Source organism: Salmo salar, chromosome ssa24 (assembly GCF_905237065.1).
Source record: "Salmo salar chromosome ssa24, Ssal_v3.1, whole genome shotgun sequence".
In the NCBI taxonomy this organism is placed as follows: domain Eukaryota; kingdom Metazoa; phylum Chordata; class Actinopteri; order Salmoniformes; family Salmonidae; genus Salmo; species Salmo salar.
In genome coordinates this window covers 33,594,467-33,656,075 of record NC_059465.1, presented here as the reverse complement: position 1 = coordinate 33,656,075, position 61,609 = coordinate 33,594,467, and the positions used below count along the sequence as shown (strand labels likewise).

General features: G+C 40.5%; 3 protein-coding genes across 5 annotated transcripts; all 3 read left to right on the top strand.

Annotated features, from left to right (window-relative positions):
- Nucleotides 1-1,877: 1,877 nt before the first annotated feature.
- Nucleotides 1,878-15,912, top strand: LOC106585757 (arrestin domain-containing protein 3). Of its 2 annotated transcripts, none has more exons than XM_014172337.2 (6): nt 1,878-1,899; nt 9,323-9,383; nt 12,220-12,370; nt 12,546-12,642; nt 14,191-14,447; nt 15,138-15,912. In XM_014172337.2, the coding sequence occupies exons 1-6, from the start codon at nt 1,893-1,895 to the stop codon at nt 15,525-15,527; spliced, it is 963 nt and encodes a 320-aa protein (XP_014027812.1). In that variant the 5' UTR covers nt 1,878-1,892; the 3' UTR covers nt 15,528-15,912. The 2 variants fall into 2 exon arrangements, with proteins under 2 accessions (XP_014027812.1, XP_014027811.1); XM_014172336.2 differs by lacking the exon at nt 1,878-1,899 and adding an exon at nt 2,460-2,803.
- Nucleotides 15,913-21,016: 5,104 nt separating this feature from the next.
- Nucleotides 21,017-25,920, top strand: LOC123730365 (arrestin domain-containing protein 3-like). Its single transcript, XM_045706635.1, has 3 exons — nt 21,017-22,379; nt 23,932-24,188; nt 24,866-25,920. The coding sequence occupies exons 1-3, from the start codon at nt 22,364-22,366 to the stop codon at nt 25,205-25,207; spliced, it is 615 nt and encodes a 204-aa protein (XP_045562591.1). The 5' UTR covers nt 21,017-22,363; the 3' UTR covers nt 25,208-25,920.
- A 73-nt stretch (nt 25,921-25,993) lies between these two features.
- Nucleotides 25,994-36,040, top strand: LOC106585759 (arrestin domain-containing protein 3). 2 transcript variants are annotated; one of them, XM_014172339.2, is made up of 5 exons: nt 25,994-26,225; nt 32,029-32,089; nt 34,744-34,840; nt 35,067-35,323; nt 35,456-36,034. In XM_014172339.2, the coding sequence occupies exons 3-5, from the start codon at nt 34,777-34,779 to the stop codon at nt 35,651-35,653; spliced, it is 519 nt and encodes a 172-aa protein (XP_014027814.1). In that variant the 5' UTR covers nt 25,994-26,225; nt 32,029-32,089; nt 34,744-34,776; the 3' UTR covers nt 35,654-36,034. The 2 variants fall into 2 exon arrangements, with proteins under 2 accessions (XP_014027814.1, XP_014027815.1); XM_014172340.2 differs by lacking the exon at nt 34,744-34,840 and having other exon boundaries at nt 26,018-26,225; nt 35,456-36,040.
- The last annotated feature ends 25,569 nt before the right edge of the window (nt 36,041-61,609 follow it).

Genomic DNA, 61,609 nt, shown 5'->3' with positions numbered 1-61,609 from the left:
GGTTTTACATAATGGGTGCAGGGTTTGTTGGTCTGGCAATTTTTCACAAAGTGTAATGAATTCATACAATAGTAGGCTGATACACAGCCAATACAGTAGCCTGGTGGTGTTAGGATATAGAATTTATCCTGTACGAGCTTTTGTGCCAAATACATTAAGATGTTACAGGTGTCAAGCTTATGGGCATGTGGCAGCAGTGTGTAGGGGGTGGTTCCTGTGTATGAGAAGTGTGCAGAAGGGCACGAGACAAAGGAACGTGTATAATTGGGGAAAGTAGTGGTATGTGTTAAATGGAGGGGTGCCCATGGGGCTGGGGATCAGAAATGTCTCGTGCGAGAGAGGTTTGAGGTTTCCAGGGTTAGAGTAGTGCAGACGTTGTCATATGCTGAGGCAGTGAAGAAAGTAGAGGAAGATGGGTCAAGGGGGAGGGATCCTGAGAGGAGTGGTGTGAGTAGTAGATCTGTACCAGTACAGAGGGATAGGCCAACAAGTGATATATATTTCAGTAAGATTGGATTTTTAGCATTTATAGCAATGGTTATCAACTGTACTGCAAGGATGGAACATAAATCGCAGAAAATTGAGGTTGTGGTGGCAGATGCAGAGAAGTATTTGGGTGTGTGAGACTTGACATCAGAAGAGTTACAGGGTGTGTTAAGTGGTGATGTCCTATCCTTTCAGGTTGTTGGCATGAGGTAGGCCTAAATAGGTTTAAATAGTGGAGTAGGGTGGTGTTTTTGTATGTGTGTGTGTAATGTATGTATGTATGTATGTATGTACAGTGCCTTGCGAAAGTATTCGGCCCCTTGAACTTTTCGACCTTTTGCCACATTTCAGGCGACTTACAGCTGTAATCGCAGCAAAAGTTGGCGCTACAAAGTATTAACTTAAGGGGGCTGAATAATTTTGCACGGCCAATTTTTCAGTTTTTTATTTGTTAAAAAAGTTTGAAATATCCAATAAATTTCGTTCCACTTCATGATTGTGTCCCACTTGTTGTTGATTCTTCACAAAAAATTACAGTTTTATATCTTTATGTTTGAAGCCTGAAATGTGGCAAAAGGTCGAAAAGTTCAAGGGGGGCGAATACTTTCGCAAGGCACTGTATGTATGTATGTATGTATGTATGTATGTGGGTGTAGTGTTAGACGATAGGGTATTGTTTTATTAACAACAAATCAATAAAGAAAGTACATGGGGGAACACGTGTGTGTATATCTATATCTATATATGAACAACTGGGCTAGGGGGTACAATATCACATTACACAAGGACCTTAAGGGGCATACATAGAATTATAACAGCTTTTTTTTTTTGAGTATTTAATTGTCTAAAAAATATAGTTCAATTTATTTTTGAATCGTAAGAAAATGTGGTGTTTTGTAAATTTACATTTGGGAATATGAAATTTGGCCAAAAGAATAATGAAATGAATGACATAAAATAGTTTAAACTTATTTTTATTGTAGGTAAAGAATCCAATCAGTATGTCTCTCCACAATAGTGTAAGATCTTCATAAATGTATTAAATTATAAATCTACTGATGTCTTGCCACAGTTTCCTTACATTAATACAATGCCAAAAAAGATGCAACACCGTTTCTGGGTGGTCATTACAAAAGGTAAAAACATTTAAACTTCATATAGTGGTTGGCAGGATAATATTTATGAATAATTTTAAAAGGAAACTTCCTTAATTTTCTTAACAAATAGGTATGTGTGTGGCAACATCCAAACATTTTTCCAACAGGTATTATCAATAAAACCGTTCCAATAAGGCAATGACATAAGGAATAGATACAACATCCTGCTGAAACAAGGTTCGTATCGCTTTGTTGTTGAATGGACCGAAAGAGAAACAAATCTTTCCTACTGATGAGTCAACGGGGTTAATGGAAGGTAGGTTCTGAGGGTCAGGTCTTGACACGTTCCTGAATAATAAAGAAATACCTGAGGGAATGGCATCTAAAACAATTGCAACATCTTTAGGTGTTACAGGGATCTTGTAAAGTGATACGAATTCCTTATAACAAAGTAAAAAACCCTCTGCATTTACAAGTTGGCTCACCAATAGGATATTATTTCGGAACCAATATTCTAAAAACAAAGAAGTATTTGTATACAATATATCCCGATTATTCCATATATATGTGTTGAAAAATTATGCTTATAAATGAAGGTCCATGACAAGAAAACCTGCCGATGAAAAGCAGAATTTCACTGGAATTTTGTCAATATTATAATTTCAAACCAACATGAAGTTAAGGCCACCCAAACTAGAGAAGACATGAGGCTTTTTGGAAGTACATACTGACCGTAACGGTAGTAATGACGATAGTTGATCAGCGTAACTCCAGTATTATGCTTGAAAAGCTGGTGAATGGCTTCTTCCCTGTTTTAAAGAGAATCGCCATATTCAACATCTCACTGTAATATTCTGGTTCATACCACGCCCATCGTTTAGACTACATGGTGAAAGAGACTCGCTCACTTCCTTCATAACTGTTGAACATTTTAGATTCTTTACTATCTCTCGCTCTCCTTGAGATGTTGGCTACCATAAAGAACATTTCCGTAACCTACGACGGTGTAGGCAAAACCTTTAGCAGCGGCGACTTCATTTCGGGGCGAATAACGTTGGAATTAGGAAAAGATTGCAAAATAGATTGTCTTTCCATAAAAGCGAAGGGAAAGTCAGAGGTCCGTTGGACAGAACATCATAATCAGACAACTGTAACTTACCATTCCAAGGACAAGATGTTCAGCATTGAACAATTTATCATTCGAGAACAAAAAGGCCAAGGTAAGGCATCAAGCACAGCTTCTAGAGTTTTATATGGGACATTTGTTTACGAAGTAACGTTTTGCCTACTGTAGTGCAGTGGTAGCGTCGTTAGATCATTAGATAGATAGATAGATAATGGTCGAAGGACGCTACTACTGCACTACAAGGGGCATAACGTTGCTTCGTGAGTGTATATATTGACTGGTACTTATATATATTGTCAGTATATACATATATATATATACTGCTCAAAAAATAAAGGGAACACTTAAACAACACAATGTAACTCCAAGTCAATCACACTTCTGTGAAATCAAACTGTCCACTGCCTATAATTTCCACCTGTTGTCTATTCCATTTGCACAACAGCATGTGACATTTATTGTCAATCAGTGTTGTTTCCTAAGTGGACAGTTTGATTTCACAGAAGTGTGATTGACTTGGAGTTACATTGTGTTGTTTAAGTGTTCCCTTTATTTTTTTGAGCAGTATATATATATATTAGTACCAGTCAAGTTTGGACACATTCATTCCAGGGTTTTTCTTTATTTTTTACTACTTTCTACATTGTAGAATAATAGTGAAGACATCAAAACTATGAAATAACACATGGAATCATGTAGTAACCAAAAAAGTGTTAAACAATTTATTTTATATTCTTTAAAATAGCCACCTTTTGTCTTGATGACAGATTTGCACACTCTTGGCATTCGCTCAACCAGCTTCATGAGGTAGTGTTTTTTTTTTTTTACATTTGATTTATTTAACCTTTATTTAACTAGGCAAGTAAGTTAAGAACAAATTCCTATTTACAATGACAGCCTACCAAAAGGCAAAATGACTTAGGGGTGGGGCCCTAAAAAAATATTACAACATTAGGTAAATATTTTTCAATATTACAGTTTTTCTCAATCGCTTTGTCTCATTTTTTGAAAGACTTAACATTCTCTAAAATGTAAGTTACATTTTCACAACTGTTTTATGGGACATCACAAATCTATTGCATGTCTGCAAAATGTAGTAACTCACCCAAAACATTTAATTCATGCTTCTAAACCTAGTTAATGTCATCGTGTGAGCCGTACTGGTCAAAATGTTTAGATGTTTTTTCACCATGGCAGTCAACCCTGGAAATGTTTTTTTTATACAAATTTCAGTTTGTTCTACTTTTTTGTTGACACTGACTGCTTACTGTACTATACAAGAATGTCAGTTTTGTCTAGCTGAATGCTATTGTGTATCACACTGAGCTTTTTAGATACCGATTTCCACAGTAGATAAAAGTTTACTGGGAAAAGTCAATACTGTAGTACACAGAAAAAGGATATGCACATTTGTATGTATACATATATATATATTTTTTAGCAATATGTTATATGTAAACAGAAAATTCACATTTGCATGTCCATTTTTACATATTTCTTACATGTAAAGTCATATGTAGTGAACAGAGAATTTGCCACAAAATGACATCCATGCAACAAAAAAAACTGCAGCAATGAAAAAAAAACTGTGGTAGTTCTGTAAAAAACGAATTGTTCTTCCTCACAGTACGTACTGTAAGTTCCCATTTTCTTGGTGGACATCCTGTCGCTCTTTTTGGTCTGGCCAGAGATTTTCGTCAACATCACATCTGATGTTTTCCCTTGCGATACACCGGGGGGGAAATCTCCTTGCGTGGTGCAACCATCCCCTGTAATGATCGCCTGTGACGTCCTCACAAGCTGCATTCATGGCATCTAACAGAGACATCTGATCTTGTGCCTGATAGTCATATACTTTCCACCTCAATGCTGAACAAATCCTCTTCTATCGGATTCAGGAATGGGGAGGATGGTGGAAGGAACTCCATTCTTATCCTTTCATGCCCAGCAAACCATTCCCTGACAATGTTGGTTTGGTGGAAGCTGACATTATCCCACACAATTACATAATTTGGCAAATCTGGTCTAACTAAACTTCTTTGGTGTTCTGGTATTAGGTCTCTGTAAAGTGTATTTAGGAATGCCAGGAGAAGTTGCGTGTTATAGGGCCCAATGTGTAGAATATGTGTGCTCACACAATTCTCAGAAATGGCATCATACATTGTAATATTGCCCCCACATTGGCCTAGGGTACCAATTGTGGCTCTGTGTCCAATGAGATTGCGGCCACGTCTCCTGCCTTTGGCCAGATTGAGCCCAGCCTCGTCCACAAAAACAAGAATGTGGGTAATTTCATGTCCTTCCAGCTCCATTATTCTCTATATAGTAACACAGAAACAAAATATAAAGTTAGTTTTACATAGCCTATTCTACAATCAGACAGTTTAGTAAAGTAGAAATGTTTTCTGTTCTTATGGGCATCTACAACTTCAATAAGTATATACAGGCATCATTGAAGTACAGAAACTCCCTGTACAATATAACATGTGCACACCAATGGTTTACCTGGATATACTGGTACCGCAGCTCCTTCACTCTGTCACTATTCCTCTCAAATGGCACCTTGTAGAGTTGTTTCATAGTCATTAGATTTTTTTTTCAAAACTCTGTCTATAGTGGAAATGCTGAGTGAATTGATATTTGTGATGATATTGTTGTCATTTATGATTGCACTTTGGATCTCTCTTAGCCTGATGGAATTGTTGGCTTTGACCATGTTGCAAATTTCTTGTTCTTGCTAATGGCTGATACTGCTGCTCTGCCACCAGCATGAGGTTGTTGTGCAGTCCTATATATGACATGTAGAATTCACAAATAGATCATGTTACAGATAGTATATTGTATTCAAATTGTGCTGTATTACTTTATATTCCTCATACATATCTTACGGTACATTGTGATTTTCAGACTTGCATTTACCTTTACAATAGTTGCTATATTGTTGTGAATGAAATGCTGTAACAAAAGTAAAGAACGAGTACATATTTACCTGTTTTAACTACGGAATGTTTGCACAATTGATGACACTGTGGTCCTGTTTACAATAGGCTGTACTCTCCAGCCAGCCTCTTCCATTGTAAGACCATGGTTTATGACATGGTCCACAATTGTGGCTCTGATTTCATCGGGGACTCTTATTCTTTGCCTTCTTCCTCTATTATGTCTTCCCCTAACACCACCACCACCACCACGCATTCTTACACATCTTCTTATTTCTCTTCCACAAGCATTTTGTTGCTGTTGAGGGTATCAGTCTTGCATCAAATAGTGAATTCCACTGTATGCAGAATGTTGCATGCATGTCTGCACAGTGTTATGTTTTCAAAGCTTACTGTCAGTAAATATAGTACAGTAAATATTGGACTACAAGAGTTGCAAGCCTGCAGAGGTAGAGTTATTTGATTGTGGACTACAGGAAAAGGAGGACCGAGCACGCCCCATTCTCATCGACGGGGCTGTAGTGGAGCAGGTTGAGAGCTTCAAGTTCCTTGGTGTCCACATCTCCAACAAACTAGAATGGTCCAAACACACCAAGACAATCGTGAAGAGGGCACGACAAAGCCTATTCCTCAGGAAACTAAAAAGATTTGGCATGGGTCCTCAGATCCTCAAAAGGTTCTACAGCTGCAACATCGAGAGCATCCTGACTGGTTGCATCACTGCCTGGTACGGCAACTGCTCAGCCTTCGACCACAAGGCCAGAGGGTAGTGCGTACAGCCCAGTATACTCCAGCCACCCCAGTGGCAAGCGGTACCGGAGCACCAAGTCTAGGACCAAAAGTCTTCTCAACAACCTTTACCCCCAACCTATAAGATTCCTGAACAGCTAATCAAATGCCTACCCGGACTATGCATTGTGTGTCCCCCCCCCCCTCCCTCCCCCACCTGTACATAGACTCGCTACTGTTATTTTAAACTTTTTTTTATTTGAATTCTTTACTTATCTATTGTTTACCTAATACCTTTTTTTTTTTTTACTTAACTGCACTGTTGGTTAAGGGCTTGTAAGTAATTATCTCACTGTAAGGTCTACACCTGTTTTCCGTGCACATGACAAATAAACTTTGATTTGATTCAGAACAAGGTTAATGGCAGAGAGCATGTTGGACACGAAGAAAGCTTTGTTGTAGAGCGTTTAACACACAATCCAGGAAGGGACCAGCTGAGTGTAAGACTATCATCTGCATATAAACTCAGGAAAAAAAAGAAACGTCATCTCTCTGTCAACTGCGTTTATTTTCAGCAAACTTAACATGTGTAAATATTTGTATGAACATAACAAGATTCAACAACAGACATAAACTGAACAAGTTCCACAGACATGTGACTAACAGAAATGGAATAATGTGTCCCTGAACAAAGGGGGGTCAAAATCAAAAGTAACAGTCAGTATCTGGTGTGGCCACCAGCTGCATTAACCTCTCTGGGCTAGGGGGGACGAATTCGTCCCACCTACGCAACAGCCAGTCTAATCCAGTGGCGCGATTTTCAAATACCTTAGAAATGCTATTACTTCAATTTCTCAAACATATGACTATTTTACAGCTATTTAAAGACAAGACTCGCGTTAACCTGTTAGGGCTAGGGGGCAGTATTGACACGGCTGGATAAAAAACGTACCCGATTTAATCTGGTTACTACTCCTGCCCAGTAACTAGAATATGCATATCATTATTGGCTTTGGATAGAAAACACCCTAAAGTTTCTAAAACTGTTTGAATGGTGTCTGTGAGTATAACAGAACTCCTATGGCAGGCCAAAACCTGAGAAGATTTCAAGCAGGAAGTGGCCTGTCTGAGAAGTAGTGTTTCATCTTGGCTCTTTTTATTGAAGACTCAGGATCTGTGCAATAACGTGACACTTCCTACATCTTCCATAGGGTCTCAGAGCCCGGGAAAAAGTTGAATGAAATCGAGGCAGGCTCTGGCTGAAACACTTTATCGCTTTTGGCAAGTGGCCACTCAGAGTACTATGGGCTTAGGCGCGTGCCCACTTCGACCGAATGCTTTCTTTTCCTTTGTGTGTTTATCTAAACGCAGATTCCCGGTCGGAATATTATCGCTTTTTTATGAGGAAAATGGCATAAAAATTGATTTTAAACAGCGGTTGACATGCTTCGAAGTACGGTAATGGAATATTTAGAATTTTTTTGTCACGAATTGCGCCATGCTCGTCACCCTTATTTAGCCTTTAGGATAGTGTCTAGAACGCACAAACAAAACGCCGCTGTTTGGATATAACGATGGATTATTTTGGACCAAACCAACATTTGTTATTGAAGTAGAAGTCCTGGGAGTGCATTCTGACGAAGACAACAAAGGTAATAACATTTTTCTTATAGTAAATCTGACTTTGATGAGTGCTAAACCTGCTGGGTGTCTAAATAGCTAGCCCTGTGATGCCGGGCTATCTACTGAGAATATTGCAAAATGTGCTTTCACCGAAAAGCTATTTTAAAATCGGACATATCGAGTGCATAGAGGAGTTCTGTATCTATAATTCTTAAAATAATTGTTATGCTTTTTGTGAACGTTTATCGTGAGTAATTTAGTAAATTCACCGGCAGTGTTCGGTGGGAATGCTAGTCACATGCTAGTCACATGCTAATGTAAAAGCTGGTTTTTGATATAAATATGAACTTGATTGAACAAAACATGCATGTATTGTATAACATAATGTCCTAGGGTTGTCATCTGATGAAGATCATCAAAGGTTAGTGCTACATTTAGCTGTGGTTTGGGTTTATGTGACATTATATGCTAGCTTGAAAAATGGGTGTCTGATTATTTCTGGCTGGGTATTGCTGACATAATCTAATGTTTTGCTTTCATTGTAAAGCCTTTTTGAAATCGGATGTGGTAGAGCTGGGCGGTGGTAGGGAGTTTATGATCAATTTGTTGTTCTTAATGGTTAATATGGTTCTAAATTATATTTTTTGCTCTTAGTAATGTGCCGTTTGCTCATTTATTTGTTCATTAAGGCAATGTGGTCTCGTCTACTGTTACATGGATCTCATTACCGAAATGCATCTTGATAAAATATTCCTAGAATAATATTACAGAATTCAAAATATCTACTCTTTATATTTGTGTTCTTTTAAAATAATAATTTAAAACATAAATAATAACTAAAAAAAACATCCCGGTTTTGAACATGCCACCCGTTACGGTAATTAGATAACTGATTAAAATTGAAATATACTTAATCATATTCTCATTTTTTATATGAAATATTGTAATAATTCTCCTTTATCGAAGGTATTTGTAGATTTTTTTTGTACATTTTCACCTTTCTATGTTTTTTTTCTAACTTTACAAGTGTTACGGTAATGAGATTTCTTTGTCCATGGTCTTGAAAAATGTGTTAAAAGTCATTGAATCTTAACAATTTAAGATGATTAATTTAACACAGACAATAATTTGAGATGGTATCTTATTCATTACAAAATAAAATGTTTGTCTTTTCAAAAATGTACCAAGAGTAATTCCAAGTTCCTGAGAATCACCCATACACACTCACTGTGGCAACTTTATCAAATACCTAGAAAAAGGTCCATATTTTAGGACAGATTTTCTTTACTCTTGTAACATAAACGTGACTTGTTCTTTTTCAGATTGTAATGTCGTAGCTCCTGGAACTCACGTTTACCCATTCACAATTCAGATCCCTCAGCAGTAAGTGCCCTGCAAACACACCTGGTGGGCTAATATTTACATCGCTTAGACACTCGATCATGAAGCACGATCAAATAATTAGAGTAGTTAGCTATCCTGTTAACATCAGCAAGGTAATCCTGAGTTGTTTTCAGAATGTTTACAATGGTTAAATTTCTAAGTACTTGTGCTTTGTGATTGATTGTGTCTTACATGCTGACCACACCACTCGCATCGCGTGCGATTCAATCATTGCACCCACACTGCTCGTGCGCATCAGCGAGCGTCTGCGGCGCCAGGCGCTAAAATCGAAATGAGTTCTGTTTGTAACACTCAACATGCTGCAAGTCTGGCCTCTCCCATCTCCTCATTGTTTTTTAGGAGCATATACCCATTAGAATATGTGGACAACTACAAATAGATTGGTTAGACTGTAAACTCTCCTTCCAGACTCACATCAAACATCTCCAATCCAAAGTTAAATCTAGAATTGGCTTCCTATTTCGCAACAAAGCATCTTTCACTCATGCTGCCAAACATACCCTCGTAAAACTGACCATCCTACCAATCCTTGACTTGGGCGATGTCATTTACAAAATAGCCACAAATACCCTACTCAATAAATTGGATGCAGTCTATCACAGTGCCATCTGTTTTGTCACCAAAGCCCCATATACTACCCACCACTGCGACCTATACACTCTCGTTGGCTGGCCCTCGCTTCATACTCGTCGCCAATCCCACTGGCTTCAGGTCATCTATAAGACCCTGCTAGGTAAAGTTCCCCTTATCTCAGCTCGCTGGTCACCATAGCAGCACCCACCTGTAGCACGCACTCCAGCAGGTATATCTTTCTGGTCACCCCCAAAGCCAATTCCTCCTTCAGCCGCCTCTCCTTCCAGTTCTCTGCTGCCAATGACTGGAACGAACTACAAAACTCTCTAAAACTGGAAACACTTATCTCCCTCAGTAGCTTTAAGCACCAGCTATCAGAGCAGCTCACAGATTACTGCACATGTACATAGCCCATCTCTTCCCCTACTATATTTATTTATTTATTTATTTATTTATTTTGCTCCTTTGCACCCCATTATTTCTATTTCTACTTTGCACTTTCTTCCACTGCAAATCTACCATTCCAGTGTTTTACTTGCTATATTGTATTTACTTCGCCACCATGGCCTTTTTTTGCCTTTACCTCCCATATCTCACCTCATTTGCTCACTTTGTATATAGACTTATTTTTCTACTATATTATTGACTGTATGTTTGTTATACTCCATGTGTAACTCTGTGTTGTTGTATGTGTCGAACTGCTTGCTTTATCTTGGCCAGGTCGCAATTGTAAATGAGAACTTGTTCTCAACTTGCCTACCTGGTTAAATAAAGGTGTAATACATAAATAAATACCCACGTGGGTGATTGAAAGATGATCCGTTGGTTGTAGTATTGCACCGTAAAGTTGGTTGCCAACCGTCACATTAAGTTCAAAGAAGAAAAAGAAGCGTGAAGGAAGGAGGAGAGATGAGAAACAAATTTGTTTCACCGTTTTATCTGTGGATTGTCAGAGTAGTAGACTTTGCATTTCAGGTAAAATAACAACCCAATGTTTATTTCCCAGGACAAATTAGCTAGCAACAGCAAGCTAGCTAGCTAGCTATATTGCCATAAATGTTTAATAGTTTTTGACCTGTCCCCAAATTAATATAATTGGTTCCGAGTTTGTTTTGATATTTCAACCTGCGTGTCCTCATCGCTTCTGGTCTGGGTGAACAAAATCAACGTGCGCGTCCGGTTTGGTCAGCATGTTAGCATACTTCTATGATACACTGAATGAGAAGAAATGAATGATTTAGTCTACGTTTACACAGGCAGCCCAATTAGGATCTTTTGCCCAATTTATTGGCAAAATATATGATCTGATTGGTTAAAAGACCAATTAGTGAAAAAAGATCAGAAATGAGCTGCCTGTGTAAACACAGCCATATGAAGTCAATAATATAATCAATAGATTGCAGATAGTACATGCATAAAGGAAATGCCAACGTGTCTTAATGAAGTTGGGTCACCATGAGCCGCCAGAACAGTTTCAATGCGCCATTGGCATAGATTATGTTTCTGTAACTGTGATGTGGAACCATTCTTCCACGAGAAATTCCATAACTTGGTGCTTTGTTAATGGTGGTGGAAAACACTGTCTCAGGCGCCGCTCCAGAATCTCTCATAAGAGTTCAATTGGGTTGAGATCTGGTGACTGACACATACTTTAAACCCCCTATGCTCCTTTGAGACCCCTCTTTTAAAGTTACTGAGACCAAAATAATGGGCAACTGGGCATTTTTATGCATGACCCTAAGCATGATGGGATGTTAATTGCTTAATTAACTTAGGCACCGCATTCAGGAACCACATTCAATATTTTTTGTATCCCTCATTTACACGTGTGTTTCCTTTTATTTTGGCAGTTACCTGTAAATAGCCTAATTACATATAGTGTAATCCTAGTCTAGGGCTGAAATGAACGCTCAATGGAGATTCTCCAATTAATAAGCTTATTTTGTGTCCTGGAAACTGGCCCATAATGTCTTTGTCTTGATGTATATGTAACTAAAGAGCTAATGTAGCCTAGTTACAGGTCTAGCACCATATACCAATCGGAGACATTAGTTGCCATTTTCCAATTATGACAGTTCACTTGTTTATTTATGGCCCTAATCTGTAGTTACCAAATGGCTTCTAGATACTACACCATAAAATATCAACTTTATGTAGAATGTTGACTATGATCTCTCACCATTCTTAGTCTCTGTTTTGTAATTTATAAAAATAAAATAATACTGATATTCCTTGTTCATAGAGCAATGCCGTCATCCTTCAAAGGCGCCTGGGGGAAAATCCTGTATACGTTAGAGGCCAAGTTGAGCAGATCAATGAGGATATCCAGCAAAGCCAGGGCTGAGTTCCCCTTTGTCTCCAAGGCAGACCTGGGCAGCATCCCTGAGCTGATGGTATGGAAACAAACACACACACACGCTCCCTGTTGACACAATGAGGACTACTGTGTGAGCCTATCCCGATACTAATGTAGAACTGCCAATGCTGTTCTTAAATGTTTTATCCTCCTGATTGTGGTTGTATAGTGATAGTGTTGTTTGTAGCACAAGTGTCTTTGTTCCTTTTCAGATACCTCAGCATGGAACCAAGGATAAAAAGATGAAGTTATTCACCTCAGGAAAAGTGGGAATGGACATTCACATAGAGAGAATGGGCTACTACTTAGGTAAGAAAACCAACAGGACTAATGAGAGCTAGGGACATAGTAATGCACCTCTGGTATATAGCCTTTCATACCATACCAATGCAGTTCAATGCATGATTAATATGGGGGTAGTCTCTATGGGGGTACCACAGGGTTCAATTCTCGGGCCGATTCTTTTCTCTGTATATATCAATGATGTCGCTCTTGCTGCGGGAGCTTCTCTGATCCACCGCTACGCAGACGATACCATTCTGTATACATCTGGCCCTTCTTTGGACACTGTGTTAACTAACCTCCAAACGAAATGCATGCCTTTCAACCGTTCGCTGCCCGCACCCGCCCACCCGACTAGCATCACTACTCTGGACGGCTCTGACTTAGAATATGTGGACAACTACAAATACCTAGGTGTCTGGCTAGACTGTAAACTCTCCTTCCAGACTCATATTAAACATCTCCAATCCAAAATTAAATCTAGAATCGGCTTTCTATTTCGCAACAAAGCCTCCTTCACTCACGCCGCCAAACATACCCTCGTAAAACTGACTATCCTACCAATCCTCGACTTCGGCGATGTCATTTTCAAAATAGCTTCCAATACTCTACTCAGCAAACTGGATGCAGTCTATCACAGTGCCATCCGTTTTGTCACCAAAGCCCCTTATACGACCCACCACTGCGACCTGTATGCTCGAGTCGGCTGGCCCTCGCTACATATTTGTCGTCAGACCCACTGGCTCCAGGTCTGGGAAGTCTATGCTAGGTAAAGCTCCACCTTATCTCAGCTCACTGGTCAACGGTAACAACACCCAACCGTAGCACGCGCTCGCACAGATATATCTCACTGGTCATCCCCAAAGCCTTTAGCCGCCTTTCCTTCCAGTTCTCTGCTGCCAATGACTGGAACGAATTGCAAAAATCGCTGAAGCTGGGGACTTATTTCCCTCACTAACTATACAACATCAGCTATCTGAGCAGCCAACCGAACGCTGCAGCTGTACATATTCCATCTGTAAATAGCCCACCCAATCTACCTACCTCATGCCCATACTGTTTTAATTTACTTTTCTGCTCTTTTGCACACAAGTATTTCTACTTGCACATCATCATCATCTGCTCATCTATCACTCCAGTGTTAATTTGCTAAATTGTAATTACTTCGCTACTACGGCCTATTTATTGCCTTACCTCCTCACGCCATTTGCACACACTGTATATAGACTTTTTTCTATTGTGTTATTGACTGTACGCTTGTTTATTCCATGTGTAACACTGTGTTGTTGTTTGTAAAATAAGAATTTGTTCTTAACTGACTTGCCTAGTTACATTTTTTTTAAACGCTGTCAGTTCCACTCTGAGTAATTAATAAATACAAGTTTTATTCATACATGTCGGAATGAGAAAAAAGCACAAGTTGAGGTTTCATGCAAATCATGCACAGACATGGTAGATTTGCTCAAGTGTTTGAATTCTGATCATTTATCTCATATTAGGGTTTGACCTTAGCACTGAGTATCATGAATCCAGAACAACATTGCTACCATAAATATACCCCCCCTCCCTTTGCAGGTGAAGACCTAAAGGTTGTGGCGTCCATTGAGAATAGCTCCTCTCGTGAGATCAAGCCCAAGTATACCCTGTACCAGAAGGACAGCTTCTTTGCGAGGGGAAAGAGGAGGGTGTCCACTAAAGACATCCTGAAAGAGCTGGGAGAGCCCATCCCACCATCTGGGAAACTGAAAGTCACTAAAGTCCTTAAAATCCCACAGCACATTGTTCCATCCATCTTCACCTGCAGTAATATTAAATGCGAGTACAGGCTGAAGGTGTGTGTCTCTGTGTCTCTCTCTCTCTGTCTATCCGAAGCCACTACTACAATGTGCTTTGACCGTTTATTTACTAAGATACAGAAAAAGACACAGGGCACATGTTCTGGGCTTACAACATGTTGTAGTGGGTTTCGTTGCTGCAACAGGAATGCTCTGGTGAAACACCTCCCTTTTATTTTGTCATTGTTTACCAAGGGAGTCATCAGACTTTTGAAATGATTAGAGACCCAGTTTTACAACTTCTGAAGTCATGTGGGTTGTTATCATTGATAATAATGTAGAGCAAAGACTAGAGGCTGGTTACTTTTTAACCACAAATGTTCTCTAAAAATAACTTCCAGTTGGGCAAACCATTTTCTTATTGAGTCCACGTTATACAATTGGTAAATCGTTATACTGTTTGACAAAGTGTCACTGATCAATTTATACAATTCATTTTTTCTAACTGAAATGTAAAAGGGTTTTTTTAAAAACAGTTTGCACTTGAAATATGAGTTTGAATATACGTTAAATCCAATAATCAAGGGTAGCAGGTAGCCTACTGGTTAAGAGCGTTGGGCGTAAATGACTAAAATGTAAATGTAATCATTTACCTTTTAATTCTAGCTTGCATACTGTGCTTTGTCGTAGGCCTATAGCCTAACTATTGCATTTCCTTTGATTCCAATATCCTTGTTTACGTCATAGATCGTCCTGGATGTTCCCTACGCCAGAGACCCAGAAATCAAATTGCCACTGGTCATCCTCCCTGCAACTCAAATGCCTGGACTGCAGCCGCCACCTTACTCTGACCTTGGTTTTGACTCATTTGGGAACGCAAACCAACCCGGGTGGAACAGCACACCACAATTTCCGACAGCCCCGGGAGCCTATCCACCAACGGCCCCAGGAGCCTATCCACCAACGGCCCCAGGAGCCTATCCACCAACGGCCCCAGGAGCCTATCCCCCAACGGCCCCAGGAGTTTATCCACCAACGGCCCCAGGAGCCTATCCACCAATTGCCCCAGGAGCTTTTGCGCCTCCTCCAGCCTACGGAATGTACCCATCCCAGTCTGATTTTGGTGGTAAATCCTAGTGGGAGAAAAGATAAGAGGGTAAAATATAACAAATGTATGCATTGTATATGATAATGTGCAGTTTTCTATCTCTTTAGACGTCCATTTATACTTCCATACTTCTCTGTTGTTGATGTTTCTTGTCATTGACATGACAACGTGTGTAACTTCAATATCTTTGTGGAAATGCCTACTATGAATAATGAAATGGAACAAAGCTCTGCTTAAGTGTGCCTTGTATAAGTTGTCTAAATATGAATATTGCTGTTAAGAATGTAACAATGAATATTCTAATTTCATGGTGGTGCTGATAATCTAATATATATATATATAATAATAATAGTAAAAATGGCCATTTCCAAATAAGTACAGGGAAATAAAAAGCAGGGACGTCCACGACGATAATAGGCCTCTGGTCCATTTTTTTTTACGATGAGATGCATAAAACCAGGAACACCTTATCAACTAAATACCAAACCATATGCATACACTTAGGTTGAAGTCATTAAAACTAGTTTTTCAAACACTCCAGAAATTTCGAATTAAAACCTCTTGAGGATACCGTAGGATAGGGGGCGCCACAGCGCATTTTGAAAAAAAATCGTTCCCATTTTCAACGGCCTACTAATCAAACTCAGAAGCTAGGGCATGCATATACTTATTATATATGGATAGAAAACACTCTAAAGTTTCTAAAACTGTTTGAATGGTGTCTGTGAGTATAACAGAACTCAAATGGCAGTCAAAACCCCGAGACCGATTGAAACAGGAAGTGGAATTCTGAATTGTGGACTCGACTTCTCATCTTTCCCTATAAATAACACCGTTAACCATGGTTCAGTGAGCACTTCCTATTGCTTCCACTAGATGTCGCCAGTCTTTTCACAGTGGTTTGAGCCTTATAGAGTCAAAACTCAGTGAATGAGACGAGTTGGAAATTGGTCACAGGGGATGGGCCATCACCATTATGACGCCGGCGGCCATGTCTGCCCCCACCTTTGGAAACGGTTTTAAAGCCAATGAAATCATCCCCCTCGAATCTTATTGGCTCTCTTGGTGTTACAGGCCCTGAAGATTAATGTTTTACAACGTTTGACATGTTTGAACGAACCTACATGCGGGAGAATCGCATTTTATCCGGAACTTCAGCCCTGCGCTTGGAGAGAGCCATAGGACGCGCTACCAACATCAGGCTAATGGAACGTGAAGTATGGACTTTTTGACCGAAAATACATCTGTTGTGGACCTGGGATGCTTTCTGATGAAGACAACTAAAGGTAGGCGATTATTGACAATATTATACAAGATGAGATGTGACATGCGATTGTTTCCAAGATGGCGCCGAGCTCTGTATATTAGCTCATTTTCTGAGTATCGCATCTCCTTTTATCGCAAAGTGTGATTACCCAGTAAAGTTAATTTAAAATCTGGTATGACAGGTGTTCTCAAGAGATATTCATCTATAAATGTTAGATTGACAATATAAATTTAAAAAATCGTTATAGGATAGTAATTTAGGGAAATGTAGCATTGTTTACCGGGACGCTTTTGAGGGGAAATTATTTAGTCAACCTCAGACAGAGATGTAAAATGCTGTTTTTATATATAAATATGACCTTTATTGAACAAAAGAATGCATGCATTGTATAACATGATGTCCTAGGGGTGCCATCTGATGAAGTTTGTAAAAGGTTAGTGCTGCATTTAGCTGTTTTTTGATTATATGTGATGCAAGTGGTTGGTCGGAAAATGGCTATGAAGCTGCTTTTTACGATGGACTCATCTAACATAATCTAATGATTTGCATTTTCTGTAAAACCTTTTTGAAATCGGACGACGTGGGTCGATTCAGGAGAGGTGTATCTATAAAAAAATATATATATATATTATTATTTTTTTTTTTTAATTATGATTTTTTTTTAATGCTAATTGGCGATATGATTTTTCGCTGGATTTTGATCCCGGTGACGGGATCAAACTATAGTTTTGGCAAGTCGGTTAGCACATCTACTTTGTACAAGTCATTTTTCCAACAATTGTTTACAGACATATTCTTTCAATTATAATTCACTGTATCACAAAACCAGTGGGTCAGAAGTTTACATACACTAAGTTGACTGTGCCTTTAAACAGCTTGGAAAATTCCAGAAAATGATGTCATGGCTTTAGAAGCTTCTGATAGGCTAATTGACATCATTTGAGTCAATTGGAGGTGTACCTGTGGATGTATTTCAAGACCTACCTTCAAACTCAGTGGCTCTTTGCTTGACATCATGGGAAATCAAAAGAAATCAGCCAAGACCTCAGAAAATTAACTGTAGACCTCCACAAGTCTGGTTCATCCTTGGGAGCAAATTCCAAACACCTGAAGGTACCACGTTCATCTGTACAAACAAATATTCAAAATATCTACTCTATATTTGTGTTCTTTTAAAATAATAATAATAATTTAAAACATTAATAATAATAAAAAAACATCCAGGTTATGAACATGTCACACGTTACGGTAATTAGATAACTGATTAAAATTGAAATATACTTAATCATATTCTCATCTTTTAATGAAATATTGTAATAATTCTCCTTTATCGAATGTATTTATTTATTTTTGTACATTTTCACCTTTCTATGTTTATTTTCTAACTTTACAAATGTTATGGTAATGAGATTTATTTGTGCATGGTGTGGCAGATTAATCAGAATTAGTTGGGTAACATAGATAATTAAGATGTTTTATTTGCATAATATGCTTATGTGAGATACTTGTCATATGTGAATGTATTGTTAAACCATGTGAAGGGATGGCGTGATTAATGGGGAACCAATTATTTGTCTCCACAATGTCTGTGCGCAAGTCACTCCCCTCAGTGAGCTTGTCCAGGAGTGGAGTCAAGAGGGGGTTTACTTGAGATTGGAGTATCTAGAGTTGTCAATTGATTTATGCCATTGGATGAGCTAATGGTTCTGTTCTATACCGTACCAGGGAGAGACGGTTCCAGTTTGGGGTAGGAGGACCAGATACTGGTCTATACAATGAACACTGTTGATACAGCAGTTGCTGTCTGCTATGTTTTATAGATATCTTTCATACAAAACTTAACCTTTGTGAACTGTTCCTAAGATCTGTTGTTCGTCATGTACGTTGAGAGGGGTGGATCTTGGGTATAAAAGATCTTTGTACTTTTGTGTAATCACTTTTCAATGGTTCACTAGAGATAGCGCATCATTGAAGGTCAAGTGCTTTTGCAAAAGCATCTTAATTATTAAATATGTAGTTTTAAGTATAACTGACTGGTGTGTGAAGTTTAACTCTCCTCATTTGGTAATGCAGAAATTAGCCACCACAATGGTCTTGGAAAATGTGTAAAAAGTAATTGAATCTTAACAATTTGAGATTATTAATTTAACACAGACAATAATTTGAGATGGTATCTTATCCATTACAAAATTAAATGTTTGTCTTTTCAAAAATGTACCAAGAGTAATTCCAAGTTCCTGAGAATCACCCATACACACACACACACACACTCACTGTGGCAACTTTATCAAATACCTAGAAAAAGGTCCATATTTTAGGACAGATTTTTTTCTCTTGTAAAATAAACATGACTTGTTGATTTTCAGATTGTAATGTCGTAGCTCCTGGAACTCATGTTACCCATTCACAATTCAGATCCCTCAGCAGTAAGTGCCCTGCAAACACACCTGGTGGGCTAATATTTACATCGCTTAGACACTTCGCTTAGTTCCGTCCTACTATCCAGGTCTGTACCCAAACAATTTGAACTTCTACTTTTAAAAATCCACCTCTCTAAAAACAAGTCTCTTACCGTTGCCGCCTGCTATAGACCACCCTCTGCCCCCAGCTGTGCACTGGACACCATATGTGAACTGATTGCCCCCCATCTATCTTCAGAGCGCGTGCTGCTAGGTGACCTAAACTGGGACATGCTTAACACCCCAGCCATCCTACATTCTAAGCTTGATGCCCTCAATCTCACACAAATGATCAATGAACCTACCAGGTACCACCCCAAAGCCGTAAACACGGGCACCCTCATAGATATCATCCTAACCAACTTGCCCTCTAAATACACCTCTGCTGTTTTCAACCAAGATCTCAGCGATCACTGCCTCATAGCCTGCATCCGTAATGGGTCAGCGGTCAAACGACCTCCACTCATCACTGTCAAACGCTCCCTGAAACACTTCAGGCAGGCCTTTCTAATCGACCTGGCCCGGGTATCCTGGAAGGATATTGACATCATCCCTTCAGTAGAGGATGCCTGGTTATTTTTTTTAAATGCCTTCCTCACCATCTTAAATAAGCATGCCCCATTCAAGAAATTTAGAACCAGGAACAGATATAGCCCTTGGTTCTCTCCAGACCTAACTGCCCTTAACCAACACAAAAACATCCTGTGGCGTTCTGCATTAGCATCGATCAGCCCCCGTGATAAGCAACTTTCAGGGAAGTTAGAAACCAATATACACAGGCAGTTAGAAAAGCCAAGGCTAGCTTTTTCAAGCAGAAATTTACTTCCTGCAACACAAACTCAAAAAAGTTCTGTGACACTGTAAAGTCCTTCGAGAATAAGAGTACCTCCTCCCAGCTGCCCACTGCACTGAGGATAGGAAACTCTGTCACCACCGACAAATCCACTATAATTGAACATTTCAATAAGCATTTTTCTACGGCTGGCCATGCTTTTCACTTGGTTATCCCTACCCCGGTCAACAGCACTGCACTCCCCACAGCAACTCGCCCAAGCCTTCCCCATTTCTCCTTCTCCCAAATCCAGTCAGCTGATGTTCTGAAAGAGCTGCAAAATCTGGACCCCTACAAATCAGCCGGGCTAGACAATCTGGACCCTTTCTTTCTAAAATTATCTGCAGAAATGGTTGCAACCCCTATTACTAGCCTGTTCAACCTCTCTTTTGTATCGTTTGAGATTCCCAAAGATTGGAAAGCAGCTGCGGTCAAAGGGGGGGACACTCTTGACCCAAACTGCTACAGAACTATATCTATCCTACCCTGCCTTTCTAAAGTCTTCGAAAGCCAAGTCAACAAACAGATTACCGACCATTTCGAATCCCACCGCACCTTCTCCGCTATGCAATCTGGTTTCAGAGCTGGTCATGGGTGCACCTCAGCCACGCTCAAGGTCCTAAACGATATCTTAACCGCCATCGATAAGAAACGATACTCTGCAGCCGTATTCATTGGCCTGGCCAAGGCTTTCGACACATGTCAATCACCACATCCTCATCGGCAGACTCAATAGCCTTGGTTTCTCAAATGATTGCCTCGCCTGGTTCACCAACTACTTCTCTGATAGAGTTCAGTGTGTCAAATCGGAGGGCCTGTTGTCCAGGCCTCTGGCAGTCTCTATGGGGGTGACACAGGGTTCAATTCTTGGGCCGACTCTTTTCTCTGTATACATCAAGGATGTTGATCTTGCTGCTGGTGAGTCGCTGATCCACCTCTACGCAGACGACACCATTCTGTAAACTTCTGGCCTTTCTTTGGACACCCAGGACAAATTGCCATAAATGTTTAATAGTTTTTGACCTGTCCCCAAATTAATATAATTGGTTCCGAGTTTGTTTTGATATTTCAACCTGCGTGTCCTCATCGTTTCTGGTGTGGGTCAACAAAATCAACGTGCGCTTCCGGTTTGGTCAGCATGTTAGCATACTAATATGATACACTGAATGAGAAGAAATGAATGATTTAGTCTACGTTTACACAGGTAGCCCAATTAGGATCTTTTGCCCAATTATTGGCAAAATATCTGATCTGATTGGTTAAAAGACCAATTATTGAAGAAAGATCAGAAATGAGCTGCCTGTGTAAACACAGCCATATGAAGTCAATAATATATAATCAATAGATTGCAGATAGTACATGCATAAAGGAAATGCCAACGTAACATGTCTTAATGAAGTTGGGTCACCATGAGCCACCAGAACAGCTTCAATGTGCCATTGGCATAGATTATGTTTCTGGAACTGGGATGTGGGATGTGGAACCATTCTTCCACGAGAAATTCCATAATTTGGTGCTTTGTTAATGATGGTGGAAAACACTGTCTCAGGCGCCGCTCCAGAATCTCTCATAAGAGTTCAATTGGGTTGAGATCTTGTGACTGACACATACTTTAAACCCCTTATGCTCCTTTGAGACCCCTCTTTCAAAGTTACTGAGACCAAAATAATGGGCAACTGGGCATTTTTATGCATGACCCTAAGCATGATGGGATGTTAATTGCTTAATTAACTTAGGCACCGCATTCAGGAACCACATTCAATATTTTTTGTATCCCTCATTTACACGTGTGTTTCCTTTTATTTTGGAAGTTACCTGTAAATAGCCTAATTACATATAGGGTAATCCTAGTCTAGGGCTGAAATGAACGCTCAATGGAGATTCTCCAATTAATAAGCTTATTTTGTGTCCTGGAAACTGGCCCATAATGTCTTTGTCTTGATGTATATGTAACTAAAGAGCTAATGTAGCCTAGTTACAGGTCTAGCACCATATACCAATCGGAGACATTAGTTGCCATTTTCCAATTATGACAGTTCACTTGTTTATTTATGGCCATAATCTGTAGTTACCAAATGGCTTCTAGATACTACACCATAAAATATCAACTTTATGTAGAATGTTGACTATGATCTCTCACCATTCTTAGTCTCTGTTTTGTAATTTAAAAAAAAATTATAATACTGATATTCCTTGTTCATAGAGCAATGCCATCATCCTTCAAAGGCGCCTGGGGGAAAATCCTGTATACGTTAGAGGCCAAGTTGAGCAGATCAATGAGGATATCCAGCAAAGCACATAGAGAGAATGGGCTACTACTTAGGTAAGAAAACCAACAGGACTAATGAAAGCTAGGAACATAGTAATGAACCTCTGGTATATAGCCTTTCATACCATACCAATGCAGTTCAATGCATGATTAATATGGGGGTAGTCTCTATGGGGGTACCACAGGGTTCAATTCTCGGGCCGATTCTTTTCTCTGTATATATCAACGATGTCGCTCTTGCTGCGGGTGATTCTCTGATCCACCTCTACGCAGACGACACCATTCTGTGTACATCTGGCCCTTCTTTGGACACTATGTTAACTAACCTCCAAACGAAATGCATGCTTTTCAACCGTTCGCTGCCCGCACCCGCCCACCCGACTAGCATCACTACTCTGGTCGGCTCTGACTTAGAATATGTGGACAAATACAAATACCTAGGTGTCTGGCTAGACTGTAAACTCTCCTTCCAGACTCATATTAAACATCTCCAATCCAAAATTAAATCTAGAATCGGCTTCCTATTTTGCAACAAAGCCTCCTTCACTCACCCCGCCAAACATACCCTCGTAAAACTGACTATCCTACCGATCCAAGACTTCGGCGATGTCATTTACAAAATAGCTTCCAATACTCTACTCAGCAAACTGGATGCAGTCTATCACAGTGCCATCCATTTTGTCACCAAAGCCCCTTATACCACCCACCACTGCGACCTTTATGCTCTAGTCGGCTGGCCCTCGCTACATATTCGTCGCCAGACCCACTGGCTCCAGGTCATCTATAAGTCGATGCTAGGTAACGCTCCACCTTATCTCAGCTCAATGGTCACGATAACAACACCCACCCGTAGCACACACTCCAGCAGATATATCTCACTGGTCTTCCCCAAAGCCTTTAGCCACCTTTCCTTCCAGTTCTCTGCTGCCAATGACTGGAACGAATTGCAAAAATCGCTGAAGCTGAGGACTTATATTTCCCTCACTAACTATACAACATCAGCTATCTGAGCAGCCAACCAACCACTGCAGCTGTATATAGCCCATCTGTAAATAGCTCACCAAATCTACCTACCTCATCCCCATACTGTTTTTATTTACTTTTCTGCTATTTTGCACACCAGTATTTGTACTTGCACACCACCATCTGCTCATCTATCACTCCAGTGTTAATTTGCTAAATTGTAATTACTTCGCTACTACGGCCTATTTATTGCCTTACCTCCTCACGCCATTTGCACACACTGTATATTTACTTTTTTTCCTATTGTGTTATTGACTGTACGCTTGTTTATTCCATGTGTAACTCTGTGTTGTTGTTTGTAAAATAAGAATTTGTTCTTAACTGACATTTCTAGTTAAATAAAATAAAAAAACGCTGTCTGTTCCACTCTGAGTAATTAATAAATACAAGTTTTATTCATACATGTCGGAATGAGAAAAAAGCACAAGTTGAGGTTTCATGCAAATCATGCACAGACATGGTAGATTTGCTCAAGTGTTTGAATTCTGATCATTTATCTCATATTAGGGTTTGACCTTAGCACTGAGTATCATGAATCCAGAACAACATTGCTACCATAAATATACCCCCCCTCCCTTTGCAGGTGAAGACCTAAAGGTTGTGGCGTCCATTGAGAATAGCTCCTCTCGTGAGATCAAGCCCAAGTATACCCTGTACCAGAAGGTCAGCTTCTTTGCGAGGGGAAAGAGGAGGGTGTCCACTAAAGACATCCTGAAAGAGCTGGGAGAGCCCATCCCACCATCTGGGAAACTGAAAGTCACTAAAGTCCTTAAAATCCCACAGCACATTGTTCCATCCATCTTCACCTGCAGTAATATTAAATGCGAGTACAGGCTGAAGGTGTGTGTCTCTGTGTCTCTCTCTCTCTGTCTATCCGAAGCCACTACTACAATGTGCTTTGACCGTTTATTTACTAAGATACAGAAAAAAGACACAGGGCACATGTTCTGGGCTTACAACATGTTGTAGTGGGTTTCGTTGCTGCAACAGGAATGCTCTGGTGAAACACCTCCCTTTTATTTTGTCATTGTTTACCAAGGGAGTCATCAGACTTTTGAAATGATTAGAGACCCAGTTTTACAACTTCTGAAGTCATGTGGGTTGTTATCATTGATAATAATGTAGAGCAAAGACTAGAGGCTGGTTACTTTTTAACCACAAATGTTCTCTAAAAATAACTTCCAGTTGGGCAAACCATTTTCTTATTGAGTCCACGTTATACAATTGGTAAATCGTTATACTGTTTGACAAAGTGTCACTGATCAATTTATACAAGTCATTTTTTCTAACTGAAATGTAAAAACAGTTTGCACTTGAAATATGAGTTTGAATATACGTTAAATCCAATAATCAAGGGTAGCAGGTAGCCTACTGGTTAAGAGCGTTGGGCGTAAATGACTAAAATGTAAATGTAATCATTTACCTTTTAATTCTAGCTTGCATACTGTGCTTTGTCGTAGGCCTATAGCCTAACTATTGCATTTCCTTTGATTCCAATATCCTTGTTTACGTCATAGATCGTCCTGGATGTTCCCTACGCCAGAGACCCAGAAATCAAATTGCCACTGGTCATCCTCCCTGCAACTCAAATGCCTGGACTGCAGCCGCCACCTTACTCTGACTTTGGTTTTGACTCGTTTCGGAACGCAAACCAACCTGGGTGGAACAGCACACCACAATTTCCGACAGCTCCGGGAGCCTATCCACCAACGGCCCCAGGAGTTTATCCACCAACGGCCCCAGGAGTTTATCCACCAACGGCCCCAGGAGCCTATCCACCAATGGCCCCAGGAGCTTTTGCGCCTACTCCAGCCTACGGAATGTACCCATCCCTGTCTGATTTTGGTGGTAAATCCTAGTGGAAGAAAAGATAAGAGGGTAAAATATAACAAATGTATGCATTGTATATGATAATGTGCAGTTTTCTATCTCTTTAGACGTCCATTTATACTTCCATACTTCTCTGTTGTTGGTGTTTCTTGTCAATGGCATGACAATGTGTGTAACTTCAATATCTTTGTGGAAATGCCTACTATGGATAATGAAATGGAACAAAGCTCTGCTTAAGTGTGCCTTGTATAAGTTGTCTAAATATGAATATTGCTGTTAAGAATGTAACAATGAATGTTCTTATTTCATGGTGGTGCTGATAATCGAAAAAAAAAAGAAGAAAAAAAAAAATATATATATATATATATATGATAATAGTAAAAATTGTCATTTCCAAATAAGTACAGGGAAATAAAAAGCAGGGACGTCCACGACGATAATAGGCCACTGGTCCATTTTTTTATGATGAGATACATAAAACCAGGAACACTTTATCAACTAAATACCACACCGTATGCATACATAAACCTTATATAGGCCTTTATAACTTTTTATTTGATGGAGAAGAATCACAGAGTTATGCTGTCACAAGTATTGGAAAATTAATCAGACGTGACTCAGAAGTGGTGTTTAATGATGACATTGCAAATATTGTGGGCGTAGGCCTACTTATTGTCCCCGCCTATTGTAAATATAGACCTCCTTCCTTACTATGTTATATTAAAGACAGTTGTGAACCCTACCAACACTTGTTTTTCTTTTTGCGTCGGCTACGCTTCATTTCGTGGACCAGAATGACAATCCAAATCTTTACCATCAAATATGATGCAAAAAATGGGCAAAATGTATTTTCAAGGGGAGATACTATCACAGGGAGAATTATTTTGGTAGTTTCAGCTGAAACAAAGATTAAATGTCTTTCTATCAAGGCTAAAGGAAAAGCTAATGTTTTGTGGGAGGAAGATTATGGACTATACTCGGACGAAACATATCGTGCCAAATATGAATATTTTTCACTTGAGCAGTGTGTACTGCAGGAAGGGAATGGTAAAGTATCAAAACTTATTTTCTTAATGTATGCATTGCTTATCAGCCATCATAAAGATGAGTAAGACATTTTGGGGAAAAGGTAGTAAAGGGGAAATCTGTAGTTCAAACAATAAAAAATAAATGCTGTTTGGGTAAAGTTGAGGAGAAATGTAGACTAACAACACTCAAATTCATAGAGCTCTGAATGCAAGAACTGATCATCCGTGATATCAAACTTAGTTTTAACCAGGGGCGCAACTTTCACTGGGGACGGGGGGGACATGTCATTTTGTCCCCCCCAGTTTTATCATTGGAATGTGATCCAAACGAGGCAGCGGTGTGCTTTAGGACCATGCGGACGCATCCCAGTGGTCGGTTAGGCTATTTGGAGTGTTTATCCGACTGGATTAAAAAAATACATATGTATATATATATATATATATATATATATATATTTATGGCCCCCCAACTTCTAAAACCTAAGTTGCGGCCCTGGTTTTAACCATGTTTTGTGGCTATGCCTACAGTGTTTACAATATTAAAAAAATACAAACAATAGAGTACTGGTGGGGTAAGACCGCAATAGCTTAACTACAGAGGCATTTAAAAGTTATTTGAGAATCAATATCCTTAATTTAAACGAAGTGGCTGTGCAACCTCACCTGTGTTCCCCTTTTCCATGCACTATACATTGTGAGCGGTTTAATGGCATAGGTCTACTGTAATTTAAAGCCTCAACTAGAATTTTGTATTCACTTTCAAACTAATAAAATGCTCCATTGTGTTGTAGCCTTGGTAGGATCATTCTGTTTTCCCTATACATAGGCTTATCAATTGTGGATATTATCAAACTACGTGTCCGGGGGACAGGGAGCTGTCATTTCATAATCTCGCCCACTAGCTGGCTTTCAAGTCATTTCATTTTCTTGCACTGTGACAAGTAAATTCTCTGCAATAGGTCTAGCTCAGGGATGGGCAACTTTAATTGGGTTGGGGGCTACAAAAAATCTGAGCTCCTCGTAAGGGGCCACAGGTGCTCACGGGTTTGCCCACATCCATACCACAAATATGGCTCATGCAATGGAATGTATTTTTTGTATTATTATTTGTGTTGATTCAAGAAATCACACCTCGGTGGCACATACTGATGGGTACACTTCCTGCTTTTACTTCCTGCTTTGCACCTATGGGTACACTCACAATGGCCGCCAGTCCACCCATTATGCCATAATTTAATTGAATGGGGACGCCCGTTTTATTCGTGATCTGTGCTATCCAGAATCCTTGGGACATTCCAACCCCATTGAAGTCAATGTAAAATGGTTTAGGGTATGGACGTCCCAAGGATTCAAGATACCACCTCATATTCATTCTTATTTCTGTGATCGTGAATGTAAATTTTTCCGAGTCTGATAATTCTATGCAAGCGGTAGGTCACGTTCTGAAATACGGTATTCTATTTTCATATGTCTCTCTTTGTGTAGTGTTGTGTTGTCTTTCTTGTCGTGATGTGTGTTTTGTCCTATATTTATATGTTATTTATTTTTTATTTTTAATCCCAGCCCCCGTCCCCGCAGGGTGTCATTTTTGGTAGGCCGTCATTGTAAATAAGAATTTGTTCTTAACTGACTTGCCTAGTTAAATAAAGGTTAATAGAAAATCTAACAATAATATGCCAAGTGCGCAAAGCTGTCATGTAGAAAATAGCAAAAATAAAGAAAAACCCTGGAATGAGTAGGTGTGTCCAAAATGTTGACTGGTACTGTATATGTGTGTATGTATGTGTATATAGTGCCTTCGGAAAGTATTCAGACCCCTTGACTTTTTCCAAATTTTGTTACGTTACAACCTTAATCTAAAATGTATTAAATAAAATACAAATCTCAGCAACCTACACACAATACCATAATGAATAAGCAGGTTTTTATACATTTTTGCTAATTTACAAGCTTGGTACACCTATATTTGGTGAGTTTCTCCCATTCTTCTCTGCAGATCCTCTCAAGCTCTGTCAGGTTGGAAGGGGAGCATCGCTGCACAGCTATTTTCAGGTCTCCACAGATATTTGATCGGGTTCAAGTCCGGGCTCTGGCTGGGCCACTCAAGGACATTCAGAGACTTTACTTTTCTTTTCTCTGTTCATCTTTCCCTTGATCCTGACTAGTCTCCCAGTCACTGCCACTGAAAAATATCCACACTGCATGATGCTGCCACCACCATGCTTCACTGTAGGGATGTTGCCAGGTTTCCTTCAGACATGACACTTGGCATTCAGGCCAAAGAGTTCAATCTTGGTTTCATCAGACCAGAGAATCTTGTTTCTCATGTTCTAAGGGTCTTTAGGTGTCTATTGGCAAACTCCAAGCGGGCTGTCATGTGCCTTTTACTGAGGAGTGGCTTCTGTCTGGCCACTCTACAATTAAGCCCTGATTGGTGGAGTGCTACAGAGATGGTTGTCCTTCTGGAAGGTTCTCCCATCTCCATAGAGGAACTCTGGAGCTCACCTCCCTGACCAAGGCCCTTCTCCCCAGATTGCTCAATTTGGCTGGGTGGCCAGCTCTCGGAAGTGTCTTGGTGGTTCCAAACTTCTTCCATTTAAGAATGATGGAGGCCACTGTATTCTTGGGGACCTTCAATGCTGCAGAAATGTTTTGGGTACACTTCCCCAGATCTGTGCCTCGACACAATCCTGTCTCGGAACTCTACGGCCAATTCCTTTGACCTCATGGCGTGGTTTTTGCTCTGACATGCAATGTCAACTGTGGGACCTTATATAGACAGGTGTGAGCCTTTCCAAATCATGTCCAATCAATTGAATTTACCACAGGTGGACTCCAATCAAGTTGTAGAAACATCTCAAGGATCATCAATGGAAACAGGATGCACCTGAGCCCAATTTTGAGTCTCATAGCAAATGGTCTGAATACTAGTGTAAATAATGTATTTCTGTTTTAATTTGTTCTAAATATGCAAACATTTCTAAAAACCTGTTTTCACTTTGTCATTATGGCGTATTGTGTGTAGATTGATAAGGGGAAAAAAATATTTAATATATTTTAGAATGAGGGTGTAACGTAACAACGTGGAAAAAGTCAAGGCGTCTGAATACTTTCCGAATGCACTGTATGTATATGTGTGTGTGTGTACAGTTCCTGTTGGATATTGGGGGCATCCAGGGATGTGCTATTGGATGTTATTGCTGTGGGAGCGAGTTAGCTAGCTCTAATTGTGGTGGTTGCATTGGCTCCCTGCTAATTCATGGTTGTTTCCATGCTAGCAGACGAGTCTACAGCCATCAACATACTGTTGTCCTGCCCATCTAATGTGCTTCCTTGTGTCTATCGTCAGATTAAACACCAATCAACTGGGACCGCTGGCTGGGCATTCCTTTCTTAAAAAACACAACGCAAGAGAGTTGTGAAGTACGATCAGATCTGTTACGCTGGTGTCAACATGTCTTGTGGGACATCTGTTACAATGACACAAACACATAACACATTTTTTACATTTTTTTTTACATTTTAGTCATTTAGCAGACACTCTTATCCAGAGCGACTTACAGTAGTGAATGCATACATTTCATACTTTTTTTTTTTTTTTTTTTTTTTTCTCTGTGCTGGCCCCCCGTGGGAATCGAACCCACAACCCTGGCGTTGCAAACACCATGCTCTACCAACTGAGCTACAGGGAAGGCCAACACACTGGGCACAGACATCAGTTCAACGTCTAGTTTTGATTTACATTTGGTTGAGTTGTCAACTAACATGAATCAACAAACCATCTAATGTAATTTGATTTCGGTAAAAAAAATGCTAAATTCCCTTACGTTGATGACCTTTTAAATATCCAATCAGTTTTCCACGTTGATTCAATGTCATCACATAGATTTTTTGTTGTTGAAATGATGTGAAAACAACGTTGATTCACCCAGTTTTTGCATAGTGGGACGGGACTAGTTAAATGCCGACAACACATTTAATTCAAGTGCTTGCGACATCGTGTAGCCACTTGACATTGGTCAACTCTGGCAGAAAGTTATTGTCTCTGTCTTTCATAACACTGGTAATACACTCAATTCAGCATTAGCCTTATTTTGATAGGCTAATATGCATGCTCTTATTGTTCTCTTGAACAATTACACACCTGCTCTCTGCTGGCCTCTCTCCCAAATAGCTTTGGAAGAGCCCCAGGAAAAGCTAGACTACATTATAGCTTTTATGGACATTTATTCAAAAAATGTTTACTAAGAATATTCAAAGAGAGATGAAAGCAATTTATCTCATTTGCTGAATGTAAAATACAGCAGCCAAAAGAACTCGCGGAGAGTTTGAAAGGAGAGAGAGAATGCGCAATGGTGATCACATTGGTAAATTGATACACTGATAGGCTAAGATCCTAATGAATTGACAACCATTTGAAAAATGGAAATCACTTGAGCAAAGAGGCATGTAGGCTAATGATTAACATTGACATGCTGACAAAGGGATTTGCAAATTGCATTTGTTTTTGAATTGCTCCAGTAAGCATCGACTGATGCACAATGTCAATGGACTTCAGTTATTGGTTGAAATTTGGTCCATCCGCCCTGGCCTTAATTTCAATGTCCGCATACGTAGATTTTTGTTCTGGTCCAGACCGGCCTTGATTTGGCCCAAAAATAGACATCTATGATTGGTTAACCTCCATTTTGCTTCTCTTTGCTATTTAATTTGAATATTTAAACGTGACATAATTCTTTCTTCATTGAAGAATGGTTAATGTGACTTCAACGTCAGACAAAGCAACTTCTCACTGTCTGGTAGAGTCGTGTTTTCAAGGTCCGCAAAAATAGGTATTTTCCAATATCTATAAAAATACAATTTCATAAAATATATTTTTTTAACTTTCCCCTTGAACTGAAAATGAACGTGATGTCTTTTCAATGTCTTTTTAACATCTACATGTGTTCCTATATAATTTTTCATTACATGTGCATTTGTGTATTATTTGTGTATTATTGTGTATTGTGTACTTGCGTACACACACACTGAAGCGCTGAGTAGTCTGTAAACACCTTATACAATGTGCAGTAGAATGGGTTGATCAGTTGACAGCTACTGTAGAAAGAGAAACAATAAACTGTCCTCTAGTGTGGATGCTTGCCAACGTTTATAGTTTATGTACAATTTATAGTTTATTATAGTTAGCATTATAGTTATCGCCCTATGTGTGGATGGCCCTTGAACTTTACACATTTTTTTTTAAAGTAATGCAGCTCATGCTCTTCCAATTTTGAATGAACACTCCTGATTTCAAAGCCCACAGGTGTTGATTTTAGGTCTGGACCGGCCTTGATTTCAACATTCACAGACATTGATTATTAGTCCAGTCCGAACTGGCCTTGATTTTACCCAAACATAGACGTCTATGATTGGTTCAGATTTGGTCCGGTCCGGACCAATGGTTCAGAAATATGAGGCACAGACTGTACAACATGTCATTGATTAGACTCGGGTTTAAAAAAGGTGAGTAGCCTAAAGGGAGCAATGTGAAGGGAGGGGGAGGGAGCAGAAGAAGTGTGTAAGGTTTTTCTGAAAGTTTTTTTTGTGTTAAGAAACACATGCACAGAACATTATAAGGTTGTTTAATGCACAGGATAGGTGTTCTGGGGGAGTGTGAAGGGCCGGTTCAATCAGGTCACGCAAAGTCCCAAAATGGATGTACCAATCGCAGAATGCCCATAATCAGCCCAGTTACCTTTGATAACAGATGTTGGGAGAGACTACATTGTCAACATTGTTCAGTGTATCTAAATTCTATTTCCATTTCCCCATACTCTCAGGCACCAATGTTCTAACTACAGGAAGACATGTGCATCCTTTCTCCTTCCAAATTCCTGACAAGTAAGTATTCAACTTTTTAATGTTGTGAATGTAACCGATGTTAAATGGCTAGCTAGTTAGTGGTGCACATTAGTCGTTTTCAATTGGTGACATCACCCAATTGGTGAAGCCACCCACTCTGAGACCTTGAAGTAGTTGTTACCCTTTCTCCGCAAGGGCCCCGGCTTTTGTAGAGCAATAGGTAACGATACTTCATGGGTGATCGTTGTCGACGTGTTCAGAGGGTCCCTGGTTTCAAGCTGAGGTTGGGGCAAGGCCAGGGACACTTTGGTGTTTTGACCCAGATCACTCAGGTGGGCTCTGCCCAGCTGCGGGGTTGCTGTGAAAAATGGGGGGTTGAAAGGGGGATGAAATGGCTAGCTAATTACCAGTGTGCGCTAGTTAGCAGTCCGCAAGGGCTGCGGCTTTTGTGGAGCGATAGGTAACAATGCTTTGTGGGTTATAATAGTTTATGTGAGGATCTCTGTTTCGAATCAGGATTGGGGCAAGCAGAGAGATGGAAGCAACATTGTTACATGAACATTACTTTGATGCAATATGAATTTAATTTGTGAGCAACTGCTGATGTCAGATTCAAATAGGCCTTCACTGATTTTGGAAGGCTAACCAAGCAAGACTAGGCACCACTCATATGCATGATAAACATCTACATAAACAAATCATAGCAGTCCAGGAACATAGTATTAAGTAAACCAGAGATATTAGCTTCAGAAAGAGTATATGAGATAAATACAATAGTAATTAACTAGAGATTTTTTTGAAATCATGGTTATGGATAGGAATTGGACATTTTGTTTTAATTTCACTAGACAAATGTGATGGATTTGTGGTCCTACGATGTTATCCTGTCTTTCTCAGGGACATGCCCTCCTCTTTCCAGGGTAAATGTGGTCAAATCCTTTACTCATTAGAGGCTAAGTTGACCAGGTCAATAAGGTTTGACACCAACGCCAAGACTGATTTCACCTTTGTCTCAAAGGCAGACCAGTCTATGATCCCATATCTAATGGTAAGGACCAGTATTTGGCAATATTGTCACTACTAGGGCCCAGAATTTAGTTATCACACATTCCTGCCTGTCACATGTTTGTGTTACACCCACAACTGACATTGATCAAGTCAAGCGATAACTTCCTGGTCACATGGTCTGGAAAAACTCCTGGCCCTGTCTTTATTTATTAGGATCCCCGTCAGTTGTTGCTCACGCAGCAGCTACTCTTCCTGGTGTACACACAAAACATAAAACATGAAATAATACAGAACATGAATGAACAACAACAGCTCAAGGACCAAACGACATACATTTAAAACAAGAATAATATAAATAAAAAGTAATTATTGACAAAATACTTTGAAAAACAGAAAGACTTATACTCTAGGCCTACCTACAGTATCAGCAGTCAATTCCATACATCAAATACTTACAGATCAGCGTACAGTGCATTCGGAAAGTATTCAGACCACTTGACTTGTTCCACATTTTGTTATGCTACAGCCTTATTCTAAAATGTATTAAATTGTTTTTTTCCCCCTCATCAATCTACACTCGATATCCCATAATGACAAATCAAAAGCAGGTTTTTAGAGATTTTTGCTAATTTATAATAAATAAAAACCTGAAATATTACATTTACATACAGTGGCAAGAAAAAGTATGTTAACCCTTTGGAAATACCTATATTTCTGCATACCTGTATTTCTATCTTTAGGTGCCTTTTGGCAAATTCCAAGCGGGCTGTCATGTGCCTTTTACTGAGGAGTGGCTTCCGTCTGGCCACTCTACCATAAGGCCTAGAGAGATGCAGAGATGGTTTTCCTTCTGGAAGGTTCTCCCATCTCCACAGAGAAACTCTAGAGCTCTGTCAGAGTGACCATCGGGTTCTTGGTCACACCCTGACCAAGGCTCTTCTCCCCCAATTGCTCAGTAAGCCGGGTGGCCAGCTCTAGGAAGGGTCTTAGTGGTTCCAAACTTCTTCCATTTAAGAATGATGGAGGCCATTGTGTTCTTGGGGACCTTTAATGCTGCATAAATGTTTTGGTACCCTTCCCCAGATATGTGCCTCGACACAATCCTGTCTCGGAGCTCTATCGACAATTCCTTTGACCTTGGTTTTTGCTCTGACATGCACTGTCCACTGTGGGACCTTATATAGTCAGGTGTGTACCTCTCCAAATTATATCCAATCAATTGAATTTACCACATGTGGACTGCAATCAAGTTGTAGAAACATCTCAAGGATGATCAATGGAAACAGGATGCACCTGAGCTCAATCTTGAGTCTCATAGCAAAGGGTCTGAATACTTATGTAAATAATGTATTTATGTAATTTGTTTTAAATAAATGTGCAAACATTTCAAAAACTGTATTCACTTTGTCATTATGGGGTATTGTGTGTAGATTGCTGAAAAAAGTAATACATTTAATCAGTTTTAGAATAAGGCTGTAACGTAAACAAAACATTTAAAAAGTAAAGGGGTCTGAATACTTTCCGAAGGCACTGTACATATACAAACAAGTTATTTAGGTCAGACAGGGAAACACATTCTATAGCACATTCATTTTTTGTCACTAAAGAAATCATCTTTCTTGCTCCCAAACTGACATGGATCCAGATAAAACGTCATTTTGACTGCTGTGTATCACATTTTTCAGAAACCTCAGCATGGGACCAAGGAAAAGGATGTTATGTTCTTTGCATCTGGAAAAATCTCTGTGAGCATTCACACTGAGAGGCAGGGATACCAGCAAGGTAATGATTCATATTGGGCTGTAGATAAAACAAACTTTACCACCTTTCTCAAATAAACTGGGGTGAAAAATACTCAAGTCGGATCTCTGCTAACCAAATAGGTTTCGTTTTTGAGAGGGACTGTCTCGTACCCATCCAGCAGCACTTCCCACTCCGCCGCATCCATACTGGACCTGAACCAGCATACACGTCCATCCTCATTCAGGTTTTAAATATATTTTTACAGGAGAGGCTGTGAAAGTCAGGGCAATAATTGTCAACAACTCAACTCGCCCAGGGACCCCAAAATACTACCTGTACGAAAAGCAGTCTTTCTACGCCCAGAAGGAGAGGAAAGTCCACACCCACAACATCTTGAAAGAGAAGGGCGATCAGGTGCCTGCTGGCACTCGGCAGACGGTGACCCAAGTTTTGACCATCCCTCCACAACTCCCTGCCACCATCTTCAACTGTCCTATACTCAAATTGGAGTACCGATTGAAGGTAGCTACCTACATATGTGATAGGATGAATCTGAACTGCAGAGCTCCAGACACCAAATTAACAACTATGTTTTATGTTTCCAATTATTCAAACAAACCTTTTGTAACACTTGTTGTGTTTCTATTCTTTCAGGTCGTTCTTGATGTTAAACTGGCCATAGACCCTGAGATCAAGCTACCTATCGTTGTTCTTACTGCAACTCAAACTCTTGGACAGGAACCCCCACCTTACTTCAGTTTTGTTTTTGAGTCACAAGTCCCATCTGCGTCTGAGCTACCACCCCCCTACGAAATGTTTGCTTCCTCGTCAAATTTGTATAGAAAATTGTAGAGGCATGGAAATTCACAATTGGGCAAAAGTCTGTCCTCTCCTCAACTCCTCCGTCCTCCTCTCTTCCGTGACCCGGAGACCGATAAGTGGTTGCCATATATGAGAGAGGGTCAATTAGTTAACCTGTTACGGACAGACGTTCCGCTAGCAGAACGCCTCACCAATATCCAATGGTAGATCGTGGCGCGAAATACAAATACCTTAAAAATGCTATAACTTCAATTTCTCAAACATATGACTATTTTACACCATTTTAAAGATAAGACTCTCGTTAATCTAACCACATTGTCCGATTTCAAAAAGGCATTACAGCGAAAGCAAAACATTAGATTGTTAGGAGAGTACATAGACACAAATAATCACACAGCCATTTTCCAAGCAAGCATATATGTCACATAAACCCAAACCACAGCTAAATGCAGCACTAACCTTTGATGATCTTCATCAGATGACACTCCTAGGACATTATGTTATACAATACATGCATGTTTTGTTCAATCAAGTTCATATTTATATCAAAAACCAGCTTTTTACATTAGCATGTGATGTTCAGAACTAGCATACCCACCGCAAACTTCCGGTGAATTTACTAAATTACTCACGATAAACGTTTACAAAAAACATAACAATTATTTTAAGAATTATAGATACAGAACTCCTTTATGCAATCACGGTGTCAGATTTTAAAATAGCTTTTTGGCGAAAGCACATTTTGCAATATTCTGAGTAGATAGCTTGGCCATCACAGGCTAGCTAATTTGACACCCACCAAGTTTGGTGCTCACTAAACTCAGAATTACTATAAGAAAAATTGGATTACCTTTGCTGTTCTTCGTCAGAATGCACTCCCAGGACTACTACTTCAACAACAAATGTTGTTTTGGTTCGAAATAATCCATAGTTATATTGAAATAGCAGGAAATGTTTTTCCAGTCCTCAATTGTCCAGTGTTGGTGATCGTGTGCCCAGTGGAGAGGCATCTTCTTTTCAGTTGATAGGAGTGGAATCCAGTGTGGTTGTCTGCTGCAATAGCCCATCCGTGACAAGGGTCAATGAGTTGTGTGTGCCGAGATGCCGTTCTCCACACCCCTGTTGTGCTGCGCCGTTATTGGCTTGTTTGTGGCCCATCTGTTAGCTTGCACGATTCTTGCCATTCTCCTTAGATCTCTCTCATCAACAAGCTGTTTTCACCCACAGGACTGCAGCTGACAGGATGTTTTTTGTTTGTTGCACCATTGTTGGTAAACCCTAGACACTGTCGTGTGGGAAAAGCCCAGGAGGGTGGCCATTTCTTTGACACTGGATCCGGCGTGCCTGGCACCGATGTTGATACCACGCTCAAAGTCGCTTACATCACTCGTTTTGCCCATTCTAACGATCGAACAGTAACTGAATGACTCGATGCCTGTCTGCCTGCTTTATATAGCAAGCCACAGTCCCGTGACTCACGGTCTATAGGAGCGATCTATTTTCGTGAATGGGGTGGTGATAAACTGGCCAGTGAGTGTGTATTAAACGTCTAATTTCATACCAGCGTATTTGTTTTCAAGTTTCCTCTCCTTGCCTCCTCTTCCTCGATTACCTTTGACCTTTTTCAAAAAGAGGGGAAGAGAGGACAGAGGAGATGACGTGAGGAATTGAGCAAATTCTATTGAATTCTCCTGGATAAAGGAAGAGGAAGGGTGAACAATTTCAGAAGAATTAGAATTGATTGTATTGTCTAACCATTTCCTCCTTCACTTTTATTGGTATTTTTTTATCTGCATTTTTTGTATGCATGCATGACTGTAAGTTGCTTTGGATGACAGCTTCTGCTAAATGGCACATTGTCTTATTATTATTATTATTATTTAGCATCTATACGTATTGCTAATTTACCTGCCTTGATTTGAAATGTGTGCATGTTGCTTTGAGAACTAAAAGCTTTGAGAACTAAAAAAAATGCACTATACAAATAAAATATAATTTATTACTATTTCCAATGATCAGCAGTATCCCCAAACAGTACAGAAAAGCTAGGATTAGCAACTGAAGACTCATGTGCAAAGACAATGATTTAATTTATGGAAAACAAATGTGCAGGATAAAGTATAGGCTACACAGAGATGTAATCACCTATACAAAAATCAGGGGGAAAAGGCTACATCGCATACATCGGATATTTGAGGGAAATTTCTGTATATCAATGTAGCCTCATCGAGAACCAGGCTTCGGAAAGCCTGGTGACGTCAATTGCAGAAAGTAGCTGAAAAGTGGTGGAAATTAAAACCTGAATGAGGTTGGATGTGTATGCATGCTTGTTCAGGTCTAATATGGATTGGGCGTAATAGGAAGTGCTGCTGGATGGATACAAAACAGTCCCCCTTCAGCCCAGACTGGGGCAAGCAGAGAGATAGAAGCAACATTGTTACATGAGCATTACTTGGATGCAATATGAATTTAATTTGTTAGTTTTACCATAGAAGCAACTGCTGATGTCAGATTTAAACAGGTTTACTCTGATTTCGGAAGGCTAACCATGCATTTGTACCAGCATGTCTCTTGCAACTAGAGGCGAAAAAACTCTAGATCACCTCTACTCTACACACAGAGACGCATACAAAACTCTCTCTCACCCTCCATTTGGCAAATCTGACCATAACTCCATACTCTTAATTCCAGTTTACAAGCAAAAACAGGATTTACCAGTGCTGTGCTCAATACGGAAGTGGTTTGATTCCTATGAAATGGACGCTAAACTACGGGACTGTTGTTGGCACAGATTGGAATATGTTTCAGGATTCATCTGAAGGCATTGAGGAGTTTACCACACCGGTCACCGGCTTCATTAATAAATTAATATCTCCCCGTAGAATTCGCATGAAGGACATACTGCTTTCCCAGCAACAGGCCCAAATCCCCACCATTTGCGTGAAGAGAAGACGATGAAAAAGAGGATTGAGGTCGGTGCTGCCTTCTGAGAATTTGTAGGCGATCGAATAAACCCCCACAGCCTTCCATTCTACAAGATAACATGCAATCATTGGAAAATAAAATTGACGACTTACGAGGAATATTAACTTCTTTGGGATAGGGGGCGTTATTTTGACGTCCGGATGAAAAGCGTGCCCAAAGTAAACTGCCTGCTACTCAGGCCCAGAAGCTAGGATATGCATATAATTGGTAGATTTGGATAGAAAACACTCTAAAGTTTCGAAACTGTTAAAATAATGTCTGTGAGTATAACAGAACTGAAATGGCAGGCGAAACCCCGAGGACAAACCATCCTCCCCCAAAAAATCACCCTACCACTGATTTCAATGGCTGTCACTTTTATAATAGGGCGAAATCATGCCCGATTGCTGTTCCTAGGGCTTTCACTAGATGTCAACAGTCTTTAGAAAGAGTTTCAGGCTGGTTTTTGGAAAAATGAGGCAGAAATTGTAGTTTTTCTAGGTGGCTCCCATTTTGGCTGTAGTGTTTTCAAGCACGTGAATGAGAGTGGGTTCCTTGGTATTTTTCTTCGGTAAAGACAATAACGATTCTCCGTCTTAAATTGTATAGTTTATTTGTGTATTAGTGTACCTAAGGTTTGATTATAAACATTGATTGACTTGTTTGGATAAGTTTATTGGTAACGTTTGGGATTAATTTTGTATGCATTTTGAAGGAGGGAAACTGAGTGGATTATTGACTGAAACGCGCCAGCTAAACTGAGTTTTTATGGACATAAAGAAGGACTTTATCGAACAAAAGGACCATTTGTAATGTAACTGGGAACTTTTCGAGTGCCAAAAGAAGAGGTGGCACTCCTAGTGGCCGGGGACTTTAATGCAGGGAAACTTAAATCCGTTTTACCAAATTTCGATCAGCATGTTAAATATGCAAGCAGAGTGAAAAAACTCTAGACCACCTTTACTCCACACACAGAGATGCGTGCAAAGCTCTCCCTCGCCCTCCATTTGGCAAATCTGACCATAATTATATCCTCCTGATTCCTGCTTACAAGCAAAAATTAAAGCAGAAAGCACCAATAACTCGGTCAATAAAAAAGTGGTCAGATGACGCAGATGCTAAGCTACAGGACTATTTTGCTAGCACAGACTGGAATATGTTCCGGGATTCTTTCGATGGCATTGAGGAGTACACCACATCAGTCATTGGCTTCATCAATAAATGCATCGCTCTCCACAGCCGATGTGAGTAAGACCTTTAAACAGGTCAACATTCACAAGGCAGCAGGGCCAGAGGGATTACCAGTCTATGTACTGCGAGCATGTGCTGACAAACTGGCAAGTGTCTTCACTGACATTTTTAAACTCTCCCTGTCTGAGTCTGTAATACCAACATGTTTCAAGCAGACTACCATAGTCCCTGTGTCCAAGAACACTAAGGTAACCTGCCAAAATGACTACTGACCCGTAGCACTCATATCTGTAGCCATGAAGTGCTTTGAAAGGCTGGTCATGGCTCACATCAACGCCATTATCCCAGAAACCCTAGACCCACTCCAATTTGCATACCGCCCAAACAGATCCACAGATGATGCAATCTCTATTGTACTCCACACTGCCCTTTTCCACCTGTATAAAAGACAGTCGTGAAGAGGGCACAACAAAACCTATTCCCCCTCAGGAGACTGAAAAGATTTGGCATTGGTCCTCAGGTCCTCAAAAGGTTCTACAGCTGCACCATTGAGAGCATCCTGACTTATTGCATCACTGCCTGGTACGGCAACTGCTCGGCCTCCGACCGCAAGGCACTACAGAGGGTAGTGCGTACGGCTAAGTACATCACTGGGGCTAAGCTTCCTACCATCCAGACCTCTATACAAGGCATTGTCAGAGGAAGGCCCTAAAAATTGTCAAAGACTCCAGCCTACATAGTCATAGACTGTTCTCTCTGTTCTCAATTCTAGGTCCAAGAGGCTTCTAAACAGCTTCTACCCCCATGCCATAAGACTCCTGAACATCTAATCAAATGGCTAACCAGACTATTTGCATTTCTCGCCCCCCCATCGTTTACGCTGCTGCTACTCTCTGTTATTATCTATGCATAGTCACTTTAATAACTCTACTTACATGTACATATTACCTCAATTACCTCGACTAACCGGTGCCCCCGCACATTGACATGTACCGGTACCCCCTGTACATAGTCTTGCTATTGTTATTTTACTGCTGGTTATTAATTACTTGTTATTTTTATTTCTTATTCATATTTTTTAAACTGCATTGTTGGTTAGGGGCTTGTAAGTAAGCATTTCACAGTAAGGTCTACCTACACCTGTTGTATTCGGAGCATGTGACAAATACAATTTTGTATGATTTGATATGTAGCCATGAAATGCTTTGAAAGGCTGGTCATGGGTCACATCAACACCATCATCCAAGACACCCTGGACCCCAATTTGCATACCGCCCCAACAGAGCCATTGATGACACAATCTCTATTGCACTCCACTCTGCCCTTTCTCACACCTATGTGAGAATGCTGTTCATTGACTACAGCTCAGTGTTCAACACCATAGTGCCCTCCAAGCTCATCACTAAGCTAAGGATCCTGGGATTAAACACCTCGCTCTGCAACTTGATAGTGGACATTATGATGGGCCGCTCCCAGGTGGTGAGGTTAGGCAACAACACATCCACAACGCATCCACAACACAGACCCTCAACACACGGGCCCCTCAGGGGTGCATGCTTAGCCCCCTCCTGTACTCCCTGTTCACCAATAACTGCGTGGCCGCACACGACACCAACACTATCATTAGGTTTCATGGTAAGGTCTACCTACACCTGTTGTATTCGGCGCATGTGACAAATACAATTTTAAATGATTTGACACAATCCTGTGTCGGAGTTTTAAGGACAATTCCTTCGACCTCATGGCTTGGTTTTTGCTCTGACATGCACTGTCAACTGTCAACCTTATATAGACAGGTGTGTGTCTGTCCAAATCATGCCCAATCAATTGAATTTACCACAGATGGACTCCAATCAAGTTCTAGAAACATCTCAAGGATGATCAATGGAAACAGGATGCACAAGTGCTCAATTACGAGTCTAATAGCAAAAGGTCTGAATAATTATGAAAATAAGGTATTTCTGTTTTTAATATGTAATACATTTGCAAAAATGTCTAAAAACCTGTTTTCGCTTTGTCATTATGGGGTATTGTGTGTAGACTGATGAGGAAATTGTTTTATTTAATCCATATTAGAATAAGGCTGTAACGTAACAAAATGTGGGAAAAGTAAAGGGGTCTGAATACTTTTGAGGGCACTGTATTTCTGTCATGCTGCTTTGTTGACAACTCCAACCACCTTGCGCCCTGGGTAATCAGCGGCCGCCTCTGCATTTCACTATACAAAATATGATGGATTCCTGGTCCTATGATCTTACTTTGTCTGTACTTGTGTAACCGATGTGAAATGGCTAGTTAGTTAGCGGTGGTGTGCGCTAATAGCGTTTCAATCAGTGACGTCACTCGCTCTGAGACTTGAAGTAGGGTTTCCCCTTGCGTTGCAAGGGCCGCGGCTTTTGTGGCGCGATGGGTAATGATGCTTCGTGGGGTGTCAGTTGTTGATGTGTGCAAGGGTCCCTGGTTCGAGCCCGGGTTGGGGCGAAGAGAGGGACGGAACCTACACTGTTACACTTGGGCCCACACATCACACATTCCTGCTTGTCACATAGCAAATAATGTTTGTGTTACACCCTCAACTGACATAGATCAATAAATAACTTCACCTGGGCTGCTATGTGACCTCAGCAACCTCAGCATGAGACAAGGATAAGGATGAGTTATTTGGGTCTGGAACATTCACACTGAGAGGATGGGATACCAGAAAGGTAATGATTCATTCATGTGGCATACTCTAGTTAGGCCCGAGATGATGCCATAATATTTAAGAACCATTATTAGGAGTGCATGCTCAGGACACTAGTTTGGTCAGGTCATGTGGTTATTAAAAACCCCTGACAACAACCAGAATCACCTCACTCAGGAATGTATTATTGGAGTTGATAATCTGATGACCTTGTTTAACGTTTACAGGGATAGTGCGAGTTTGTCAATTAAGCACCTTTTCTACTTACCCAGAGTCAGATGAACTCATGGTTAGCATTTGTATGACTCTGCGTGCAGTCAGAAAGAAGTTGAAGGTATTTCTGTGAGCCATTGCTAACTAGCATTAGCGCAATGACTGGAAGTAAATGGGAACAGCTAGCACGAAAGAACACTTAAAAAGGAACACAACGTAGTCGTAAGTTTTCTTATTCCAAATGAAAGAGGTAAAACGTTTATCCATTTGATGCATTGGAATTATAAATGGTAGGCTAATAAAAACATGGAAACTTAGGCCTAATTATAAGATGCATTTTCCGTTGGTAAGGAGATCACACAGCAGCATGTAGCCTCAAATGCATCTTTAACTTTTATTATACAGGCCTAAATCAGAATCATATTGCAAGACATGTCTCTCTTTTTCTGACCCAGCTGGTTTAAATAATTCCCGCTACACAACAAAAAGTAGGCTACCTTTATCAATCGGTCATTCAAGAGAGCGTGTTTGTCACACCCTGGTCGAGAGGGATTGTGGCTAAACCCAATTCAGTACCATAGCTCCGACTACACAGCCCTAGGTTTAAAAAAAGAGCATAGGAAGCTCTGCATAACACTTCTACCATAGGCAACACAGGTTATTTTACTTTGTGTTTGAGAAGAAGAACATGGAAGGAGGGTCAGAGACAGGTCACAGTTCACTTCATTTATTTTTACATTTACATTTACATTTAAGTCATTTAGCAGACGCTCTTATCTAGAGCGACTTACAAATTGGTGCATTCACCTTATGATATCCAGTGGAACAACCACTTTACAATAGTGCATCTAAATCTTTTTTTTTTGGGGGGGGGTTAGAAGGATTACTTTATCCTATTCCTTAAAGAGGTGGGGTTTCAGGTGTCTCCGGAAGGTGGTGATTGACTCCGCTGTCCTGGCGTCGTGAGGGAGCTTGTTCCACCATAGGGGTGCCAGAGCAGCGAACAGTTTTGACTGGGCTGAGCGGGAACTGTGCTTCCTCAGAGGTAGGGGGGCCAGCAGGCCAGAGGTGGATGAGCGCAGTGCCCTCGTTTGGGTGTAGGGACTGATCAGAGCCTGAAGGTACGGAGGTGCCGTTCCCCTCACGGCTCCGTAGGCAAGCACCATGGTCTTGTAGCGGATGCGAGCTTCAACTGGAAGCCAGTGGAGAGAGGGGAGGAGCGGGGTGACGTGAGAGAACTTGGGAAGGTTGAACACCAGACGGGCTGCGGCGTTCTGGATGAGTTGTAGGGGTTTAATGGCACAGGCAGGGAGCCCAGCCAACAGCGAGTTGCAGTAATCCAGACGGGAGATGACAAGTGCCTGGATTAGGACCTGCGCCGCTTCCTGTGTGAGGCAGGGTCGTACTCTGCGAATGTTGTAGAGCATGAACCTACAGGATCGGGAACCTGGAGGACACAATGGAGTTGTCAACCGTGATGGCGAGATCATGGAACGGGCAGTCCTTCCCCGAGAGGAAAAGCAGCTCCGTCTTGCCGAGGTTCAGCTTGAGGTGGTGATCCGTCATCCACACTGATATGTCTGCCAGACATGCAGAGATGCGATTCGCCACCTGGTTATCAGAAGGGGGAAAGGAGAAGATTAATTGAGTGTCGTCTACATAGCAATGATAGGAGAGACCATGTGAGGATATGACAGAGCCAAGTGACTTGGTGTATAGCGAGAATAGGAGAGGGCCTAGAACAGAGCCCTGGGGGACACCAGTGGTGAGAGCACGTGGTGTGGAGACAGATTCTCGCCACGCCACCTGGTAGGAGCGACCTGTCAGGTAGGACGCAATCCAAAAGTGGGCCGCGCCGGAGATGCCCAACTCGGAGAGGGTGGAGAGGAGGATCTGGTGGTTCACAGTATCAAAGGCAGCAGATAGATCTAGAAGGATGAGAGCAGAGGAGAGAGAGTTAGCTTTAGCAGTGCGGAGAGCCTCCGTGACACAGAGAAGAGCATTCTCAGTTGAATGACCAGTCTTGAAACCTGACTGATTTGGATCAAGAAGGTAATTCTGAGAGAGATAGCAAGAGAGCTGGCCAAGGACGGCACGTTCAAGAGTTTTGGAGAGAAAAGAAAGAAGGGATACTGGTCTGTAGTTGTTGACATCGGAGGGATCGAGTGTAGGTTTTTTCAGAACGGGTGCAACTCTCGCTCTCTTGAAGACGGAAGGGACGTAGCCAGCGGTCAAGGATGAGTTGATGAGCGAGGTGAGGTAAGGGAGAAGGTCTCCGGAAATGGTCTGGAGAAGAGAGGAGGGGATAGGGTCAAGCGGGCTGGTTGTTGGGCAGCCGGCCGTCACAAGACGCGAGATTTCATCTGGAGAGAGGGGGGAGAAAGAGGTAAAAGCACAGGGTAGGGCAGTGTGAGCAGGACCAGCGGTGTCGTTTGACTTAACTTGTTATGGATAGGGGGCAGTATTTTCACGGCCGGATAAAAAACCTACCCGATTTAATCTGATTATTACTCCTGCCCAGAAACTAGAATATGCATATAATTATTACCTTTGGATAGAAAACACTCCAAAGTTTCTAAAACTGTTTGAATGGTGTCTGTGAGTATAACAGAACTCATTTGGCAGGCCAAAACCTGAGAAGATTCCAAACAGGAACTGCCCTCTCTGACTATTTCTTGGCCTTCTTGATCATCTCTATCCAAAACAGGGGATCTCTGCTGTAACGTGACATTTTCTAACGCTCCCATAGGCTCTCAGAAGGCGCCAGAACATTGAATGATGACTTTGCAGGCCATGGCTGAAAAACAGTAGCGTATTTGGATAGTGGTCGATCTGAGAACAATGAGACTGGGGGCGCGTGCACGAGACGACTCCATGTTTTAATTTTTTCGTCTTTGAACGAAAATTCCTGGTCGGAATATTATCGCTTTTTTACGAGAAAAATCGCATAAAAATTGATTTTAAACAGCGTTTGACATGCTTCGAAGTACGGTAATGGAATATTTTGAAATCTTTTGTCACGAAACGCGCCGGGCGCGACACCCTTCTTTACCCTTCGGATAGTGTCTTGAACGCACGAACAAAACGCCGCTATTTGGATATAACTATGGATTATTTGGAACCAAACCAACATTTGTTATTGAAGTAGAAGTCCTGGGAGTGCATTCTGACGAAGAAAAGCAAAGGTATCCAATTTTTCTTATAGTAAATCTGAGTTTGGTTAGTACCAAACTTGGTGGGTGTCAAAATAGCTAGCCATGATGGCCGGGCTATCTACTCAGAATATTGCAAAATGTGCTTTCACCGAAAAGCTATTTTAAAATCGGACACCGCGATTGCATAAAGGAGTTCTGTATCTATAATTCTTAAAATAATTGTTATGTTTTTTTGTGAACGTTTATCGTGAGTAATTTAGTAAATTCACCGAAAGTGTTCGGTGGGAATGCTAGTTCTGAACGTCACATGCTAATGTAAAAAGCTGGTTTTTGATATAAATATGAACTTGATTGACCAAAACATGCATGTATTGTATAACATAATGTCCTAGGAGTGTCATCTGATGAAGATCATCAAAGGTTAGTGCTGCATTTAGCTGTGGTTTTGTTTTTTGTAACATTATATGCTAGCTTGAAAAATGGGTGTCTGATTATTTCTGGCTGGGTACTCTGCTGACATAATCTAATGTTTTGCTTTCGCTGTAAAGCCTTTTTGAAATCGGAGAGTGTGGTTAGATAAAGGAGAGTCTTATCTTTAAAATGGTGAAAAATAGTCATATGTTTGAAAAATGGACGTTTTTGGATTTTTGAGGAATTTGTCATTCACGCCATGCCTATCATTGGATATTGGAGCAGGTGTTCCGCTAGCGGAACATCTAGATGTAAGAGGTTAACAAACGAGGATCGGATGTCGTCGACCTTCTTTTAAAAATGGTTGATGAAGTCATCCGCAGAGAGGGAGGAGGGGGGGGAGGGGCAGGAGGATTCAGGAGGGAGGAGAAGGTGGCAAAGAGCTTCCTAGGGTTAGAGGCAGATGCTTGGAATTTAGAGTGGTAGAAAGTGGCTTTAGCAGCAGAAACAGAAGAGGAAAATGTAGAGAGGAGGGAGTGAAAGGATGCCAGGTCCGCAGGGAGGCGAGTTTTCCTCCATTCCCGCTCGGCTGCCCTGTGAGCTCGCAATGAGTCGTCGAGCCACGGAGCAGGAGGGGAGGACCGAGCCGGCCTGGAGGATAGGGGGCATAGAGAGTCAAAGGATGCAGAAAGGGAGGAGAGGAGGGTTGAGGAGGCAGAATCAGGAGATAGGTTGGAGAAGGTTTGAGCAGAGGGAAGAGATGATAGGATGGAAGAGGAGAGAGTAGCGGGAGAGAGAGAGCGAAGGTTGCGACGGCACAATACCATCCGAGTAGGGGCAGAGTGAGAAGTGTTGGAGGAGAGCGAGAGGGAAAAGGATACAAGGTAGTGGTCGGAGACTTGGAGGGGAGTTGCAATGAGATACAGGAAGTGCCCTGCCTGACAATTTGTTGTCCTTCTGTTGCATCTCTATCGAAAATACAGCATCTCTGCTGTAACGTGACATTTTCTAAGGCTTCCATTGGCTCTCAGAAGGCGCCAGAAAGTGGAATGAGGTGTCTGCAGTCTCTGGGCGAAGAACAGCAGGAGATTTTGTGAGTGGTCAGGCTGGGGACAGTGACACTGGAGATGCGCGTTCATGAGAATTCTCCATTTTTTTCTTTCAGCCTTTGAATGAATACAACGTCGCCCGGTTGGAATATTATCGCTATTTTACGAGAAAAATAGCATAAAAATTGATTTTAAACAGTGTTTGACATGCTTCGAAGTACGGTAATGGAATATTTAGATTTTTTTTGTCACGAAATGCGCTCGCGCGTCACTCTTCGGATTGTGACCTGAACGCACAAACAAAACGGAGCTATTTCAATATAACTATGGATTATTTGGAACCAAAACAGCATTTGTTGTTGAAGTAGAAGTCCTGGGAGTGCATTCTGACGAAGAAGAGCAAAGGTAATCCAATTTTTCGAATATAAATTCTGAGTTTAGGTCAGACAAGTTAAAATTATGGTCAGTAAAGAAAACTTTAAGCTCGTCTCAATTCCTAAAAACGTGTCAATACTTTGCCCCTCGATAACCAGCGCACTTCTGTATGTTGTAAAAGCGCTACATTGTCGCTGCCCATATCATTGCATAGTGCAGAAAATACACGAGAGTTCAGGGGAGTTGCTTTAACAAAGTTAACCATTTTCACTGTAGTGTCCAAAACGTCTTTCAAGCTGCCAGGCATTCCTTTGGCAGCAAGAGCCTCTCTGTGGATGCTGCAGTGTACCCAAGTGGCGTTGGGAGCAACTGCTTGCACACGCGTTACCACTCCACCATGTCTCCCTGTCATGGCTTTTGCGCCATCAGTACAGATACCAACATGAGCAGCAGCTACGTTTGACTACATATGGACCGTTAGTGGAATTCCCGTGAGAGAGGAACGGTTAATGTGATTGGATGTTAATAATTTGACTAGGCTACCTGTATTGACATTGTGTTGTTATTTCGCTGAACACTAGATGGTTTAATTGTATTTTTGGAGGTGAAACGAGGCTACTCAGGTGAGAAAAAAAACTTCACCCTGTTTGAAAATGTGAATAAAAAAAATATAAAAGAAATAGATATTTAAATGTGAATCACATTTTTATTTAGCGTACCCCCGACGGCATTGTGCGTACCCCAGTTTGGGAATACCTGACGTAGGCTAATGGGGATCCCCCCCAAAGTTTATAAAATAGCAGGCCACAATCAACTGCCTGATCAACACTATGTGAAGGAGATGTGTTGCGCTACATGTGGTAAGTGGTGGTCACACCAGATACTGACTGGTTTTCTGATCCACGTCACCTTTTTTAAAGGTATCTGTGACCAGCAGATGCATATCTGTATTCCCAGTCCAGTACAATCCATAATGATTTTATTTCAATTAACTGATTTCCTTATTTGAACTGTAACTCAACATTTTTGGATGTTTATTTTTGTTCAGTGTAAATATTTGTGAACCATGACATTACAAATCAACTTCACACAGAGACTGCTTCCAGCTTAAAGACTGCATGACGCCATAGAAACAGTTTTCTGACTGTGGGTTCAAGTGTTCCCAATTTGACCACAGTATACAGTACTGGAATTGTTATGAAATTTTTTTCATTGGCTAAAAGAAAATGATTGAGTCAGACCATCTTTTTCAGATTGTGAATCATCAGTCCAGGGAGACACGTGTTCCCTTTCACATTTCAAATTCCAGACAGGCTTGTGTTTTTCACACACACACACACACACACACACACACACACACACACACACACACACACACACACACACACACACACACACACACACACACACACACACACACACACACACACACTGTCTGAGAGTGGTCTGAGTGGGGAGGGAAAAACTGAAAACTAGCTGCTATTGGCAGAGAGGTTTGGAGCTATTTTTGTTATTAGTTTATTAACTAATTTACAGCCTGATGATGTCACCAGGTAGGCCAAAACTCCATCCCACCAAAACAGGCTGAAATGTCAGGTGGTCTTTTCAAACAGCTCTTACACTAAAAGGGCATTATCATAATTTTCACAATTCCACAGTACTATTCCAACCTCATAGTGTGGAATTATGTAGAAAACATAATAAGATCATGCTTTTGACTGCACTGGGCTTTTAACCTTTTACTGCACTGGGCTAAATCAGAATCACACAGAGTTATTATTGATTGTCTTAAACAAATCGACTTTGAAACGAAAGTATACACATCCCACACATGGTTATGGGCTTAAAAAAAAGAAGACACCTGTACCATGTCAGATATAGAATTTAAAGTTTGAGTTTACATTCCTATATTATGCTTTATATACATCACAGAAGACTGAAATATAGCAGAACTATTGGACATAGAAACACCGGATTTCCGTCGTAAAAAAAAAACGTTTTTAATGATGAAATTATGAAAAATATTAATAACATTCCACCCATGAGGCCAAAGAGGGGTTTTTGGTCATTGACTGCATGAAAGGGCTACGATACACCTAGCACTACTGTCATTGCACAAGAGATCATTATCACATTCTACAGGTATGTTGTGTCAAAATGGTTGCATCACTGTTGCGCCTTTTCAGGAACCTCAGCATGGGACCAAGGATAAGGATATTGTGTTCTTTGCGTCTGGAAACATCTCTATGAAAATTCACACTGAGAGGATGGGATACCAGCAAGGTAATGATTCAGCACCAACTAGTAGAAATGAGTAGCATCAGCACTACATGATCAATTCCACTACCCTGGGGCTAGAGGCCTATACTGTATAAAACATGGACAAGGATTCATGTTTTGGTGCCACATAAGTGTTAAAATAGGTCCAGCTCACTGTTTTCAGACCACCTCCATGAGTGAATAATGTGTAATTTAATCCTTGGCTGGATATAATCTAAAAATCACATTGTTCTATGTCATAGAAATGTATGATGTCAATGGCTATTCAAATTGATAATATGGATTTTTCTTCTGTGTTTCTGCATCTGTAAATATTTTATAGGTGAGACATTGGAAGTCACAGCACATATCACCAAAAGCTCAGCACGCACAATCAAGCCCATTTTCTACCTGTATGAAAAGAAGACTTTCTTTGCCCGAGGGGAAAGAAGAGTCGACACCCAAAACCTTGTGAAAGAAAAAGGCGAGTCTATTGCTTCTTCCACCAGACAGATTGTGACCAAGCTCTTCACCATCTCTGCAGAACTCACTCCAACCATCCTCAACTGCCAAATACTCAAGCTAGAGTACAGACTGAAGGTAATTGACAATGGTAGAAATTGCTTGAAAATACTTAAAAACAGGACAAGAAAACACGCCTAATATTGGAAGGGTAAAACAGAGATGATTATAAAGAGTAGCCTGCCCTACAACCATTTCATGGTTTTTAATACATATTATTTTTCTGTTCTTTCAGGTTGCCCTTGATGTTGCCCTGACTAAAAACCCTGAGATCAAGCTACCCATCATTGTTCTCCCTGCAACTCAAGGTCTTAGGCAGGAACCCCCACCTTACACCTTATTCCCTAACATTGATGGGTTAGCCTCCAAGCAGCTATAGGCAAGCGGGATCAAATGAAATACTACTCTCTTCTGATGCATATTAATCTATCAATGTACTGTATACAGTGTATTTATGTGTATGATTTAACCATAATTTTGGTCCTTTGAAATCTGAGATTGCTAAATGTGTTGTTTTTTTGTATATTATTTATTGTGTGCATGTAATGTTCACAGTTTCTCATATAAAAATCATTATTTCTTTATATTTGCTTTATTATCACTATATGTAAAGTATTTGGCAAACACAGTTAATATTTACCATGAACTAATATTCAATAAAACCTAAGTGAAGGAGAAAATCATATCGTTCCCGCACCCTAAAAAAGCTAGGTCCAGTATTTATTGAGTGATTATGTTATTAGTGTCTAAACATTAAAATACAACCCCAAGCCAAATACATAACATCACTGTTTTACATGGTAATGAAGGTTTCTCCTGATTAAGGGAGTACAAAAAGCATGTAGCCTATACACATTTATATTATATGGCTCAAGATATATTATGTATTATTTGTAACATAGGTGACAGCAGTTACCCATGTGACGGTGACATAGCCACTTGTAGGCTGAAGAGCCGTGGCCCACAAAACAGATAAAGTAGCCTACTTCCATAATGGAGGGACATACCGCTAGATAATGAGGTGCCAAACTGGTTGGTATCCTTGTTCATAGTAAAGAGCACACTTGACTTTTAGCCCGGGGTAATAACACAGTGAACTCAAAGGGTCTGCTCTGGTCCTCATCCTCCATGCTTCTAGGTAACATCTCCTGTTACACTGTGTGGAATACTGACACTGTCTAGCTTCATGAATCATACATTAGAGTCGTGCATGCCCCTTGTGACTGCTTAGTTCACCAACTCAGTCACAATGGCAGTTAAACACTTCTCGGTCGACTACAACACGATTAATGAACATGGCACTTTTTCAGCTGGGGATACTATCACTGGGCGGGTCACTTTGGAAGCGTCCAAGGAGACCTCTCTCCAGTCTCTTTTTATCAAGGCAAAAGGGAAAGCTGAGGTGAAATGGACTGAAAATGAGGGTCAAAACCCTGTGGTCTACAGTGGCAAGAAGAAATACTTCAGTCTTCAAATATTGTTGCAGGAAGGGAAGGGGGATGGTATGTAACACTTCAGCTTTCTGTGTTTACGTTCTGCAACAATTAAGAATGGTTAGGATTAATGCTTCATACATTTAATAGCCTAACTCACAATAATAATTATTGGTGACGCAATGGTATTCCAGAACCCTTGTTGAGAATACTGTAAGGTTAGGTTACATACAGTATCAGTCAAAAGTTTAGACACCTCTTTTCATTCAAGGGTTTTTCTTTATTTTTACAATTTTCTACATTGTAGAATAACAGTGAAGACATCAAAACTATGAAATAACACATATGGAATCATACAGTAACCAAAAAAGTGTTAAACAAATCAAAATATATTTTATATTTGAGATTCTTCAAAGTAGCCACCCTTTGCCTTGATGACAGCTTTGCACTCTCTTTGCATTCTCTCAACCAGCTTCATGAGGTAGTCACCTGGAATGCATTTCAATTAACAGGTGCGCCTTGTTAAAAGTTAATTTGTGGAATTTCTTTCCTTCTCAGTTGTGTTGTGAATAGGTAGGGGTGGTATACCGAATATAGCCCTGTTTGGTAAAAGACAAAGTCCATATTATGGCAAGAACAGCTCAAATAAGCAAAGAGAAACAACAGCCCATCATTACTTTAAGACATGAAGGTCAGTCAATCCGGAAGATTTCAAGAACTTTTAAAGTTTCTTCAAGTGCAGTCGCAAAAACCATCAAGCGCAATGATGGAACTGGCTCTCATCAGGACCGCCACAGGAAAGGAAGACCCAGAGATACACTCTGCTGCGGAGGATACGCTCATTTGAGTTACCAGCCTCAGAAATTGCAGCACAAATAAATGCTTCACAGAGTTTGAGTAACAGATACATCTCAACATCAACTGTTCAGAGGAGAATCAGGCCTTCATGGTCGAATTGCTGCAAAGAAACCACTACTAAAGGACACCAATAAGAAGAAGAGACTTGCCAAGAAGCATGAGCAATTGACATTAGACCGGTGGAAATCTGTCCTTAGGTCTGATGAGTCCAAATTTGAGATTTTTGGTTCCAACCGACGTGTCTTTGTGAGATGCAGAGTAGGTGAATGGATGATCTCTGCATGTGTGGTTTCCACTGTGAAACATGGAGGAGGAGGTGTGATGGTGTGGGGGTGCTTTGCTGATGACACTGTCTGTGATTTAGAAGTCAAGGCACACTTAACCAACATGGCTCCTCAGCATTCTGCAGCGATACGCCATCCCATCTGATTTGCGCTGAGTGGGACTGTCATTTGTTTTAAAACCGGACAATGACCCAACCCACCTCCAGGCTGTGTAAGGGCTATTTGATCAAGAAACAGAGTGATGGAGTACTGTATCAGATGACCTGGCCTTCACAATCACCCGACCTCAACCCAATTGAGATGGTTTGGGATGATTTGGACGAGTGAAGAGTGAAGGAAAAGCAGCCAACAAGTGCTCAGCATATGTGGGAACTCCTTCAAGACTGTTGGAAAAGCATTCCAGGTGAAGCTGGTTGAGAGAATGCCAAGGGTGTGCAAAGCTGTCATCAAGGCAAAGAGTGATTTGTTTAACACTTTTTTGGTTACTACATGATTCCATATGTGTTATTTCATAGTGTTGATGTCTTCACTATTATTCTACAAAGTAGAAAATAGTAAAAAAAAAAAGAAAAAAAAAAAAAGAAAAACCCTTGAATGAGTAGGTGTGTCCAAACTTTTGACTGGTACTGCATATGCCTAATATGACTTTGTATGAAGCAGAATCTGAATTTACTTTGCCCATTTGAAAATGATTTGTGTTGGGTCTCACCTCCCCTTTTTCAGGCTCTGAAATCATTTCTCCTGGGAGACATGTGTACCCTTTCACCTTCCAGATTCCAGCCAAGTAAGTGTTCCATCCATCACATATTTGTGGGTTTATTTTTTTCATTGGAGGAAACAATAATCACAGATTTTGTTATGTAAAAAGTCCTTCTAGTGGTTTCCACAGATAGATGATAATGAGTTTTCTTTTTTTCATATTTCCTCTCAGAGAAATGCCTTCATCTTACATGGGGAAATGGGGCAAAATAACCTACTATTTGAAGGCCAAGTTGATCAGGACGCTTTGGTTGATAGACAGAGCCAAGACAGAGTTCACGTATCTGTCAAAGACTAATATGATAATTCCTGGACTGAGGGTAAAGTGTTCTTATTATCCATCCTGCTTCTTGAACTACATCTGCTTTTTTACTATTTACAGCCAAAATTACCATGGCATCAGAATGCATATCAACAGTTTACTTTTTATCTCTTGTTTTGTAGGAGCCCCAGTATTGTTCCAAGATTCTATTCTTTGCCTCTGGAAATATCTCTTTGGACATTCATATTGAGACAATGGGGTATCTATCAGGTCAGTCTGCAACCAAAGCCACTTCAGCTTGCCTAACAGTGATTAGGGATGATGGTCATTTTAATATTAAATCTATATCCATTCAATAAGGTACAAGGGGGTTGTATTAAATAAAACAGAGATCAGTAAATTAATATACAAATTCAACATATTAACATGAAATATGAAATGCAATAAATTAATGGGGGAAAATGTATGAGAGTGAACTATCTCATTTGCTAATGAATTAGACTACGATGTGATACCCTTCATACACTTCTCCTGAGGAGAATAATGTCTCGAAATGTATATTCTGTAAACCCAATAACTGAATCAAGTTCCTTTCCTTGTATCCCCTGTAAGGTGAAGCAATACAAATCCTTGTTGAGATACACAACAACTCTACACGCACAGTAACCCCCAACTTCTACCTATATGAAGAGCAGAGCTTCTTCGCCAAGCATAAAAGGAAAATCTACACCAATGACATCATTAAAGAGAGAGGAGATCCTGTTACGGCTTCTACAAGACAGACTGTGACCAAAGTGCTGACTATCCCTCCACAACTCCCTGTCTCCCTCCTAGACTGCTCCATACTGAAGTTAGAGTACAGACTGAAGGTATATTATGATGAAGTACACACATATAATGAACGCACAAGACCAGCTAAATTATGAATACAGGGATGTAGAGTAGGAGAGGAAAGAGAGTTTTCAACTCATAAATAAATACACAAATAAAATATGTGTAATGCAGTCACTTCGTATGTGAAAACTATACTGTAATTAAACATTTGGGCAACTAAGTGTACATTCATATATTTTCTGTATTTGTAGGTTGCTCTTGACGTCCCAATGGCCAAAGACCCAGAGGTTAAACTTCCCCTGGTTATCCTCCTGGATAAATCAATAGCAGCTGAGGAACGGCAGCAGGAATACAGCTGGTCTAAATGAGTTCTCATACTCTAGAACTTTGGCGACTATTAAGTCATTTTTAAACCTCAGATTTTGGGCTGGATGTGTCAATGTGTGGTTCATACATGCATAATCTATGAGCAGGGGTGGGGAGTAACGGATTACATGTAATCTGTTACATGTAACTGATTACAGAAAAATATAACTGTAATCCATTACCAGCTAAAATATTGTAATCAGATTAAAAATACAGAACAACAACAAAAAACTAGATGATTACTTCTAGGATGAATTTTAAATTCAGAAACGATATTTGCGAAAAGTTTACAAAAGAGCAGGAATAGGTTTTTGTAGGCTACAGTCCAAGCTATGTCTTCCAATGGCACCCAGGAACAGCAGCTGCAACTTTGGCTGTAGCTAATTGGGATCCTAATAAAACACAAAAATACTAAAATGACGTGAATCACACTTCTGCTCTCTCATTTAGTCATTTGCTCCTTATGGATTGTGGTTGTTATGGATGGCTGTTTACAAATCTACACTGAGTGCACGAAACATTAGGAACACCTGATCTTTCCGTGACACAGACTGACCATGTAAATTCAGGTGAAAGCTATGATCCCTTATTGATGTTAAATCCACTTCAATCAGTGTAGATGAAAGAGTGAATCAGGTTAAAGAAGGATTTTTAAGCTTTGAGACAATTGAGACTGTGTATGTCTGCCATTCAGAGGGTGAATGGGCAAGAAAAAAATATTTAAGTTCCTTTAAACGGGGTATGGTAATAGGTGCCAGGCGCACCGATTTGAGTGTGTCAAGAACTGAAACGGTGCTGTGTTTTTCACACTCAACAGTTTCCCGTGTATATGAAGAATGGTCCACCACCCAAAGGACATCCAGCCAGTGGTCGAAAACAGGTCACTGATGAAAGAGGACAAAGAAGGATGACACAAATTGTGCAGAGCAACAGACGAGCTACATAAAAGAATGCACATCTCGTCGTACCTTGACACAAAGATGTATGGCAGCCGACGACCTTACAGAGTTCCACTTCTTTCAGCAAAAAACAAGGAACTGCAGCTGCAGTGGGCTAAGAAACTAAAACACTGGACACTGGAAAACTGAAAAAGCATTGCCTGGTCTGATGAAACCCGGTTACTACTGTGTCACGCTGATGGACTAGGGTATGGAGAAATCCACATGAGTACATGCATCCATCCTGTCACGTGTCAACATTACAGGCTGGTGGTGGTGGTGTGATGGTGTGGGTTGTGTTTTCATTGCACACATTGGGCCCCTTGATAAAAGTGGAGCAGCGTTTGAATGCCGCAGGATATCTGAACATCATTACCAATCAGGTGCATCCCTTCATGGCAGCAGTGTATCCATCTGCAAATAGATTTTTCAGCAGGATAATGCCCCATGCCACAAGGCTAGGATTGTCCAGGAATGGTTACACAAACATGACAGTGAATTCACCTTACTGCCCAGTCACCAGATCTCAATCCAGTTGAGCATCTGTGGGATGATATGGAACAAGCTATTCAGAGTAGAGATCCACTACCAGCCAACTTGACACAACTGTGGGAAGCATTGGAGTCAACATGGGCCAGCATCCCTGTGGAACTCTTTCAACACCTTATAGAGTCCATGCCCCAACGATATGAGGCTGTTCTGAGGGTAAAAGGGGTGCAGCTCAATATTAGCAAGGAGTTCCTAATGTTTTGTACACTCAGTATATATGTGTAATTTAACCGAATAATGGTTTAATTGAAGAAGTTTAAGCTGCCTATCAATCATTGTTTTAGCGACCAGTGGACAGACAATGAAACATTTTATCTTGCAGGAGCTGCATAGTGCGGATCCCAGCCCATGGAAGAAAAGTTTGAGGGAGTTCCTCCCTTCTAAACTCCTCCGTGCTATTGTGCTCCACGTGCAGTCAAAAACAAGTTCATTTAAGAAGACCACGAGTGAGGCTTTTATTGCTCAAGTGTCTTCTTTTTTTAAGCCCATAACCATGTGTGTGAGGTGTACATTTTTTGACTACCAAGAAACACTCTGTGCGACCGTTATTTAGCCCACTGCAGTAAATTAAACAGCTGCTAATTATCAAGATATCAAAGTGTCATCAACAAAAACGTAAACAATAGGCCTATAGGAGATGCAGCATATGGCATTAATTTTCAGTGCTCAAAGCATGCCATTCCATGAGAACAGCATTTATTTTTCATCGAGCCCAATCTGTCCTCCATGATAACAACATCATAACAACAGAGTAGGCTGAATCCTTCATTTTTGGGTTATGCTCAGGTAAAACAATTTGGCTATTCTATATTTCCAAGTCCTATTCCTGAAGATCAAGGGTTATTTTTTTTAAACATTTTTTGCAGATGCTGTTGTCTAGGGCAACTAGAGTTAAGTGCCCTGCTCAAGGGCACATCGACAGATTTTTCACCTAGTCTGCTCGGGGATTTGAACTAGCGACCTTTTGGCTACTAGCCTCCTGCCTCTTAAATGAATTGGAATGACTGGAAATCTGTCCGTCTTTTTCTAATGCCAATTAAGGGGAAAGTCATCTAAATGTAACTGAAAGTAATCAGATTATGTTAGTAAATTTCGGTAATCCAAAAATTACATTACAGATTACAATTCTGGACAGGTAACTAGTAACTGTAACAGATTACATTTAGAAAGTAACCTACTCAATCCTGTCTATGAGCCAAATTATTGTCTTACCTCAAGTAGCCACAAAATCCCTAGTTTTTGTAGAAGTTCTGTTTTTCTCAAGTAGCCATTTTCCCCAAACAATTTCCCACATGGGCCAGGCCCCAAGCAATTCGAGTTCTAGCCAATGAGCTTCAGCCGCTTGTCATTCTAGTGACAGCTAGCAAGAGGCACACACAGCAGAGAGAGAGAGAGAAAGAGAGCAATGACGTGATGCACATATCTGCTCATATGAGACGTAGTATACCATTTTCTGGTACCACTTTTGGCTCGTGAGCGCTACATTCAGAAATACTGGCTAAAAAGTATATAAAAGTACCAGAGAATCTCTTTAAGATACTGTGTGAGAAAACATTAACATAACTTCACACCCTTGATACATAATTGAATCAGGTGTGTTAGTGCTGGCCAGGAACAAAAGCCTGCATGCCCTGTTGATTCCAAGGACCAGAGCTGAAACAGAAGAACAAATTACAATAAACATTTGTAAATGGTGATAAAGTTGTTTAGATTCTGGGAACATACAAGGAAATATTCAAGCTACTGTACCTCACTTTGACTAAGAGCATGTGCCGTATACTGTATATCTCTCAAATAAATAAAACATCACATTACTTTACTAACGTCTCATTGGTTATGAACAACAGTGATTTTACTCACTGCATGTTTCTCTTAAAACATACCAGACCAGTTGACAAACTAACAGTAACGATCATAACACAACAGGTGGCAGACAGGCACGTGATAATGAAACCAGTTGGTTTCCATGGACTACTTCCAAAGAGGAGGAACATCATGCAGATAGGGTAGTGGGTGCAACACACTGATTGGTTAAAACTGCATTCCAGTCAGTGTCTATTCCACAAGTTGCCACTGGCTAAATCTAAGATGTTAACATGCCTATTTGCTCTGTTCCATCTAACTGCGCAATCCATTGTCTCATCAGCCCAGGCAGGGAAGTTTTAAACTTAATCTCCACTATAAAAAGCATCTAGACATTATCTCACATTTCTTTTAGACTAACATTTAGTTTCCAACAGTGGAGATTTGTATAAACCTTGCTGTTTGTCTCTGTGACATTCAAATTCGATCTCCAGCTGTCCCATAGTAATGAACGTGTAGGAACGAGACAGACAGGCAGGCAGCGTTTCTCAGCCAGTCAAAATCATGAATCAGCTGGCATCATTTTTATGGATATATACAAAGAAATGTAAATATGAAAAAAGGTCAAATGAAACTATGTGCAGCTAGTTTGCAGTCTCTCCAGCTTCAGTTTGAAGTGATTGTGTTAGCTGTGTTGTTGGCTCCTCTGAACAACAGTATCCTGACAAGAGAGCACATATTCTATGTCAGGTGAAATTGCACATCGTTAGCTCATTGTTATGGATGTATCCAAATAAATGTCACTAGAAAACAGCTTAAACAAATGCAAATACAGCTACTGTTGTTATTCTGGCTGCACTGTTGACGTGACTGTAAGTTAGCCGTAGTTGGCTAGCTAGCAAGCAAAGAGATAAGAACGTTTCCAGCCAGTATGGCAATGGAACATTTACAAGGAATGACTGGGTCACGTCCATAGATACAGAACAAAATGACTGAACGACTGGGTCGCATCTCTGGCAACCGAACTGATAGAACCAATGACCAGTTGGCTTGGGCAGCAACCCTAGATTTGTGTCGGGACTATACCTTGTGGAAGGATGAAATAGTATGAATAAATTAATCAAAATATGATTTTAATGATTATTTTCAATCATTATTTGAATATGGTGTTAACCCGTTGTATAAAAGTGATTATGCCCTCAAAGCCGGTGTTTGGAGGATATATTGGCATGGTTTGCCAGCCCTCGACTTCGTCTCAACTTCGTCTCAGGCCTAACAACACCAGTGCCAATATATCCTCCAAACACAGGCTTCTCAGGCATTATCACTTAATTGTACCATGGCATTGTTGAATACTCCTTTCTGATTGGATTGAAGGGCATTCTAGAGCGTGCATTATTTCCCTATAACGCACAGTATATTTGCACAATAGACTTCAATGGCTACAGTTAATTTTTACATGTTTTGTTTCAGCTGCTTTTGAAAGCAAAAGTCAAATGGAAAACAGTATGGTGTTGTTGAATTTGATTTTCATAATAGGCTATGACTGATGGCTTGGTTAGCTAAATTAGCAAGTCTGTTTGTGTGGTTACCACGGCAACTACTGTAGCTATCTAGCAAACTTGCTAGCTACTTCAGTGGATGTTGAACACATTACTACTGGCAAATGAACACATTTCTAGTGGCAAATGTGTTCAATTATAGCCATGGTATGAAAGGGTTATAAACACCGCGCCAGTGCCTTCCGCCAGTGGTGGTCAGTACCGTTTCAGATGAGGGAGGACCAATTTTTTTTCATGAGCATGTCCTTATTTCTGTCATTCAAATTCCATTCACCGAGTTAAATGTAACAGTGATAGGTTGAGGCTACTACATGATATTCAAATGTTCCATATACCCATCAGGAGGTTGCTACAACCTAGTTTATGAATGAATGTTTACAACGTAGGTGCACACAGGTTGAGAGACAAATTTGGCAGTGACAAATGGACAGACAGTGACATTCAATACCGCCTGGCACACTCTTTCCTGCATCTAGCTGATAGTGGGTGTAATCATTAGTCCAACAGTTGCAAACGAGAGTTTCTATTGGACAAATTGAGGTATGTTTATCCCCGTTTTGTTCCGTTAACTTTTGTTCAAGAAATATTTTTCAACAGAATCGGCAGAATGAATACACCCCGATCACACGTGAACACAGTTCACAGTTTCATAGCAGCCACGTTGTATTCCTTCTCACATCTACGTTATGCGCTCTCTTCCTTTTACCTCTTCCCTTCGCCTGTGGACTTCAATGCACAACACATCAGCTGTATGTGACCAGGCGTAAAAAACTTTCCAAGCCAAACCGCTACACACAGCCTCCATTGTTGTCACCATATAAGCCAAAGTAACGTCATAGTCAGTATAGCTACTGGAACTAACACGTTAGTAAACCCGCTGCAATCATGCAGTAACATTACAGTGTACAGTCAGTAAGCAGTTACACTGGCGGGCCCCAGTGGCAATAACTTTGTAAAACCAAAAGCTTACCTTGACTTGGAAGAGATCCAGTGTTGTGTTGGATAGTCATAGCCAGCAAGCTAACATAGCATCCCTCTGTTTGAGGAGGGTTTTTCGGTAGGTTAAACTAGCAAGCTGCAATTGCTAGCTAAGTAAGTGAAACTGAAACTGAAAAAAAAATACAAAATCTCTCTCTCTCTATTTCTCTCTTGCTTCTCCTTCATTTAGGAAGAAACAATTTTCTTTCTCTCTCTTTGAGTCAACTATTCACCACATTTTATGCACTGCAGTGCGAGCTAGCTGTAGCTTATGTTTTCAGTACTAGACTCAGTCTCTGATCCTTTGATTGGGTGGACAACATGTTAGTTCATGCTGCAAGAGCTCTGATAGGTTGGAGAATGTCCTCCTGAAGTTGTCATAATTATTGTGTAAGTCTATGGAAGGGGGTGAGGACCATGAGCCTCCAAGGTTTTGTATTGAAGTCAATGTACCCAGAGGAGGATGGAAGGTAGCTGTCCTCCGGCTACACCATAGTGCTACCCTACAGAGGGCAGCGGAGGCTGCTGTAGACCTTCT

Coding starts and splice junctions, on each gene's coding strand:
- LOC106585757 (XM_014172336.2), top strand. CDS start 2,548: ATGTTGGCTACCATAAAGAACATTTCCGTAACCTACGACGGTGTAGGC. Junction 9,384..12,219: donor ACAATTCAGATCCCTCAGCA/GTAAGTGCCCTG, acceptor CCTTGTTCATAG/AGCAATGCCGTCATCCTTCA. Junction 14,448..15,137: donor AATGCGAGTACAGGCTGAAG/GTGTGTGTCTCT, acceptor TTTACGTCATAG/ATCGTCCTGGATGTTCCCTA.
- LOC123730365 (XM_045706635.1), top strand. Junction 24,189..24,865: donor AATGCGAGTACAGGCTGAAG/GTGTGTGTCTCT, acceptor TTTACGTCATAG/ATCGTCCTGGATGTTCCCTA.
- LOC106585759 (XM_014172339.2), top strand. CDS start 34,777: ATGTTCTTTGCATCTGGAAAAATCTCTGTGAGCATTCACACTGAGAGG. Junction 34,841..35,066: donor GAGGCAGGGATACCAGCAAG/GTAATGATTCAT, acceptor ATATTTTTACAG/GAGAGGCTGTGAAAGTCAGG. Junction 35,324..35,455: donor AATTGGAGTACCGATTGAAG/GTAGCTACCTAC, acceptor CTATTCTTTCAG/GTCGTTCTTGATGTTAAACT.